Below are 72,089 nucleotides of genomic sequence, written 5' to 3'. Positions count from 1 at the left end.
TATATTCTTATCGATTTTAACATATTTTTCTTTTACAAAAGTTTGATAAATTATATAATGACTTGAATATCATTTTTGTCAGTATTATTTTTGATAAAAAACAAAACTTGTTTCTGAAATTTTATCTTGGTAATCTGCTAAAATGCCAAAAAGGCATATTTGAATTAATAAAAAGATTATCATAAATTGAAGCGGAAAATATTCTAGTGTATTTAGTTTCTATCCATAAAACTATAGAGTTGTAAGCCGAATTAGTCATTTTTAACATAAGTTTAACAAATTGTTTCTCGTTGAAAATAGTTTTTTATTAGGTATGTTTATTGCATTGAAGCAAGTGTTCCTGGAAATACTGTTGTAATCACTACTCTACCCAATTGTTTACTTCAACCTGTGCAATGTTTATTTTGCAAAGGCAGCAAGAAGTCCCTTGATTCAGCCATTATAAATAGGGAACAAGTAGGCAAATATTTGTGAAATCTAGAATCATTCTAAGAGTAAAATAGTAAATTCATCCACATGAAACCAAGTGTAAATAAATATTTGTTTCTTTCATATTTATTAAATCACTTGTTTCTCTCTGTGTGACAGATTATCATTCAATAAACAGATGTAATCTTATGAATGTTTTCAAAAATATAATGTTTAATCAGATAAGATAGTTAATAGAATATTGCTGTAATTAACTGTTAAATAAAATCTCTTATTCATTCGCAGGTAACAACAACAATGGAGAAAAATGAAAATATCCCATGCACCAATCAGGAATAGAAAACTTATTTTCATAAAATATATCGATAAACTGTGCCAAATTTTCATTTACAAAAAGCAATAAGGTAATTACCTGAATTCCATTTAAATATGGATTTGCATAAACAGACGCGAGGCAAACTTTATACTTGCTAAAATAGAGAAAAACCTTGTGAAAATCTAATATTGCACATGCAATCCCAGACTCCAGTGTAGCAGTATATCATAAGGCTATCTCTCAGAGAAAACAGTCCGAAATGATATCTTATACACACTGTTTAGAATCCTCGGTTTTTTATGGTTCATCATTTCATCATCAGTTTTCTGGAATATAAATATTTTTGTGCAATTTATCAGTACATTCTGACAAATTTTCAATTACTAATAGCAATATATGTTGGGTAAAGGAACTTGGACATTGTGCAAACACAAATTCCAGAACAAAAATATAGCATTCTGACTTTGACACTCATATTTACCTCAGAGAACAAAGAAAGTACCATGTCGGACTTGTACATAAATATTGACTTATGATAGCACGAAGAAAGAATTTGTCCATAAAAGCAAGAGGTTCAACGAACAAAGAGACAGAAAGAGAGATGGAGAGAGATGGATGTACAATCGTTACATCTTTAGATTGTCAACCCCAACCTCACCTTTCACCAGCCTTACTCAGTACGTCTGATGACCACTGCAGGCAAAATAATAATTGAATAAAAACAGTTTTGTTATGAAACCGTCTGTATGGCTAAAACAAGCTAGATTGTATATATTTATTAGCAGCATGCATCTTTGTAGAAGTGTAACGAACATGATTATACATATGTGAGTGATAAACAGATGAGTTATTACAGAAAGAACAAACCATACAATATAAGTATGGACTTGAATAAAGAAACTTAAGAGAAACTTTATTCTTGCAAGGGCGTAATTCATATTTTACAATGTCATCTACTTTAAAAACATACACTGAAGAGAAACCATATTCTTGTGAAGCTTGTGGCTCATCGTTTAAGGCAAAATATAATTTAAAAAAGCATGTGCGAATTCACACTGGGGAGAAACGTTATTCATGTGAAATGTGTGATATATCATTCACAGAAAAATGTAATTTAGACAGACACGTAAGAAGCCACACTGGTGAGAAGGATCATTCATGTGAAGTTTGTGGTCTATCATTTACAGACAAATCTAATTTAAAAAAACACGTCCGAATCCACACCGGAGAGAAACCATATTCTTGTGATGTTTGTCACTCATCGTTCACAGAAAAATGTAATTTACGCAGACATATGAGAACACACACTGGGGAAAAACCTTATCATTGTTATCTTTGTAGCTCATCATTCACAAACAAGTCCGATGTTACCAGACATATGAGAAAACACACTGGGGAGAAATATTCTTGTGAAATTTGTGGTTCATTATTTACAACAGCATCATACTTAAAGATACACATTCGCTACCACAGTGGAGAGAAGCCATACTCTTGTGAAATTTGTGGCTCTGAATTTACAACCAAATTTAATTTAACACGACACTTACAAACTCACACTGGTGAGAAACCATATTCTTGTGACATATGTGCTTCATCGTTTTCACAAAAATCTCATTTAATATCACACATGCGAATGCACGCTCCAGTGTAGCAGTTTATCCTGGAAATATCTACCAAAAAGAACAGCTTGAATAGATATATATATATATTATAGATTATGATTATGTAAGCATAAGCCTAACCCTAAACCTACAGCCACTTGCCTAGAAAATGCAGCATAAACAAAGCTGAAAGAGTTGTCATATTTTATTTTAAAAAAAACGGCTGTCTCTTTAGTTGTAAAGTAATGTGTGAAGATCATCATCATTGTCTGCCCTCGGAACGTGAGTTTTGTGTACAAACATTTTATTTAAAAAAAGAGAAAGAAAAAACGCCAGCCGTTTTCACCACTGGCCTGTTGTGTGTAGTTTTTCGTCTGATTTCTATGTTTATACAGTAATGTGTGTGTGCATGTATGCATGCATGTGCATATGTGTGAATGCATATATATATATATATATATATATATATATATATCTATATATATATAGATATATATATATATATATATATATATATATATATATATATATATACAGTCTTATTTATTGTATTCCAAGCTTTACTGGTGTTATGTAATTGAAAATTTGGTAATCGTTTATATACCAATAAGTTTTAAACCAAAAAGAGATGACTTAAACTCTAAGCTACAAAATTATCATATTTCATAATTGAGCATTCATATATTGTTTTAACAAAAATCGAAATATTTTACCTACATCTCATCCTTTCACATGTTTTTCTTTTCCTAATAAGGGAAATGGTTTCCATAATGTTTTATTGTTAAAGTGTTTTTTATTCAATAAGTCTGACGAAAGGCTGTTCTCGTGAAAATTTTCAAACAACATAAAGCTTGAATTTGTCCTAATAGTCTTAAAACAATTGTAACTAACGATGAAATACACTATTTGTTGCTATCAATCCATTCCTCGATGTCTTGGTTTTTGTTAAAACAATATATATATATATATACAGGGTGACCAAAAGAAAAACAGAGGACATTCAATTGTTTTTCTGAGCATTTTACAGTCAACGGAGAAAAAAAAGGCCAAAGACTTTAGTGCCCATATAAATCAGCTAAGACCTCGACACACTGATGACTACAAACAGGCAGAAGAAAATGACCTGCCCCTAGAGGTTTTGTATGATTCTTTTAATATTCCCCAACTCTTAACAGAACTTACTCCAGATTTGAGAGTTCCAGCTTCTCCACCAACTCCACCCACTCAAACGATATTGAGGAGAAAAAGTACAAGGGTGAAAAGAAAAGTTAACCGGCTGAGCCCCAAGCCAAAAAGCAAACAATATTAAGCCAAATTCTCTTGGGAGAAATTGTCTTGGGGGAGGTGTTATGACGAAATGAGCAATTCACCGCCAGAACTTTTTATCGAAAGAACGTTATCACGGGTCACCGGTTGTGAGAGCCTTCCCTGGGCGGGAACTGTTGAAAATGAGTGGAAGTCATTTAATAAAAATGTGGGGACACATACCTCATCACCGGAGCCTGCGACATCCAGAAAGGTTTTAAAAAATTACTATGAACACATTTTGTTTGACGAAATACTAAGACGCACACAATGTGTGTGTATTTTATTTACAACATCGAGAACCGAAGCGTTACAATAAAAAGGGAGAGAATCCCCACAGTAAAAGGGTTTTGGAAAGGGGCAGATAACCCTATAGCAATTGAATATATATCAACACTCCTCCTCAATTGCTGACAGTCTGCATTATAGTTTATGGAGTCCCAAAAGTTCCCTGAGCCTTACAAACTGTGTGCTTCCAAGTCCTTTAGTTAGCAGGTCGGCTACCATCTCTTTACTTGGACAGTATTCGAGCTTAACAGTTTCCCGCTCGACCAGTTCTCGAACATAGTGGAACTTTATGTCCACATGTTTGGCCCTTCCATGATACTGTGGACTCCTTGTCATACATATGGTTGACTGGTTCTCCTCATATATAAGGGTTGGTGTTACTGGAGATCCTAGCAAGGCACTTTGAAGATTCTGCATCCAAACAGCCTCCTGTGCTGTACTTGCCAATGCCATGTACTCAGCTTTGGCTGTTGATAGAGCAACACAGGTTTGCCTTTTGCTTCTCCAGCTGACTGCCGCATCACTAAGCTTAAAAACATATCCAGATGTTGATCTGCGATCATCCAAATTACCAGCCCAGTCAGCATCAGAGTACCCCAGGAGATTGGTGGCTTTCTTCTTGTCATAAAGTAAACCATATCCTTGTGTACCGTTTAAGTACCGGAGGATATGTTTCACAGCCTTCCAGTGTTCCATTGTAGGTTGAGAGCAGAATCTCGAAACATTTCCAACGGCATGAGCAATATCCGGTCGTGTCCTTGTCGACAGGTACAATAGGCTCGCAACTGCAGACTGATACAACTCTTTGTTGACCAGTTTACTTGTTTCCGTTGCCTTCGTCAATTTTGTTCCGGGATCAATTGGAGTAGACACAGGTTTGGAATTCTCCATCTGGAACTTTCTCAAGACATCTGCTGTGTATGTAGGCTGTCCAATCCATATTTTTCCTACTTCAGGATAAATAATCTTCACACCCAAAAAATGGTGTAATTTCCCCAAATCTTTTATTTTGAAAATCTTTGATATCGCTTTCATGAAATCTTCAATAAGACTTGTGGATTTACATGCCACAATGATGTCATCAACATAAACAGCTGTTATGAAAATGTCTCCTCCTGAAGATTTTATGTAGATGCAAGGATCACTTTCCAACTGTTTGAAGTCCATCTTCTTCAGCTGACCATGCAGTGCATCATTCCAACATCTTGGGGACTGCTTCAAGCCATAAATACTTCGCTTCAATTTACAGACAAGATGTTCCTTGCCTTTAACTTTGAAACCCTCTAGCTGCCTCATGTAGATTTCCTCCTTCAGCTCTCCATTCAGGAAAACAGTGGCTATGTCCAATTGATACAGCTTCAGATCATGCTGTGCTGCTAGTGCAATAACTGTTCGCACCGATTCAAATCTCACAACTGGGCAGAAAGTCTCGTCATAATCGATTCCTTGCTTCTGAAGAAAACCTTGAGCTACAAGTCGAGCTTTATAGTGTTCCATATTACCATCAGCATCGTATTTTCGCTTGAACACCCACTTGCTACCAATAGTTTTTCATCCACTGGGCAATTCCGTCAGGTCCCATACTGTATTAGAATGTAAGGAAGAAATTTCGTTATTCATTGCCTTCAACCATTCATTCTTTTCAGGACCAGAAAGTGCTTCCTTCATGGTCAATGGGTCATTTAAGTTATGAGCCATGTAAACCCATTCGTCATACGGATCTGGGGTTTTCTTTAGCCTTGATGATCTTCGGGGTCCTGTTAGCTCTTGTGGGTTGTCTTCATCATCGGAGCATTCTTGGTGTTCAATTTCTACCAGAGATGGATTTACAATTTCTTCTTTCTCCTGTTTAGCTATTGAACCTGATTCATTGAAGATGCCATCTCTGCTATGGAACACTCTGGGTTTTCTGGTATCAAAGAGTCGATACCCTTTTATACCAATCCCGTAACCAAGGAATTTGCACTTCTTTGCTTTTGAGTCCATTTTGAATCTTTCATCCTTCGGTACATGGACAAAAGCATCACATCCAAAAATGCGTAGGTGTTTCACATTAGGCTTACGTCCCTTCAGCACTTCATATGGTGTCATACCTTCTACTGCATTTGTTGGGCTCCGATTTCTAATATACGAAGCCGTTGATAATGCATCAGCCCAAAATTTCTTAGGCAGCTTAGAATCTGATAGCATTGATCGAACCATCTCCACCAATGTTCGGTTCATCCTCTCTGCAACACCATTTTGTTCTGGCGTTTTTGGAACAGTATACTCGTGCTTAATCCCCTCCTTCTTCAGGTAGTTTTCAAATTCTTTTGAAGTATACTCTCCTCCATTGTCGGTTCGTAAAACCTTTATATTTTTACCAGTGAACTTTTCCACCATAGTTTTCCATTCACTGAATTTTTAGGGGACATCTCGTTTGTTTTTGAGCACATATATCCACACAAATCTGGATTTGTCATCAATGAACGTGACAAAATATTCGGCACCACCAAGCGATTTTGCCTCTATCCTTCCACAAACATCGCTATGCACAATTTCAAGAAGCTGAGTTGCTCGCTTTCCTCCAGATTTTGGAAACGATGAACGATGATGTTTTCCATCCAAGCAAGGCTCACAAAACTTAATTTCCTTGTTTATATTATAGTCAAGGCCAGTAACTAGTTGGTCCTTTACTAGTTTTTGCAAGTTCTTTTCTCCAAGGTGGCCAAAGCATCTATGCCAAATCTCCTCCTTTGTGTTACCACCTAAACAGGAGTTTGCTGCATGGGTTGATTCATTTATATCAGAACAGTTTAAATAATAAAGGTTCCCAATTTTGGAACCTGTAGCCACCACCTTTTGCTTGTTATCTAAAAATTGACAATTTGAGTCACTGAAGATACAGGTTTTTCCAGATTTAGTGGCTCTGGACACACTCAAAAGATTGTAGGACAATTTAGGAACATATAAGGTCTCATACAACCTGCATTTCTGGTGTTTCCCGTCCGGTACACCCACTTTTAGCTCTATTGTTCCTGTTCCTATTGCCTCAACTGAGAATCCATCACCATGGGTTATTTCCTCAGCTACATCCAATTTTCGAAAGTTAGAAAATTTTTTAATATCACTACACATGACATGTGGCTCCAGAGTCCACAATCCAGTCACTCCTTTTTTCCATTAGACAATAATGCATGATGTGTAAAAAGTCCAATACACTTACCCTCACCAGAGTCGCTGGAGTTGTCCTGTATTTTCTTAGTAAAGAAAACTTTCTTTCTTGGAGGGTTCGACTTAACATTCTTTGTTTCAAGTAAACGGCAGTCACGTTTAATATGTCCATTTTTTCCACAGTGAAAACATTTAGGTCCCCGTTTGTTGACATGATGTTTTGATAAGGCTGTCTGGGAAGCCATCAGGGAACTAATTAGAGATGCTCCATGGAAAAATATTTTCTCTCTCTCTGCTGAACAGTGTGCAAACGAGACCACTGACTGGTTCAAAACTGCAATCGAAGCGCATGTTCCCATGCGGAAATTTTATAGTAAGCCCCACTCTCCCCAATGGTTTACGTCGACTTGTGCAACTGCCATTACTCAAAAGCAGCATGCATACCATAGGTTTAACCGACATAAGTCCAGTTCAAACAGACTGAAGTATATAGAAGCTAGAAATAACGTTAAGAAAGAAATAGCGACAGCTAAGAGAGAATTTACGGAAACCACTAAAAAGCGCATCGAAGCACAAAAACTAGGAACTCGAGACTTCTGGAAAATCTACAACAGTGTAGTAAATAATGGGCAATCAACAATTCCCCCACTAACCAACAATCACGAGGTTGTCTCCTCAGCAACCGACAAGGCTAACATGCTTGCCAGTCGGTTTGCCTCAAACTCCACACTGGACCCTTCCAACCACCCCCTACCTGACTTTCCTATGCGGACAGACGCCACACTAGACGATCTGAAAACCACCCCTGCTCAGGTGCATGCTATCATAAAAAACCTTGACACCTCAAAAGCATGTGGACCCGATCTTATCCCAGCTGTGCTATTAAAAAAGTGCTCAGCCGAAGTAGCTCCAGTTCTCTCCAAACTCTACAACAAATGTCTTAATGAAGCTTGCTTTCCGGGCTGTTGGAAAACTGCTTCTGTTGTACCAGTATTCAAGAATTCTGGCGAAAGGACAGACCCATCAAATTATCGCCCCATTAGCCTCCTCCCACTTTTTGCCAAAATATTTGAGACCATAATTAACCATGCTCTAGTCCATCATCTTACAGATGCTAAACTACTGACTGACAAACAATATGGATTTAGACAAGCCCGTTCCACAGCAGACATCCTCACCGTGATCTCTGAACGTATATACCAATCACTGGACAAAGCGGGGGAAGGCAGAGCGGTAGCTCTAGATATATCTAAGGCTTTTGACAGGGTATGGCATGAGGGTCTCCTCAGGAAGATTAGATCTTACGGTATCACTGGTAGAATACTTAACATAATTAAATCCTTCTTAGATAAGAGAAAAATCCAGGTAGTCCTCGACGGTCGCACATCTAAACAATATGATATAAATGCGGGAGTGCCCTAGGGTTCTATCCTTGGACCTCTATTGTTCCTGATATTCATAAATGACCTCCCCGACAACATTGCCTCTGAGATGGGTATATATGCTGATGACACTACACTCTATGGCAGACACGACAGGAAGACGAATGAACACATTTCTAAAGAAATGGCAGAAACACTAGAGGAAGACCTCCAATCTGTAGTGGAATGGGGACAAAAGTGGTTGGTCGCGTTCAATGCTGCCAAGACTAAACTAGTTTCATTCAATAATTACAAGAAACCCTCTCTACCACCAATAGCAATGGCCAACGACCCTTTATCTGAGAGTCCATCTTTCAAACTCCTTGGCCTAACGTTCACAGGAAACATGAGTTGGAACAATTACATTGAAGGCATTGCCAGGGCCGCTGCAAGAAAGGTAGGCTCTCTCTACCGTGCTAGAAAACTACTAACACCCGAAAGTATCCTGTACCTCTATAAGGCCACCATTCGCCCATGTATGGAGTATTGCTGCCACATCTGGGCTGGTGCATCTGCTACTAGTCTCTCGCTCCTTGACAAGGTTCAAAAGAGAGTCGCAAATCTGATAGGCCCTGAACTGGCATCTAAGCTTCAGCCTCTGTCCCATCGACGAAATGTTGCATCCCTCTGCCTGTTCTACAAGTATTTTAGTGGTGAATGCTCTGATGAACTGCAATCACTTGTGCCCCCACGACGCGAGCACCCTCGACAAACCCGACAGGCTACTAGATCCCACCCCCACACTGTAGAGGTCCCTAGATGTAAAAGATCTTTTTACTCCAATAGTTTCTTCCCCAGAACCGCAAGACTCTGGAATTCCATTCCAGGTCCCTGCTTCCCCAACAGTACTGACGTGCAGAAGTTCAAGTGTAACGTGAACCGACACCTTGCTGCCCAAATCCCTACATAGTACCCCAGTAGTTGTTGCCCCTGATAGTAGCCCCCTACACCAAAGTGGCAATTTGCCTTGTTTGGGATGAAAATGTAATAAAAAAAAAAAAAAAAAAATGTCATGGCTTTCAATTCCGTACTGTTAATTTCCCTCTCTTTAATTTTGCTTTCTTCATGCAACAAGCGTTCAGTCACTGACACCCATTTAGGAACGTCCTGACTTGCTTCAAGTGCTGTTACCAACATATTATAATCATCTGGGAGAGTGGCCAGAGGGTGAACAACTCTATCCTCCTCGTCAATGGAATCGCCAATGACAGCCAATTCGTCAAATAATTCCATCATAGTCTTTATGTGTTCATGGACAGAGTCGCCGTCTTTTAATCTAAGGGAGTATAATTTTCTTCTCAGCGCTAGTTTATTTGCCCATGTTTTCTTTTGAAATTGGTCTGCCAATTTCTTCCACACAACTGCAGGGTCGTCAGGGTCTCCAATTAAATACAGTAGTGAGGTTTCTACTGAGAACACAATAGTCGCTAACTATATTCCATCCTTAATTAATGCCATTTTGCATTGGACCTTCCAGGTATTATAGTTTGAACCATTTAGTGGAACCAAGTTGCTTAGTTTTGTTTCCATTGTTATTTAACTTAAAAGAAAAAAACAATACAAAACTTCGACGACAAGAAAAAAAATCCAAGATGGCGAAAAATTACCACACGTGTTTGCTTCACTATTATTTTCAAGACGTTATCACGTAGACTGGGCCCATAACCAATGTTGAAAATGAGTGGAAGTCATTTAATAAAAATGTGGGGACACATACCTCATCACCGGAGCCTGCGACATCCAGAAAGGTTTTAAAAAATTACTATGAACACATTTTGTTTGACGAAATACTAAGACGCACACAATGTGTGTGTATTTTATTTACAACATCGAGAACCGAAGGGTTACAATAAAAAGGGGGAGAATCCCCACAGTAAAAGGGTTTTGGAAAGGGGCAGATAACCCTATAGCAATTGAATATATATCAACAGGAACACTTAAAAACGTAACATGCTGTCTCTGTAAATATTCTCAATAAACTTCTCTATTTCTTTATTACTTCAGAACCTCTTTATCCATTTATTTCCCTGGTGGAATATCTTTCTTGAATATCCTTTTATTACGGCCACCCACCGAAGGCACAAAGCAACTGGTCATCCACCGTCATGCTCCAGCTCCACATGGTCCCCAAGAAGACATCGGGTGACTGGCGCCCTTGTATGAATTATAGAGCACTTAAAAGCCGAACAGTACTGAATAATTAACCAATCCCTCGCATGATTTTTCTAATTCGCTCAATGGAAAAGTAATTTTCTCCAAAGTCGATTTCGTGCGCGCATACAACCTGTCGACCCTGAAGACATCGCCAAGACTACTATCACTACTACATTCGGACATTGTGAATGTATTTCAGATTGAAAAACGCCAGTGAAGCTTTTCAACGGTTTATAGAGATGCAATTACGAATACATTGCATTTTGTTTACGCGTATGACACCAGATCAACGTTGAGCATGATCACTGCTAACAGCAGTTGTCGCTGATGTTGCAATATTAATGAAACTACATTTTTCTTATCCCTCAACATAAACAAAATATTAAAAAGGTGTCAAAATCAACATCAAAACGAAGTCGAATTTAAAATTAACAATATTGGTTTTTATTTAACATAGCAAGGAATAATGAATCATGCTTTATTTGTTGACGTATTTTTTGTGTGTTCGTCGATGCAACAGTACACGACCAAGCAAATAATAAATGAATTAAAAGTCTGATTTTTGTGAAAATGTTCTTAAAAGAAGTGTCTTTTTTTTTTTTTTTTTTTTTTTTTTACACAGGCATCACCACATTATCAATAGTTCAATTGAGGATAAGGGTGTTATGTCCCTTGGATCGGTGGGAGTTGTCCCCCTTTTTTCAATGTTTATAATGTAAACTCTCGGACGTAAACGTGAATAAACGAGACTTGGTCAGTCGGCCATGTTGGTCTGAACGGTCACACATCCTGTTCCTGTTGTTATTAATAGAAACCTGACATAACATGGTGTCAGAACAAGGGATTTACTAACAAATGTGAGCAAAATACGGGGAAAGAGTTATACTAAATATCGAGCCTAAGAGCCGTTAAAAAAAAAAAAAAATACGTGAAGTTCCATAATAACCCCCCAGTATGAATAGCCACGTGAGTCCGCCAGAGCCCTTTCCATTCGACCAACCCGAGTCATGGGAAAAATGGATACGACGGTTCAACCGTTACCGGACAGTGTCCAGCCTTGACGAAAAACCAAATGCTTGTCAAGTGGACATCCTAATATATTGTATGGATGATAAAGTCGAAGACATTTTCGCCACATTCAAACTTGCACCCGAGGAAGCCCAGAACTTCAATATAGTGGTAGCAAAAGTCAATGACCATTTCAAGGGTGATATGAACGTAATTTATGAACGGGCCAGATTCAACCGAAGGTGTCAAGAGGAAGGTGAGTCCATTGATTCATTCATTACTAACCTCCACACACTAGCTAAAAACTGCAATTTTCAGGACCTGCACGAGGAATTAATTTGTGATAGAATTGTAGTTGGGTGCACAGATCCTAAGCTATCACTAAGTCTGCAAATGATTCCGGATCTCACCTTGAATGAGGCCATCAGATGCGCACGACAGAGTGAAACAATAAAATCACAACAGCATCTCCTGCGGTCCCCAGAAAATATCGTTGGTGAAGATCCAGCTGACAATAATATTGCAGTCCACTACGTTAGTTACAACCGAATTTGCAGACAAAGTCAGGGTAAACACATGACAAGACCCGGGTGAGAACTGCACTACGAAAATCGACAAAAAAATGAGCGCACACAGCAGTATAGACCAGAGGCTGAGTGCCACCGCTGTGGTAACAAAACCCAACACCAGAGACGCACGTGTCCTGCCATCTCAGCCACCTGCCACAATTGTGGTAGGGTTGACCACTATGCTCAGTGCTGCCGCACACGAAGGCTGCATGAAATTAAACCTAGCTCAGATGACTGTGAAAGCGATCAGAATGCGTACCTTGGTGTTCTGACGATATCAGAGATCAGCATAAGTAAGCCTTGGCGAACCAATATCGCCATCAATGGAGTGCCACTGAAATTCAAGCTGGACTCTGGGGCGGATGTGACCGCGATTCCAGAGCACATATATGTTACGGAGAGACCTACCAGACCTCTCAGATACCCACAAAATTCTTCATGGTCCAAGACGTATTCCACTCAAAGTGACTGGAGTGGTCACTGCAACTGTCTCGCATGAAGCTCTTTTAGCAGAACAGAGGATATTTATTATCCCCTATCTCAAGGAGCCACTGTTAGGAAGGCCAGCCATCGAAGCAGTTAAACTCGTAACTGTCCACCCAAACTTACATACCATCAGCAGCCAGAAACGCCCATTCGACCCAAAAATAGAAATGCCAGACTTATTCACAGGCCTAGGCACATTTGGAGAAGAATGTACCATACTCTTACATCCGGATGCGAGTCCATACTCAGTACCCACACCACGACGCGTACCACTACCCTTGATGGAGAAAACACGGGCTGAGCTCCAGAGAATGGAGAAACTGGGGGTCATAAGCAAGGTTCACACACCCACCGAATGGTGTTCCTCCATGGTTGTAGTACCAAAAGCAAATGGAGCGATTAGGATATGCGTAGATCTCACAAATCTCAATAAGTGCGTAAAACGTGAACTCCACATGCTCCCCAGGGTCGACCACCTTTAGGCTCAGTTAGGGGAAGTAAAAATCATGAGTAAGTTGGATGCCAACAGCGGGTATTGGCAGATTCCACTTTCATCAGAATCTTGTTCACTGACGACCTTCATAACTCCATTCGGATGATACCAATTCAACCGCCTCCCGTTTGGTATTTCATCAGCGAGTGAGATCTACCAGAGACGCATGTCACAAGTATTAGAGACCGAAACTGGAGCCATATGCATGCAAGATGATGTTTTAGTATATGGAAAAAACCAACAAGAACATGATGCCCAGCTGAAGAGCACACTGAAAAAAATTCAGGCTGCTGGTATTACGCTCAATTCGGGAAAATGCGAAATATCCAAGTCATCAGTAAAATTTCTTGGACATATACTCAGTGCTGACGGCCTGCGACCTGATCCGGAAAAGCTCACTGGTATCTCGAAATTCCAAACACCAACGAACATGACAGAAACCCGCCAGTTCTTAAGGATGGTGAATCAATTAGGAAAATTCATTCCAAACCTAGCAGACATGACTAAACCATTAAGGGATTTATTGAGTCATAAATATGCGTTTGTTTGGGACAATGCACAGCAGGATGCATTCTTCTCCATCAAGAAAGCATTGTGTTTAGCACCTGTGCTATGCCTGTACAATCCTTCAAGTGAGACTGTGGTTTCTAGCAACGCTTCATCTAATGGGCTGGGAGCAGTATCATTACAACGACAGGATGACACAAAATTACATCCCATCGCCTACGCTTCACGAGCCATGTCAGAAACTGAAACTCGTTATGCACAGATAGAAAAGGAGGCCCTAGCCATAACATGGGCTTGTGAACGCTTTTCAGACTATCTTGTTGGACTACACTTCACAGTGGAGACAGATCACAAACCACTGGTGCCACTACTAGGTACTAAGGACCTCAGTGAACTTCCAGCAAGGATACAGAGGTTTCGAATACATTTAATGAGGTATGCATACACAATTCGCTATGTCCCTGGTAAGGAACTATACACAGCTGATGCTCTGTCAAGAGCAGTATCTGACAACGGACCCACCAAACAAGACAAGGACCTCGAAGAGTTAGCAACAGCGTTCGTCCACACCATGATGGAATCTTTACCTGCCACAGAAAAGCGTCTGAAAGAGCTGGAGGAAGCCACTAAAACTGATGAAATCAGCAACTGCATATTACAATATGTAAGAAATGGCTGGCCATCAAAGGATCATGTCCCAGCATCAATTAAACCCTATTGGGCCTACCGTGGCAGAATCACGTGTGAGAATGGATTACTGATGTATGGCACACGGATCATAATCCCATCGCTACTGAGACCGACTATTATTGCCAAAATCCACTCTGGTCATCAGGGAATTACCAGGTGCAGACAAAGAGCTCGCCAGTCCGTATGGTGGCCAGGACTATCTGAACAAATCAAAAGAACTGTAGAAAACTGTCCAAGATGCGCCGAGCTAAGACACCAACCGCCTGAACCCCTCATGACAACTAAGCTTCCAACAAGACCATGGCACACTGTAGCCTCTGATCTGTTTGAGTTGAAAGGCAGCAGCTATGTCATACTTGTCGACTACTTTTCTCGATATGCAGAAATCGCCATGCTTACATCAATGACTTCCAGCGCAATGATACAGAGTTTTAAAGCTATTTTTGCCAGACATGAGGTACCTGTCATCCTAAGAACAGACCCAGGAAGCCAGTACACTTCGAAGGACTTTGCCAAGTTTGCAAATGACTGGGGTTTCCAGCACGTTACAAACAGTCCCCGCTATTCCCAAAGCAATGGAGCTGCAGAAGCCTGTGTGAAAACAATGAAGAGAATGTTAAAGAAGGCAAAAGACCCATATCTTTCTTTGCTTGCACACAGAGCGACACCAATGGACTGTGGGTTTAGCCCCTGCGAACTGTTACTGGGCCGACGTCTGAGGACAAACGTCCCGACTCACCCGGATCTACTAAACCCCAGTTGGCCCGATCTTGAGAATTTTAGACAGAGGGAAAGGAACCAGAAGGCTCAACGGCAACTCACACACCACCTATCAAAAAAAGCTAAAGAGCTACAACCACTCGAAAATGGCACACCGATATGGGTCAGAAGCTCCAACCCCCCAAACCAGGAAGGCATCGTTGTTGGAATGGCAAATACACCACGTTCCTACATACTATGGACCAAAGAAGAAGGAACAATAATCCGACGCAATCGACGACACATTGTACCCAAACCACCAGAAATGATCGAGGCTTACACATCGGAGACCCATGAAGACAGTCATCTACCTAGGGAAGAAACAGTCAAAACAGCATGCCCCACTCTCACCTCAAGAGTATACAACAACCAAATCTGGGCGTCAGTCAAGACCACCTATTAAACTAGACCTATAATATATGTATATACAAATATATATATATAAAAGTAAATAAATGAACTCTTTTCTTTTAATAGATATATCAAGTGTGTGTGTGTGTGTGAGAGAGAGAGAGAGAGACCATATAGTAAAAGAACATTAAACATTATTAAATAAAATAAAAAAGGGAGATGTTATGTCCCTTGGATCGGTGGGAGTTGTCCCCCTTTGTTCAATGTTTATAATATAAACTCTCGGACGTAAACATGAATAAACGAGACTTGGTCAGTCGGCCATGTTGGTCTGAACGGTCACACATCCTTGTCCTGTTGTTATTAATAGAAACCTGACATAACAAAGGGTGAAAGAGTGTACAGTAGAAATTGGACAATATAGTAATCATTAGTAATGAAAATTCGGTAAATTTGTTAACTTATATGGAACGGCTCATCAAGAACTTATTTACGTTAGACTTGAAGACAACCATATTGTAGTCAGCCGGAAAGCAGGAAAACGGAAGACAATTCCACAGGCGTGCAGTTCTAAGAAAGAAGCTTTGTTCATGGAATCTACGTTTAGGTTTAGGTACAGATAAAGAGTGGGGGGAATTATTGATAGTGTTTTCAGATAGACGAGTGTTTCTTGTGAAAGTTTGGCGAGTGGGAACCATAGACTCAGTCGAACAATTTCCATGAAAATAACGATACATTAGAGACAAACTCGCAACATCTCTTCTGTGAGATAGAGGTTTCTTGGTTAAAGGCAATGTTTGTAACTGTATGTATAGTCGCTAGGACTATATATATTTTTTTAAAACAGTCTGATAGGATTTAAATTAAAATGTGTAATAAAGAGCAAGAGAGAGAAATATTTCTCTGACTGAAGCAGAATGTCATTTTTGCAGAATACATATTTCTTTCTTTTCTTTTACGAAAAGGAAAATAAAGTTTGTTATTTTAATCAGTTCTATGAATATATCTGGTGCAATACAAAGTTATATATTTTCTTTTGGGTAATTAACCCAGGGAGATTTACAAGTTCCAGGTGCAAGACGCACAAAATCATGTTAACAGTTTTAACATCGCGAGACAGAACAAGCGTCATGGTGCTTGTTAACACTTCAAGGGAAATCTGACTCAACTGGCTGTTTTGTGTGCAGGTCTTTTTTATACGTTTCCAACTGGCTCCAGCAAAAGCTGTCAGGAAAAAATATTTTTAAAATTCGCTTTTTCTGAATGTCGATTGCATCAAAAGTCAACACCTTTGTCACATGGGGTGCTTCCAGCCCCGTCCGTGACAATCACCAAATTTTGTTATGTTATTTATGGTGTAATATTTGCGTGGGTGTAGATAACAGATGTACACACAACTGGAACACTCCTTGTCCAGCCACTCTAATGTCTGTAGTGAGACGCTACAACTACCCCCCCCCCATTAGACAGAATGTTGATAGGAAAGTAAACTGATACTGGGTATAGTTAGTGAATCAGTGAGAGCGCTTGATATGTCTACTTGACCTGATAGATGGTGTTGATCTAGTTGACTCAGTGTCGCTGAAATGAACTGTAGGCGTAGGATATGTTAGTTTCGGAGTTGCAGTATCGCTGTAAGCTTCGTCGTCAAAAATCGCTCTCCAGGCGATCAACTCTAACTGAATCACGTCTGCCATTGATTTTGACCACAGGACAATTTTGGGGATCTCTTCAGTACCTGTAAGGGACAGAGTTAAGTGTATGAAGACTACTGTGCACACAGTCGTTCCAGATGAATACGCGAGTCCTTGTGTTAATAATGTGTGGTGATATTTTGTAGTCTGGGTTTAATATTCAGAGGTTCGACATGTATTCCTTCATGTGAGAGGTGTAGCTCGTTGAGTCTGGCATGTGCTGAGGTGTGGTTGGTGTGACTATATGTCCGGGTAAGGTCAGTGAGGTTCTGTAAACCATTTTGGCGGAAAAGAAGCCGATGTCCTTTTTAACGGTGGATCGAATACTGAGGAGCACATATTGTTCCTTTTTATAATATTATTAGCATGAATGTGTTATATTTGTAATGATAGCACTGCTCTTTCGTTTCAGTAACTTTTATATAGACTCTTTCGTTCCGGTTTTGTGATCTAACTTTTGTATGCACTCACGCATGTGCATAGCAATTTATCAATAAAGCGGAGCGCCATTATTCAGTTCCCTTCTTACCAACCAATCACACATGTTCCAATCTCATTCTTACACATCGATGCACAACACAGCATGACATGGTGCAAGTGGTATTATCATACAACACACAATCTTATAACGTCACAGACAATTAAAAAAAAAAGAAAGGTAAAACAGCGAGTAAAAAAAAGCGAAAAAAAAAAACGATTTTTTTAATCTCTCGGACACTAAACAAATTTTTTTTCTAACCTCCCACGCCACACAAATTGTCTGTACCTTTTTTCTTCACACTTTCTTATCGTAATGGCCACAATTTCATTACAAGTCCCTAGTTTTGATTGGGGCTCGACATGTATTGCCGAATCATTCAAACTATTTCGACAATGAATGGAACTTTACTTCACCGTCAAAGCGACAAAACACGAGGATAAAGTCCCTCTAATACTTCTCGCAACCGGCGAAGAAGGTTTATGCCAGTATAATAGTTGGTCAATATCGGATGATGATCGCAAGGATCCACAAATAATATTTGCTACATTTTTGGAGCAGCTAGAACCGGCAACAAATCACCACGTTTGTAGACTGAAACTCGGAAAATACCAGCAGAGACCAAATGAAACAACAGACATCTTCATCAACAGATGTCGACTGTTGGCAAAGAAATATGATTTCAGTGCCAACGAATTAAATGAACACCTCGTCGAGTCACTAATTGCCAGCACACCAATACCCGAACTGCAAAAGGAACTGTTAAACAAACCGAAGGGTTACAGAATCGAAGAAGCTGTTAGATTAGCCCGTTCACATGAAGCTTCAGCAGTTTATGTCAACTAGCTCTACCAGTTACAGGAATCACCACAGATAGCCGCAATAAGCCGTGGTACACACCAGTGGCAAGGGATTGACCGAAAACGCGGACAAACCTGCAAAAATTGTGGACGCAGTCACCGTTTTGGCAAAGAACACTGCCCTGCCAAAAATGATATATGCCACACATGTGGCAAAACAGGTCACTGGGCTACAGTTTGCATCTCAGGGAAGCACAAAACCAAGAGACAACAAGGAAGGCCCTGGCATAACAGTCATAACCAACAATGGGAGTTTGGCAAGAAAATAAACAGCATCGCCAAACACGATGACCAAGCCATGACTAGCATAAGCACGGCAATGGATAACCTCACCTTTAGCTTCATCACAACTAACAGCGGAAAGTCAGCAAACATGAAAGATCCTCGAAATGAGGCATTTGTTGATCTAAGCATCAAGCTAAAGGACACCCCCAGCACTCATACCTTCAACCTGAAAGTAGTTACAGGGGCACAAGCAAATACATTGCCTATCCGCATATTCCGCAACATGTACCCTAGCAGTATAGATGAAGTTGGAAACCCAATGCCCAGATCACTCACCTCAACACAATGTCTGTTAACAGACTACAACAATACCAGGATAAACTGTTATGGCACCACAACTTTTAGGTGCAAGTATAAAAACTCCCCATGGCTGGATACCCAATTCTATGTGGTTGATGTACCAGGAGCAGCCATATTGGGCATGCCAACATCAGTGGCTCTTAGGGTAGTGATACTGAATTGTGCCATCTCAGCCCAGCACCAACCCATCAATAGTGTAGCTGACCTAATGCATCTATACCCTGAGAGATTTGACCTTTTTGGTGAATTTTGGAGCACTCACAAGCTTGTTGTCAAACCCAATGTACCATGCCACATAAACCCACCGAGAAGGACACCTATAGCCATGAGCGGAAAAATCAAATCGGAACTCGACAAGATGGAATCGCAAGGAGTCATTCGCCGCATCAACGAACCCACAAACTGGTTAAGCTCTCTCGCTTATGTCACCAAACGTGACAACACAACTAGGGTTTGCTTAGACCCACGAGCACTAAACAAAGCTCTCATACGGCCATACCAACAAATTCCAACTGTCGAGGAGCTCAACCACCGATGTGCAGAAGCAAAATTCTTCTCAAAGTTGGACGCTAAGTCTGGGTACTGGTCTATAAAGCTCGACCCTGAAAGTCAGCCACTAACAACTTTCCAAACACCATTTGGAAGGTATTGTTTTGAACGACTGCCATTCGGTTTGTGTGTGAGTCAGGACATCTACCAACTCGAGATGGACAGAATACTCAGAAATGCACTGGTGCTTGTGGTATTGCTGACGATATCACCATATATGGGTCGACAGAGCAGGAACATGATGAAAACCTAAGACGTTTCATGGAGGTTGCTACCGAAGAAGGCCTTACCTTGAACTCTGAGAAGTGCAAGATCAAATGCCATGAAATATCCTTTTTTGGAAACCTGTACACACACACTGAACTAAAACCAGACCCGGCGAAGGTACATGACCTACAGTAAATACCTGAACCACATAACAAGACGGAACTACAACAATTCTTGGGTATGATGACATACCTGTCTCGTTTTGTCAAGGACTTCAGTTCCAAGACAGCAGTGTTGCGTGACCTATTACGCAAGGACTCTGCTTTCCAGTGGGAAGAACCACACCATCAGGGAACTTTCAAAAAGATAAAAAGTGAAGTATCTGAAATCTCCCTGCTCCACTATATGCACTGTGATGCGAGTTTACATGGAATCGGTGCAGCTCTGCTACAACCAGATGAGGAGGGCAATCTATCGCCTGTCACATATGCTAGCAAGAGCCTCACACAGACAGAACAGAGATACGCATGTATCAAACGTGAGCTACTGGCCATCGTATTTGGCACACAGAGGTTCCACACATACCTCTATGGCCACCATTTCCAAGTCGTCACTGACCACAAACCCCTCACTATGATCATCAACAAACCGCTCACCTCAGCCCCGGCACGTCTGCAAAGAATGCTAATAAAACTCCAAGGCTCACATATAACAAGGGATCTGATAACATCTTGGTTGATGGATTACCGCGCCTACTACCACCTTGTAATGCGGACCCTATCAAACTTGATGTCCGAGTTGATACAGTTCATTTTTCCACTAATTAACATCGAACAGCTAAAACAGTGTACAACAGCGGATCCTCTGTTTAACCAGTTGAGAGAGACCATCATCACGTGATAGCCAGAGACAATCAAGCAGCTGCCCACTGACATTAGAGTGTTCTGGGGCCTAAGAGATCAGCTCTAAATTGATGATGGTCTTATCCTCAAAGGACAACAAATCATCATCCCCCAGACACTTCAAAAAGACATATTAGAACAACTACATGCTGCTCATTTAGGACAAGAGAAAACAAAACTCCTTGCCAAGGACATTGTTCATTGGGTAAACATAAACAAAGACATTGAACAGTTCACAAAGTCATGCAGTATCTGTCAACAGCATCAGCCCTCCCAAATGCAAGAGCCGCTAATGCAACATGACATCCGAACAAAGCCATGGGACGTAGTTGGCACAGATCTGTTTGATCTCCACAGAAGTCAATGGTTTATCATAGCTGACTATTACTCAAAGTATCCTATAGTCAAATACCTACCTGATCATTCACCAAGCAGTGTCATAGTGAACATCACACGCCAAATCTTCTCAGAGTTTGGCATACCATCCATGTTATGATGTTATGATTTAGATCTCGTTTTGACTTGGGGACGCCGTCATACTGTCTGCCACGTGTCACCGTGACGACCACCACTCAAGTTTCATGATTCCTGACCGCTTTGGGGAGAAACTGACTACATAGGGATTCACGCTACGATCGCTACCATGGCACCAAAGTCGAGGCACATGATCATGGTTACCTCCACAAAATTACGGGCAAAACGCTTAGATGCCTTACACACCGTAGCGAAAACAACAACCCAAAAGAAACACAGTTTTCTCGACATGGAGGCAATTTCTTCATCACTAACCGTTTGTCTACAACTACGTCCGCGTGCTTGCTATATTTAGCGAAGCCAAGGAAAAGACAGCAGAAGGACCACCAGCCTCGCCATCACCACAACGCTACGGCTGTCGCGACCAATGCTACTACTACTACAACGAAGGCTTCGGCGCGCCTTCTAACAACAACAACTATCGCTATTGACACACGATTATAACCAGCACTGCTGCTACTACCATTACCAACGAAGGCTTCGTCGCGCCTTCTAACAACAACAACTATCGCTATTGACACACGATTATAACCAGCACTGCTGCTACTACCATTACCAACGAAGGCTTCGTCGCGCCTTCTAACAACAACAACTATCGCTATTGACACACGATTATAACCAGCACTGCTGCTACTACCATTACCAACGAAGGCTACGTCGCGCCTTCTAACAACAACAACTATCGCTATTGACACACGATTATAACCAGCACTGCTGCTACTACCATTACCAACGAAGGCTTCGTCGCGCCTTCTAACAACAACAACTATCGCTATTGACACACGATTATAACCAGCACTGCTGCTACTACCATTACCAACGAAGGCTACGTCGCGCCTTCTATCAACAACGACTATCGCTATTGACACACGATTATAACCAGCACTACTGCTGCTACTACCATTACCAACGAAGGCTTCGTCGCGCCTTCTAACAACAACAACTATCGCTATTGACACACGATTATAACCAGACCAGCACTGCTGCTACTACTATTACAAACGAAGGTTTCGTCGTGCCTTATAACCACAATAACAACAACTAACAACAATCTGCCATCTTCACCCCAAGGACAGCTCGTTATTATTCTGTGTTATTTATTAGAAAATAAATTGTTGAGTTCGTTCAAATCTTAATCCTGTGTTGTCTATTCTTTTTGCTTGTCACCATACGCTTCGTAACATAACAACTGGTGTCAGAAGCGTGCGACAGGTAGAATGGACTACTCAGGGTGCACCCGTAACGAACTTCTCAGTTTTATCAGAGACCAGAAATCGGCACTCCTCCAGCTAAAATCGAGTACATCACGACCAGACGAGGCCCTTATCCTCGAAATAAAAGCGGACCTAGAGATTATGCTCTCCACCCTCAAATCGACCACCTTAAACGACACGCCCAAAGCCGATAATAACGACTACAATCTGATGATCAGATTACAGGCCATACACGATTCGGTAAAGGACATAAAAAAGTTCAACCCCGGGAACGATGTTAACCGCTTCATCACGGATGTAAACAAAACATACATGATACATGTCAAGCCGGAAATCAGTACACACCCTAGTATCGAAAAAGAGTTTGTCAGAATCTGCAAACAGCTTCTGAACGAAGGGATATTCCAGCAAATGACGGACTCCCAACACGACACATCTACCTTCGAGCAACTCAAAGCATACCTCATAACGACCCACGGCAGCCAAATGACAAACTTCCAGCACCTCAGCCGGGCTTGGGATTTGCAGCGTCGAGATGGGGAGAGATTGACAGATTTCGCTGGCCGACTGGAAAACACGATTAGAGAGGCTGCAGTACACATAAAGGCAAAATTTAAGTCGGACCACTCACGGGAAATACCTGCAGATACTGTCTTCTCTCTCATGGGTGCAATGCTAATGAGTGAGAAGGTGAAAGCCTGGACACCGAGCTTATACCCACACATCGTCAAAACAATGGATAAGCATTATACGGCGGGTGGGATAGCTAGTGATGTACAGCGGTACATCGACTGTGGTGTCAAAACGGACGATGAAATCAATGATAGTCCCATCGCGTACTACGCAAACAGGCCACAACGATCTGATCAAAGGACCAGGCGAACTGAACACAATGTGAACAGGCAAACTCTCCGCCCACAGGCAAGGAAAGATACCACAACACTGCGCAACACCAAACCCACTGGCACTCGCGGCCATTTTTCAGATGTGCAGGGATGATGAACACAATCAGGATGCTGAGATCTGCCAAAACTACATGAAAGGCTATGCATGCTTCCATGGACGCAACTGTCGGTACCGGCACCCACCTCGTGCCCAGGCATATATCGCAACAGACGACAAGGATATGCCACCGGAAGATACTCTCCCCACTACCATGGCCGAGGATTTTCAATACGGACCAGGCGAGATGTGATGGCTCACCCCGTGGTCCAACAGACTCACCATCACATATTTAACTTCCATCAACACTCGGCGCAGAAGTCACCTTTCGTCAACACACATTTCATGATCGAGGGAGCTACGTTCTCGGACATATCTATGTTGGACTCAGGCTGCTCCACTTGCATTATGCCAGTGTCTCGAATACCTTTTAAGTACAATACTTAATAGTAACAGCCATGGTAAGGTGCAAAAAAAAAAAAAGTGCCACCTAATTTAACTTTCACTATTCGTTACCTAAATATGCAGTATCTTAGCTGTGATACTAGAGCTATTCTTCCTGAGTGGATGCTATGCTCCTATACGGTACCTTAATGTCTTCCTATAAATACAAAATACGGAACTTCAGACCGCCATGAACTAGTTCTTGTAACTGGAACAAACACCTAACTGCTAGCTACGAAATCCCAATATACATTTTACCTCCAAGACGATTACCTCTGTCTAGCCTGCATGCGCAAAAAAAAAAAAAAAAAAAAAAAAAAACTTACCTGCCACTCTAAATCCTTGATCTGTTTCTTGTAAACTAATAACTCCTATCCTTTGAAGGCTAACAATCTTCTCATTCCCACCAAACCGCCACTTAACTCCTACATTTCACTCCGTTTTGTACTGGAATCTTTAACTTCCAGCCCCTGACTCTCACATGCTAACTGCTTAGTCATCACTAAACATCTATACAATTCTACCCTCTAGACATGCATTGGAGTTCATTCCTATTTCCAGTTGGGATTAAACTGCTAAAGTATGTACTCGGAAGCAAAGCACACCGCACTGCATTACACAACTGTCCCCTCTTAGATATCTTTGCAACGCTAATACGAAACTGAACCAATGCTCCTTGCTATGCTAAATGTCCATAACTTTTACTTGAAAGCTACAAACATCTTCTCTCAATAATAGTAACTCACCTTGTACCTCCAACTTTATTCACACCTACTAAAACCAGCCCATATATCTATTTATCAAATTACACATGACTCAAAACTTACTGTTTTACCCGTACTATATTGCACTCGCATCTCATGCCCTGATATCATCTAAAATAGTTTTGGCACAACTCTTAGTTCAATTCTTAACTCCTACTCACACTTAAATATTATACTAGACCCTAGCCTACATGGATAAAAAAAAAAAATAAATAAAAAAAATAAAAAATAAAATAAAATAAAATAAAAAAATAAATAAAAAAGGAAAAAAAAATGAGAAAAAAAAATATTCATAAACAAAAATGAAAGCCTCTAACCACACTATCTCCTAACAAGCCTCCTTACAATCATAGTTGCTTACACTGCATGAGCTCTACTCAACCCCTTTATCCAGTAACAATGAAATAATAATATCCCTAATCCACTTTGAGGAGTGTAACTATTTAGCAGATATAACCTCTACAAACTAACCCAATAACATTATCTAACCACGCGGGGTCGCAGAAATACCTGGATTAGAACCCAGGCGCGGAGCAAACCCTCTCAGTGGTGACGGACCCAGTAGATCTTCCCAGATCATCCGTCTAGGAGAAGGAAAACTCTGAAACTACACCAAAGAGGAGGGAGGCCTCTTCAGTCTTGGATGACAGCCTTCCTAGAGCTGGTGACTCAAACAAATTACCGGTTTGCAATACCAAAATTGCTTAAGGAGTAGATAGGTCCTGCCTATCGCCCGGCTTCCACACTCCTTCTTTGCCTATTAGTCAGGCGCAGAGATACTATCAGTGATTCGACAGAAACACCCATTGGTAGATCTTGTTTCTTGTCTAGGGCAATGAACGCCGTTTCCCCCCACTCCCGACACACCCCACCCCTAAAGCTGGGCATTTGAGAATGCTTGAGTACCACATATGCCTGAGCAATTAGATCGGGTTGACCTTCCTCTGATGGGTTGAGGGTACCGGATTGACAGTTACTGGCTGCTGTTTCCGACTGGTAGTACAGGAGCCCTAACTCTTTGGTAGCGCTTAGAGCGGCTGCTCCATCAACAGTTGAATAATATCGGGATGTTTGCAGTGCCATGGCGCGCATGGAAAGGGACCCTGCACTCATCCCCGGTGGGCTTTCCTGAGGCCACAGTCCTAGTTGATGGTGGGTCAGCTGATGGTCTACTTGTGATGCATGTGTGATATTCTGCATAACCTCCTGTTCGGCTTCCCCTAACCCAACTGAAACTCGTTAAAAAACATGATGACAGTACAATCTAAAAATAAGCTTAAACCAGGCTTAGGGTCAAACAAATTCAACTTGCCTCCTCCCTTGAGGCTTGCATTCACAAATATCCGTGGGCTTAGAACTAATTTAGCTGATGTTGAAGCATTTCTCCTAACAAATACCCCGGATATCTTAGCACTAAGTGAGACTAACCTACACTCCTCCATCCCCTCTAACTACTTTAACATGCCTGGATATCTCCCACTCTGCCGTAAGGACTCTGACAGACATATGCACGGACTTGGAGTTTACATTCGTAATACCCTTCCCCTGACTAGAGAGACAAACCTAGAAACGGATGATCAAGCCTTTATGTGCTTTAGACTAATCATTCAACACAACATTAGCTACTTTTACTTTCTCTACCGCTCTCCTTCGACCCAAGACTGCACCATAATAAACAAAGTATCTGACAGCATAGACACAGCACTCTCCTTCGACACTAGCGCCCAAGTACATGTATTTGGTGACTTTAATGTCCATCACAAAAACTGGCTTGGATTCTCTACTTATACAGATGCAGCAGGCAGCGCAACTCATAGCTTCTCTGTATCTCACTCCCTATCGCAAATTGTTACTTTTCCAACCCGCTTCCCTGATCAGGAAGAACAACACGCATCACTATTAGATCTGTTTTTGACCACAATTCCTGATGATTGTGTAACGAAATCCGACAGCCCACTTGGGAACGCTGATCATGCGGTAATAATGGTTGAAATCGCCCTAAACTCTAGACCCAAAACTGATGAGCCAGTGCTCAAAACAACCAGATATTATAAAAAGGCTGACTGGGAAGCTATCAGAGATCTTATCAGAGACGCCCCATGGGGAAATATTTTTACTCTTCCTGCTGAACAGTGTGCAACTGAGACCACTGAATGGTTCAAAACTGCAATCGAAGCGCATGTTCCCATGCGGAAATTCTATAGCAAGCCCCACTCTCCCCAATGGTTTACTTCGACTTGCGCAACTGCCATTGCTCAAAGGCAGCATGCATTCCGAAGGTTTAACCGACATAAGTCCAGTTCAAACAGACAAAAGTACATAGAAGCTAGAAGTAACGTTAAGAAAGAAATAGCGACAGCTAAGAGGGAATTTACGGAAACCACTAAAAAACGCATCGAAGCACAAAAATTAGGAACTCGTGACTTCTGGAAAATCTACAACAGTGTAGTAAATAATGGGCAATCAACGATTCCCCCACTAACCAACAATCACGAGGTTCTTTGCTCAGCAACCGAGAAGGCTAACATGCTTGCCAGTCGGTTTGCCTCCAACTCTACACTGGACGCTTTAAACCACCCCCTACCTGACTTTCCTATGCGGACAGACGCCAAGCTAGACGATCTGGAAATTACCCCTGCTCAGGTGCATGCTATCATAAAAAACCTTGACACTTCCAAAGCATGTGGACCCGACCTCATCCCTGCTGTGCTATTAAAAAAGTGCTCAGCCGAAGTAGCTCCAGTTCTCTCCAAACTCTACAACAAATGCCTTAATGAATCTTGCTTTCCGAGCTGCTGGAAAACTGCTTCTGTGGTACCAGTATTCAAGAATTCTGGCGAAAGAACTGACCCATTAAATTATCGCCCTATTAGCCTCCTCCCACTTTTTGCCAAAATATTTGAGATCTTAATTAACCATGCTCTAGTCCAGCACCTTACAGATGCTAAACTTCTGACCGACCATCAATATGGATTTAGACAAGCCCGTTCCACGGCAGACATCCTCACTGTAATCTCTGAACGCATATACCATTCACTGGACAAAGCGGGAGAGGGCAGAGCGGTAGCTCTAGATATATCTAAGGCTTTTGACAGGGTATGGCATGAGGGTCTCCTCAGGAAGATTAGATCTTACGGTATCACTGGTAGAATACTTAACATAATTAAATCCTTCTTAGATAAGAGAAAAATCCAGGTTGTCCTCGACGGTCGTACGTCTAAACAATATAATATAAATGCCGGAGTGCCCCAGGGATCTATCCTTGGTCCTCTGCTGTTCCTGATATTCATAAATGACCTCCCCGATAAAATTGCCTCTGAGATGGGTATATATGCTGATGACACCACACTCTATAGCAGGCACGACAGGAAAACAAATGAACATATATCTAAAGTAATGGCAGAAACACTAGAGGATGACCTCAAATCAGTAGTGGAATGGGGACAAAAATGGATGGTAACGTTCAATGCCACCAAGACAAAACTGGTTTCATTCAATAATTACAGGAAACCTTCTCTACCACCTATAGCAATGGCCAACAACTCTTTAGCTGAGAGTACGTCTTTCAAGCTCCTTGGCCTAACGTTCACAGGAAACATGAGCTGGAACAATTACATCGAGGGCATTGCCAGGGCCGCTGCGAGGAAGGTGGGCTCTCTCTACCGTGCTAGAAAACTTCTAACACCCGAAAGTATCCTGTACCTCTATAAGGCCACTATTCGCCCATGTATGGAGTATTGCTGTCATATTTGGGCCGGTGCATCGGCTACTAGTCTCTCTCTCCTTGACAGGGTTCAAAAGAGAGTCGCAAATCTGATAGGCCCTAAACTGGCATCAAAACTTCAGCCTCTGTCCCATCGTCGAAACGTTGCATCCCTCTGCCTGTTCTACAAGTATTATAATGGTGAATGCTCTGAAGAACTGCAAGCACTTGTGCCCCCACGACGTGAACACCCTCGACAGACCCGACAAGCTGCAAAATCCCACCCCCACACTGTAGAGATCCCTAGATGTAAAAGATCGTTCTACTCCAGTAGTTTCTTCCCCAGAACTGCTAGACTTTGGAATTCCATTCCAGGTCACTGCTTCCCCAACTGTACTGACATGCATAAGTTCAAGTGCAACGTGAACCAACATCTCGCTGCCCTAATCCCTACATAGTGCCCCAGTAGATGTTTCCCCTGATAGTAGCCCCCTACACCAAAGTGGCAATGTGCCTTGTTTGGGGTGAAAATATAATTAAAAAAAAAAAAAAAAAAAAAAAACCTGAAGAGGTCAGACGTCGAATAACGCCATCCAACGTGCATGTGAGAGGCATAAACGGCAGCATCCATATCCTTGGCGAACTTAATTGTGGCATCGCCATCGGCAACCACGATTCACCCAGGTTCGACGGGATCAACATGCTGATAACATCCGCTATATCTCCAATCCTGATCGGCCAAAGCATCCTTGGTCACAGCACACTAGACTCCTACACAATCGACCACCAAAAATCAACGATCGAATTCAGACGCACGCTCGCGTCCACTCCGATAACTCACACGGCAGCAATACTACCAGCTCTTACACAGAAGATACCAGCTGATGATACCACATTTGGAGCCCACACCATCGATCATTCCACTAGACTCACACAGCCCAGCCCCAAGACACTAAATGAAAAACTACACTGGCTACAGAGTAATGTGGGTGTGGCATTGCCCAACCATCCAAACCGCGACGAACTGGAGGCCACAGCAGACTTAATCATCCGCTTCGCCGACATCATGGGTACCGAAAAGGGAGAAAAGGGTACCTTCATCAGACCAGTTCGAATACCAACCAATGGCCAATCCCGCTGTCAGAAGCAACACCCAATCGCCCAGGCTCTCGAGGCTGACGTCGATGCTGAAATCATGCACATGGCCGCCAGAGAGATCATCGAACCATGCAAGGACCCCAAGGGTTTTAATAGCCCTGTATTTGCCGTTCGCAAGAAGAACGGGGCAATCCGGGTAGTTGCCAACTTCAAAGCAACACTCAACAAGGTCCTAGTCGATCTCGACCCCTACCCCATACCTACGATTGACCACCTGTTCCACAGAATCGGCGAAGGAAATAAATATTTTGCATCCCTTGATCTTCGCAGTGGCTATTGGCAGATCGCTATCGACGAGCGTGATCGACACAAAACTGCATTCACATGGAAGGGCAAATGCTACCAATACACACGACTCGCCTTTGGTCTCACATCTGCCGGACAAATCTTCTCCCGCTGCATAGCTGAAGCCTTGGCCACTGTTACATCTCGCACCAACATATCCTCGTACATTGACGACAACCTAGTCCACGCCAAAACATTTGAAAGATACATACTGGCACTGGAGCAACTATTCACCGCCCTACGTAAATTTGGACTAAAATTGAATCCGGATAAATGTACCTTCCTCGCGAACGAAGCAAAATTCCTCGGTCGCATCGTAAATAGCAAGGGTTTCAAGGCCGACCCCGAATACGTCCGCGCCATCATGGAAATGAAGCCTCCAACAACAAAAAAGGAACTGCAAGGCCTCATAGGTCGTTTAGTGTGGATACGGCAATTCCTGGAGACACGGGTACAGGAACAAATCAGGTCGGACACATTTTCCAGCATCATGACCCCCATCCATGAACTGAATAGGGCTGGCAAACCATTTGCATGGACTGAGCAGGCGGACAAGGCCTTTAATAAGATAAAGAAACGACTGTCCTCGCCTCCTGTCATTTCATTCCCTGATTTTGATCAACTCTTCACGCTCACCACTGATGCGAGTGACACCGCATGTGGGGCCATCCTAATGCAAGAAGATGACAGGGGAAAGAAGAAGATCATAGCAGTCGCTTCACACATATTTAACACCACGGAACAAAACTGGTCCACAACTGAACGCGAGGCATACGCAATAAAGTGGGCCATAGCAAAATTCGACTACTTCCTACACAGCCGCCCCTTCGTCATCTTCACCGACCACAGATCACTAACCTATCTGGATCAGCGGGTATTCAACAATGCCAAAATCCGCAGATGGCAGGAAGAGATCGCATGCTATAAATTCGTCCTGGAATTTGTGGAGGGCGAATCCAATGTCTGGGCCGACATGCTCAGCAGAAGTCATGGCCAAAGAAAAAATAACACACCAGCTGACGCCAACCCTGCAGGCAAAACATTCCGAATCCAGGGTTCGGACCTACGTATTTACATCCCATCCTGGTGTATGGACGAAATTGATGGATCAATGCTCATCCCCGAAGCACACACACCTCAGAACACCCGCCACCACAAGAATATTGTGGATGCGTTCTTTGCCTATCACTCTTCATCGACCATCCCCACAAAATACAATTGTGACCATATCAATATCGCTGCTGAGCAATGCACAGACAACACACTGTCGAGAATCATCAAAACCCTCCAGACGAATAACTCCAGCAAAAACTGTAACATCGACCCCGATGACCATCGGGCCCCCATACTCAACAAATACATCCACCAGTTCTACCTGGAGCCCGGCACATCTGTCTTGATGATTAGGGACAACAATCATTCCCCCAAACTGGTCGTACCATACAAACTCCGTCCCAAGTACCTGCATCAGGCCCATGACTGCATCAATCATTCAGGTATCGCCCGCATGCGCGAACATCTATCCGGCTACTGGTGGGAATGCAAGGACCATGACATCAGGACGTATGTCAACTCCTGCGAAACATGTGCCAAGCGGAAGGGTAACTATGGCAAACGTAAGGTCTGGCCCACCGGGCACTGCAAACGTGGAGAAAGACCGTTCGAAATCATCTACATTGATTTCGTCACGATGCCAATTTCAAAGGGGAAACGCTACATCCTAACCATGCTGGACAGTTTCAGTAGACACCTTACGGCTGTGCCGTGTTCCAGAGATCGTGCGATCGATGCTGCCCGTGGAATTTACAGTTTCTTCCTTCGACACCGGGAAATACCACGCATTGTTTCATCCGATCGCGGAACCCACTTCACGGGGGAGGTATACAGGATCTTTTGCCAACTCACATCAATCACGCAGGAATTACATTGTGCCTGGCGACCACAAAGCTCAGGTAACATTGAACGACAGCATCGCACGATGAAAAACGCCATATACATGCTGTGCGAAGATAGAGACTGTGAGTGGACCGACGTCCTCGAATCCGTCATCTCATCAATGAATGCTACCATCAACAGTGCCACTGGAGCGTCACCACACTATATAATCACTGGTCGGCAGCCCAACATTGGTTTGCCAAGATTACCCGACAACAGTATCACAAACCCCAGCCCCACGGCTTACGGCATGCAGGTCAATGCCCTGTTAAGACAAGTTCATCGACACGTCGCGCTGGCCAACAATGAAGCTGACCACGCCCAAGACCCAAATTTAGACAAGGACATGAATAAGGAACCAATACAAGTCGGTGACAAGGTACTAATCCACCGGCCTCAATCAGCTATTGCTCACGCATCTCACCTACCCTGGATCGGTACCTTCGAAGTGGCCAAGACCAACAGCATGGTGATCCAGATAAAAAATGATGATGGCCAGAGTGAATGGGTTCACCGGGCACATGTCCGCCGATTAATACCACGTCCAAAACATTTGTCCCCCAATCTACCTCCTCTACCCTACCCAACTCGTCAATCTACCGAAGAGACAACGCTTCCACCCAAGGCAGGGGCACACAGAGCGTTGCAGGACCCCATATACGTAGAAACCCCTCGACTACCGTCCGGATACAGATCGGACCTGATTCGGAATCGGTCAACACGAGGCCAGCTTCCTAAACGGTTTAAGGATTTCATCATGGGTTGATTCCATTCACACATGCAACTATGACCGCACTGGACAATTCAAGCCAAAATGAGATCTGGGGGAGCTGTTATGATGTTATGATTTAGATCTCGTTTTGACTTGGGGACGCCGTCATACTGTCTGCCACGTGTCACCGTGACGACCACCACTCAAGTTTCATGATTCCTGACCGCTTTGGGGAGAAACTGACTACGTAGGGATTCACGCTACGATCGCTACCATGGCACCAAAGTCGAGGCACATGATCATGGTTACCTCCACAAAATTACGGGCAAAACGCTTAGATGCCTTACACACCGTAGCGAAAACAACAACCCAAAAGAAACACAGTTTTCTCGACATGGAGGCAATTTCTTCATCACTAACCGTTTGTCTACAACTACGTCCGCGTGCTTGCTATATTTAGCGAAGCCAAGGAAAAGACAGCAGAAGGACCACCAGCCTCGCCATCACCACAACGCTACGGCTGTCGCGACCAATGCTACTACTACTACAACGAAGGCTTCGGCGCGCCTTCTAACAACAACAACTATCGCTATTGACACACGATTATAACCAGCACTGCTGCTACTACCATTACCAACGAAGGCTTCGTCGCGCCTTCTAACAACAACAACTATCGCTATTGACACACGATTATAACCAGCACTGCTGCTACTACCATTACCAACGAAGGCTTCGTCGCGCCTTCTAACAACAACAACTATCGCTATTGACACACGATTATAACCAGCACTGCTGCTACTACCATTACCAACGAAGGCTACGTCGCGCCTTCTAACAACAACAACTATCGCTATTGACACACGATTATAACCAGCACTGCTGCTACTACCATTACCAACGAAGGCTTCGTCGCGCCTTCTAACAACAACAACTATCGCTATTGACACACGATTATAACCAGCACTGCTGCTACTACCATTACCAACGAAGGCTACGTCGCGCCTTCTATCAACAACGACTATCGCTATTGACACACGATTATAACCAGCACTACTGCTGCTACTACCATTACCAACGAAGGCTTCGTCGCGCCTTCTAACAACAACAACTATCGCTATTGACACACGATTATAACCAGACCAGCACTGCTGCTACTACTATTACAAATGAAGGTTTCGTCGTGCCTTATAACCACAATAACAACAACTAACAACAATCTGCCATCTTCACCCCAAGGACAGCTCGTTATTATTCTGTGTTATTTATTAGAAAATAAATTGTTGAGTTCGTTCAAATCTTAATCCTGTGTTGTCTATTCTTTTTGCTTGTCACCATACGCTTCGTAACATAACAACTGGTGTCAGAAGCGTGCGACAGGTAGAATGGACTACTCAGGGTGCACCCGTAACGAACTTCTCAGTTTTATCAGAGACCAGAAATCGGCACTCCTCCAGCTAAAATCGAGTACATCACGACCAGACGAGGCCCTTATCCTCGAAATAAAAGCGGACCTAGAGATTATGCTCTCCACCCTCAAATCGACCACCTTAAACGACACGCCCAAAGCCGATAATAACGACTACAATCTGATGATCAGATTACAGGCCATACACGATTCGGTAAAGGACATAAAAAAGTTCAACCCCGGGAACGATGTTAACCGCTTCATCACGGATGTAAACAAAACATACATGATACATGTCAAGCCGGAAATCAGTACACACCCTAGTATCGAAAAAGAGTTTGTCAGAATCTGCAAACAGCTTCTGAACGAAGGGATATTCCAGCAAATGACGGACTCCCAACACGACACATCTACCTTCGAGCAACTCAAAGCATACCTCATAACGACCCACGGCAGCCAAATGACAAACTTCCAGCACCTCAGCCGGGCTTGGGATTTGCAGCGTCGAGATGGGGAGAGATTGACAGATTTCGCTGGCCGACTGGAAAACACGATTAGAGAGGCTGCAGTACACATAAAGGCAAAATTTAAGTCGGACCACTCACGGGAAATACCTGCAGATACTGTCTTCTCTCTCATGGGTGCAATGCTAATGAGTGAGAAGGTGAAAGCCTGGACACCGAGCTTATACCCACACATCGTCAAAACAATGGATAAGCATTATACGGCGGGTGGGATAGCTAGTGATGTACAGCGGTACATCGACTGTGGTGTCAAAACGGACGATGAAATCAATGATAGTCCCATCGCGTACTACGCAAACAGGCCACAACGATCTGATCAAAGGACCAGGCGAACTGAACACAATGTGAACAGGCAAACTCTCCGCCCACAGGCAAGGAAAGATACCACAACACTGCGCAACACCAAACCCACTGGCACTCGCGGCCATTTTTCAGATGTGCAGGGATGATGAACACAATCAGGATGCTGAGATCTGCCAAAACTACATGAAAGGCTATGCATGCTTCCATGGACGCAACTGTCGGTACCGGCACCCACCTCGTGCCCAGTGCCCAGGCATATATCGCAACAGACGACAAGGATATGCCACCGGAAGATACTCTCCCCACTACCATGGCCGAGGATTTTCAATACGGACCAGGCGAGATGTGATGGCTCACCCCGTGGTCCAACAGACTCACCATCACATATTTAACTTCCATCAACACTCGGCGCAGAAGTCACCTTTCGTCAACACACATTTCATGATCGAGGGAGCTACGTTCTCGGACATATCTATGTTGGACTCAGGCTGCTCCACTTGCATTATGCCAGTGTCTCGAATACCTGAAGAGGTCAGACGTCGAATAACGCCATCCAACGTGCATGTGAGAGGCATAAACGGCAGCATCCATATCCTTGGCGAACTTAATTGTGGCATCGCCATCGGCAACCACGATTCACCCAGGTTCGACGGGATCAACATGCTGATAACATCCGCTATATCTCCAATCCTGATCGGCCAAAGCATCCTTGGTCACAGCACACTAGACTCCTACACAATCGACCACCAAAAATCAACGATCGAATTCAGACGCACGCTCGCGTCCACTCCGATAACTCACACGGCAGCAATACTACCAGCTCTTACACAGAAGATACCAGCTGATGATACCACATTTGGAGCCCACACCATCGATCATTCCACTAGACTCACACAGCCCAGCCCCAAGACACTAAATGAAAAACTACACTGGCTACAGAGTAATGTGGGTGTGGCATTGCCCAACCATCCAAACCGCGACGAACTGGAGGCCACAGCAGACTTAATCATCCGCTTCGCCGACATCATGGGTACCGAAAAGGGAGAAAAGGGTACCTTCATCAGACCAGTTCGAATACCAACCAATGGCCAATCCCGCTGTCAGAAGCAACACCCAATCGCCCAGGCTCTCGAGGCTGACGTCGATGCTGAAATCATGCACATGGCCGCCAGAGAGATCATCGAACCATGCAAGGACCCCAAGGGTTTTAATAGCCCTGTATTTGCCGTTCGCAAGAAGAACGGGGCAATCCGGGTAGTTGCCAACTTCAAAGCAACACTCAACAAGGTCCTAGTCGATCTCGACCCCTACCCCATACCTACGATTGACCACCTGTTCCACAGAATCGGCGAAGGAAATAAATATTTTGCATCCCTTGATCTTCGCAGTGGCTATTGGCAGATCGCTATCGACGAGCGTGATCGACACAAAACTGCATTCACATGGAAGGGCAAATGCTACCAATACACACGACTCGCCTTTGGTCTCACATCTGCCGGACAAATCTTCTCCCGCTGCATAGCTGAAGCCTTGGCCACTGTTACATCTCGCACCAACATATCCTCGTACATTGACGACAACCTAGTCCACGCCAAAACATTGGAAGGATACATACTGGCACTGGAGCAACTATTCACCGCCCTACGTAAATTTGGACTAAAATTGAATCCGGATAAATGTACCTTCCTCGCGAACGAAGCAAAATTCCTCGGTCGCATCGTAAATAGCAAGGGTTTCAAGGCCGACCCCGAATACGTCCGCGCCATCATGGAAATGAAGCCTCCAACAACAAAAAAGGAACTGCAAGGCCTCATAGGTCGTTTAGTGTGGATACGGCAATTCCTGGAGACACGGGTACAGGAACAAATCAGGTCGGACACATTTTCCAGCATCATGACCCCCATCCATGAACTGAATAGGGCTGGCAAACCATTTGCATGGACTGAGCAGGCGGACAAGGCCTTTAATAAGATAAAGAAACGACTGTCCTCGCCTCCTGTCATTTCATTCCCTGATTTTGATCAACTCTTCACGCTCACCACTGATGCGAGTGACACCGCATGTGGGGCCATCCTAATGCAAGAAGATGACAGGGGAAAGAAGAAGATCATAGCAGTCGCTTCACACATATTTAACACCACGGAACAAAACTGGTCCACAACTGAACGCGAGGCATACGCAATAAAGTGGGCCATAGCAAAATTCGACTACTTCCTACACAGCCGCCCCTTCGTCATCTTCACCGACCACAGATCACTAACCTATCTGGATCAGCGGGTATTCAACAATGCCAAAATCCGCAGATGGCAGGAAGAGATCGCATGCTATAAATTCGTCCTGGAATTTGTGGAGGGCGAATCCAATGTCTGGGCCGACATGCTCAGCAGAAGTCATGGCCAAAGAAAAAATAACACACCAGCTGACGCCAACCCTGCAGGCAAAACATTCCGAATCCAGGGTTCGGACCTACGTATTTACATCCCATCCTGGTGTATGGACGAAATTGATGGATCAATGCTCATCCCCGAAGCACACACACCTCAGAACACCCGCCACCACAAGAATATTGTGGATGCGTTCTTTGCCTATCACTCTTCATCGACCATCCCCACAAAATACAATTGTGACCATATCAATATCGCTGCTGAGCAATGCACAGACAACACACTGTCGAGAATCATCAAAACCCTCCAGACGAATAACTCCAGCAAAAACTGTAACATCGACCCCGATGACCATCGGGCCCCCATACTCAACAAATACATCCACCAGTTCTACCTGGAGCCCGGCACATCTGTCTTGATGATTAGGGACAACAATCATTCCCCCAAACTGGTCGTACCATACAAACTCCGTCCCAAGTACCTGCATCAGGCCCATGACTGCATCAATCATTCAGGTATCGCCCGCATGCGCGAACATCTATCCGGCTACTGGTGGGAATGCAAGGACCATGACATCAGGACGTATGTCAACTCCTGCGAAACATGTGCCAAGCGGAAGGGTAACTATGGCAAACGTAAGGTCTGGCCCACCGGGCACTGCAAACGTGGAGAAAGACCGTTCGAAATCATCTACATTGATTTCGTCACGATGCCAATTTCAAAGGGGAAACGCTACATCCTAACCATGCTGGACAGTTTCAGTAGACACCTTACGGCTGTGCCGTGTTCCAGAGATCGTGCGATCGATGCTGCCCGTGGAATTTACAGTTTCTTCCTTCGACACCGGGAAATACCACGCATTGTTTCATCCGATCGCGGAACCCACTTCACGGGGGAGGTATACAGGATCTTTTGCCAACTCACATCAATCACGCAGGAATTACATTGTGCCTGGCGACCACAAAGCTCAGGTAACATTGAACGACAGCATCGCACGATGAAAAACGCCATATACATGCTGTGCGAAGATAGAGACTGTGAGTGGACCGACGTCCTCGAATCCGTCATCTCATCAATGAATGCTACCATCAACAGTGCCACTGGAGCGTCACCACACTATATAATCACTGGTCGGCAGCCCAACATTGGTTTGCCAAGATTACCCGACAACAGTATCACAAACCCCAGCCCCACGGCTTACGGCATGCAGGTCAATGCCCTGTTAAGACAAGTTCATCGACACGTCGCGCTGGCCAACAATGAAGCTGACCACGCCCAAGACCCAAATTTAGACAAGGACATGAATAAGGAACCAATACAAGTCGGTGACAAGGTACTAATCCACCGGCCTCAATCAGCTATTGCTCACGCATCTCACCTACCCTGGATCGGTACCTTCGAAGTGGCCAAGACCAACAGCATGGTGATCCAGATAAAAAATGATGATGGCCAGAGTGAATGGGTTCACCGGGCACATGTCCGCCGATTAATACCACGTCCAAAACATTTGTCCCCCAATCTACCTCCTCTACCCTACCCAACTCGTCAATCTACCGAAGAGACAACGCTTCCACCCAAGGCAGGGGCACACAGAGCGTTGCAGGACCCCATATACGTAGAAACCCCTCGACTACCGTCCGGATACAGATCGGACCTGATTCGGAATCGGTCAACACGAGGCCAGCTTCCTAAACGGTTTAAGGATTTCATCATGGGTTGATTCCATTCACACATGCAACTATGACCGCACTGGACAATTCAAGCCAAAATGAGATCTGGGGGAGCTGTTATGATGTTATGATTTAGATCTCGTTTTGACTTGGGGACGCCGTCATACTGTCTGCCACGTGTCACCGTGACGACCACCACTCAAGTTTCATGATTCCTGACCGCTTTGGGGAGAAACTGACTACGTAGGGATTCACGCTACGATCGCTACCATGGCACCAAAGTCGAGGCACATGATCATGGTTACCTCCACAAAATTACGGGCAAAACGCTTAGATGCCTTACACACCGTAGCGAAAACAACAACCCAAAAGAAACACAGTTTTCTCGACATGGAGGCAATTTCTTCATCACTAACCGTTTGTCTACAACTACGTCCGCGTGCTTGCTATATTTAGCGAAGCCAAGGAAAAGACAGCAGAAGGACCACCAGCCTCGCCATCACCACAACGCTACGGCTGTCGCGACCAATGCTACTACTACTACAACGAAGGCTTCGGCGCGCCTTCTAACAACAACAACTATCGCTATTGACACACGATTATAACCAGCACTGCTGCTACTACCATTACCAACGAAGGCTTCGTCGCGCCTTCTAACAACAACAACTATCGCTATTGACACACGATTATAACCAGCACTGCTGCTACTACCATTACCAACGAAGGCTTCGTCGCGCCTTCTAACAACAACAACTATCGCTATTAACACACGATTATAACCAGCACTGCTGCTACTACCATTACCAACGAAGGCTACGTCGCGCCTTCTAACAACAACAACTATCGCTATTGACACACGATTATAACCAGCACTGCTGCTACTACCATTACCAACGAAGGCTTCGTCGCGCCTTCTAACAACAACAACTATCGCTATTGACACACGATTATAACCAGCACTGCTGCTACTACCATTACCAACGAAGGCTACGTCGCGCCTTCTATCAACAACGACTATCGCTATTGACACACGATTATAACCAGCACTACTGCTGCTACTACCATTACCAACGAAGGCTTCGTCGCGCCTTCTAACAACAACAACTATCGCTATTGACACACGATTATAACCAGACCAGCACTGCTGCTACTACTATTACAAACGAAGGTTTCGTCGTGCCTTATAACCACAATAACAACAACTAACAACAATCTGCCATCTTCACCCCAAGGACAGCTCGTTATTATTCTGTGTTATTTATTAGAAAATAAATTGTTGAGTTCGTTCAAATCTTAATCCTGTGTTGTCTATTCTTTTTGCTTGTCACCATACGCTTCATAACATAACATCCAAGATAGTCAGCGATAATGGACCACACTTTTCAAGTCATCTCTACCGCGAATTCGCCAAAGAATGGGGCTTCCATCATGAGACCACGTCACCTCAGAGACCACAAGGGAATGGCTTCATAGAACGTCAAATAAGGACAATCAAGAATATTCTCAAGAAAGCCAAACAGTCGGGAACAACTCCTGAGATCGCACTGCTGCAGTGCTGCACTGGCGCTGCACCTCAATTTCAAGTGTCAGACCAACCCCTGCACAACTACTCATGGGTAGACGAATCCAATCTCCACTGATCACCAAAATCAGAAACGCTTTGGAGGTTCATTAGTCTAAAAAAGTAGAACTGACTTTTCTTGAACAACTGTTCTTTTTTTATTTGTTTTTTTTTGTTTTTTTCGTATTAAGTTTCCATTATTTTAGACTTAAAATGCGCTTGAAACTTGGTAGGAAAACCTTTCCTCTCATGTAACTATTGAACGGACTTTTTCACACAGGGAACGAAATGCTGATCTACACCGCTTCATGACGACCTTGTATTGTTCTTTGATTTGTCAAGTTTTTTCCTTAAACAATTTCACGTTTAAATTCCGTTTTTGAAATTTAATTTTGCTTTTCTTGATTTTTTATATATTTTATGATTTTTGTTTATTATGAATTAGACACAAAAAATAGAAATTGAATCGCTTTACTAAGGAAAGCAAAACAAATCGACCAAATTTTCTGTTATAAAAGCAAAACAAATCAAAATCATCCCGTTTTTGTTTTTAATGAAAGGTGAGTTTTTTTTTTATTTATTATTATTATTATATAACTAGGGAGGGGCGCTACTGGTCGTAAAATACGCTTAGGTAAATTTTAGTTTACCGACACCTTTAATTTGTCGAAATGGATAGGTTTTCGGGTACCCTGAGAACGAATATCACATTTATTTTTTGCGCAAACACGCAGTCATCCGTATTTGAAGACATTCAGTATCCAACGTAATCCTTATCATTTTTAATGGCGGCAATCTTGTTTTCCAATAATGAAAAAACGCCAAAAGAGGCTAAATATGCCACATGTAACTGGCGGCGTTGGCGCAAAAAACAAAAGGTTTACTGAAGGGGGGATGGGGTAAATTTCAAGAAATCTTGAGCTAAAGGAAAGAACGTAAAGAAAAGACCACAGATTAAAAACAGTATTTAGATTAAATATTTATTAAAATAAATGAAAAGGTAAATATTACCTTTCGCTACAACAGAATACCGACCACTAATTTGTTGTTTTTTTTAGGGATATTCGATGTTGCTGACCACAAATATTAAATCCGCCGCAAATTTACCGTTTGGATGGTATTAACCCCTTTTAATTGATCTAAAAAATTAAGTTTTCACGAGCGGTTTACAAAAGCATATTTTATGTTTTTCTTTTCGTTCTTTTGGGGGGAGGGGGTATTCAATTATAGAACTTGTGTAGTTTAACAGGTGTTTCTGCAGTTTAATTAACCATTTTTTTTTCAATGGAAGAGCAGGGGCGGATGTGTTGTTAAACTACTCAAGTTCTATAATTGAATACCCACCTCCTCCCAAATATGCTTTTGTAAACCGTTTGTGAAAATTTACTGACAACAATATGTTTACTCTAAAATGAGGTGAAAACTTTTTATTTTATGAAGAATATTTCTTGTCATTTAAAATGTCCACCATGTATTCATGCACCGTGTGAAACGTCAAGTGCATTGTAATGATAGCACTGCTCTTTCGTTTCAGTAACTTTTATATAGACTCTTTCGTTCCGGTTTCATAATCTAACTTTTGTATGCACTCACGCATGCGCATAGCAATTAATCAATAAAGCGGGGTACCGTTATTCAGTTCCTTTCTTATCAACCAAACACACATGTTCCAGTCTTATTCTTACACATCCATGCACAACACAGTATGACATGCATGTTCTCATTTTAGTAAGAAAGTGAAAAAAATGAATATAATTAAGAAAGCACAAAAAAAGATTGTCCGTTTCGATATCAGGAAGCGGAAAAATATTTGGAAGGGTGGGATGGGTGTTTCATTTCGGCCGTAAAGCCAAAAAATGTTTTGGGGGCCATGTTTTGGCTTTTTTGACTCCGTTTGGCTTTTTTGGGTGTTTTTTCCTAAATGGAAACAAGATGGCTGCCAGCAAAAATAATAGCAATTATGTTGGATACTGAATGTTTTCAAATATGGATAACTACTTGTTTGCGCAAAAAATAGATGCTATATTCGTTCGCAGCATACCCGAAAACCTAGAAATATCGACAAATTAAAGGTAAATGGCAAGAGGTCGGTAAACTAAAATAATACCTACGCTTATATATATTTTAATTCATGCAGATTTTGTATTTATTATTACACAGCCAATTCTTTATGGAATAGTATGGATTTCAAAAGTTAAAAACAAATGACGGACCTGAACGATCTTTCCCCCTTTAATCCCTTTTCACATTTTCTTCTCCTTTTTTTTTTTTTTTGTTTCTGCAGATTATCGTCGGTAACAGACTTAACTTTCTTATTAACAGGAACAATGTTTTAAAAAGTTTATTTAATGACTTTAAACGTGGGTTAATGCTTAAACAGTTTTGTAAGTATGGGAGCAAGTTCTGGTCGAAGCTTTTTCAACACTATGCCTTCAGGGCCAGTTGCTTTACTGGAATCAATGTTCTTGATTAGCTTGTCAACCTCATGCACAGATATTTGTATGTTGCATAGTGTGTTGTCTGTTATAGGAGGAAATATGGGGAGTTGATGGCCTTCGTCGCATAGGGTAGCATTTGCTGCAAAGTTCTTTGCAAATAGTTTGGCCTAGTCTGATGCTGACGAGATGACTTCAGGTCCATTGATGATGGTTGGGATAGAATGCATGCTTCTGTTCAGGATCCTGAAAAAAAAAATTATTGTCTTTTTCTCTCTTACTTTTCCTCTCTGTCCTGCTCCAACCAAGTCTATCGACCTGTTCCACAAATCCTCAAACCTCAACATGATAAATCTCAAAAAAACAAAACACAAATAAACCTAGAACCCCATCCTTCAACATAGACCCCTACTACCAGGTCTCCTCTCCAACATCAGGGGTCTACATTCCAACCTTCCAGAAGTTGAAACACAATTACAGGAGACGAAACCAGACATATTCTTTCTAAATGAAACTGGCATAGGGCCAACCACTTCCCTAGACGAATTCATAATTAAAGGATACTCTAACTTAACATCTAAATCTGACCCCTAAGATCGCCATGGGCATGGAATTTGTGCCTACATTAAAGATGATAGGGATATCTTTAGAGAAGACCCTAATTTACCTTATATATGCTTCAGGGTTGCACTAGCTTACACCATTGCATTTATATTTGCCCTCTATCGCCCCCCCACAACTGTGGAGTTACTATCTTTAAGAGCATATCTGAGAAAATTGACCACATCATGTCTGCTCATCCTTCAGCTAACATTTACATTTGCGGTGACTTCAATGTCCATAATGTGGAATGGCTGACCCACTCAAATAAGACCGATGATGGGGAGAGGTTCTGTCATGATTTTGCCACTGCCTATGACCTCACTCAGGTTGTTCATGAACTCACCCATATGCCCGATACTACCGGTCAGTATGCAAGCCTTCTAAACCTTTTCCTCACAACTTCCCCTGAGCTATGTTCATGTTCCGTTCTATCTCCTCTGGGATCCTCCGACCACTCTGTTGTAGAAGTTTAGATAAAAATGAAATATAATAAGTCTTTAGACATACCTCTCCACCGTACTGTATATCGATACTCTATGGCTGACTGGGATAGCTTCCGTACATTCATATCTGATCTAACTTTGCATTCCATGTATAAAAAGGATGTGTCCTCTATAGTATCAGACCTGACCGAATGGTTAATTGTAGGTACAGACTGATTCATACCATCCAAAAAATTCCAACAAAAACCTAACAGCCAGCCATGGTTCTCCCCAGAATGTGCTGCTGTCATCGCACACAGAAATAACTTTTTCCATAGCTACCAACGTAATAGATGTACTGAGACTAAAGCGGCTTTCAGGACTGCTAGCAACCACTGTAAAAGAGTAATAAAAAATGCAAGAGAGCTATATGCTCAGTCCGTTAAATCCAAAGTAGCTGAGCAGCGGCTTGTTTTCCACCAGTTATGGCAAATAGCAAACAGGATCCTGAACAGAAGCATGTGTTCTATCCCAACCACCATCAATGGACCTGAGGTCATCTCGTCAGCATCAGACAAGGCCAAACTATTTGCCAAGAACTTTGCACCTAATTTTACCCTATGCAATGAAGGCCATCAACTCCCTGTATTTCCTCCTATAACAGAGAACACGCTATGCAACAAATATCTATGCATGAGGTTGACAAGCTAATCAAGAATCTTGATTCCAGTAAAGCAACTGACCTGATGGCATTCCAGTTATAATGCTGAAAAAGCTCCAACCAGAACTTGCCCCCATACTTACAAAACTGTTTAAATGTTGCCTTAAGGAGAATTACTTTCCAATACCCTGGAAAACCTCATCAGTATGCCCAGTATTTAAGAATTCAGGTGATAAGTCATCTCCCTCTCAGTACAGACCAATAAGTCTCCTGTGTGTCATGAGTAAGTTGTTGGAATCCATATTAAATAAAGAAGTAGTCAACCACCTCAGCAGAAATAACCTCCTTAGTGACATGCAATATGGTTTTCTGTTCTGCAAGATCTACAGCAGATGTGCTTACGGATATATCTATCAGGATTAGTGAATCTCTCGACAAAGGCTTTCTAGGGAAATCAATTTTGACATATCAAAGGCATTCGATAAAGTATGGCATAATGGCCTACTTCACAAGATTTCCAGCTATGATATAACTGGAAATTTTTTCTCAATTATTAAATCATTTCTCTGTGATAGACTCATAAGAGTAGTGGTTGATGGGCATAAATCAGAAGCCCACAGTATTTTTTTATTTTTTTTTTTTTATTCAATTTTCACCCCAAACAAGGCACAGTGCCACTCTGAAGCAGGGGGCTACTATTAGGGAATTAATTAGCGGGGTCATTATGAAGGGAGAAGAGTAGAAAGATGTTTGCTAACATTACACTTGAACTTCTGCATATCATTGCAGTTGGGAAAGCAGAATCCCGGAAGGGAGTTCCAAAGACCCGCAGTTCTGCTGGAGTCCCTCAGGGGTCCATCCTGGGCTCAACTCTCTTCCCGATCTACATCAATGATCTCCCAAAACACATACTTAAATCATTCGGTGACATCTATGCTGATGACACGACCATCTATGGCAACACATCAAAGGCTGTAAATGACAAAGTTCTCTGATTCTCTCTCCTCTGATCTTGAGCACGTGGTACAGTGGTGGAGGAGGTGGCTGGTTACTTTTAATGCATCTATCTCCTATCTTTACATCATCAATGCACTGATCCCCATCTGGCATCAATTGAAATGGATGGCTTTCATCTTGGGGAGGTTTCATGTTTTGACAAGTTTCTGGGTTTGACCTTTACTCCTGATCTGAAATGGAGCACGTACATCAAGTCTGTTGCCAAGGACGCTGGAAAAATGGTGGGATCCTTCTACCGCTCCAGAAGATATCTCACTACTGATGCAATTCTCTATCTATATAAAAGCCAAGTACGTCTGAGGATGGAGTACTGCTGCCACATCTGGGCTGGAGCTGCTAAAACCAGTCTATCCTGCCTTGACAGAGTACAAAATAGACTTCATAGCTTAGTGGGGGATGCCCTTCTCTCTTCCCTCTCTCCCTCAGAAGAGACGTTGCGAGCCTGTCTTTGTTTTATTGTTATTTCCATGGCAAATGCTTGTCTAAGCTTCAATCTCTGGTCACCCCTCGCCAATCTTTCACGAGAAACACCTGTCTGGCTGAAACTACTGTCGATAATTTTCCCCACTCCTTATCTGTGCCTAAATCCAAATGTAGATTCCATGAGCAGAGCTTCTTTCTCAGAACGACTGTGGAACTCTCTTCCGTTTGCCTGTTTCCCACCTGACTACAACTTGGATGTCTTCAAGCCCATCATAAATAAATTCCTGACGAACCGCCCCCTTAAGTAAACACTGTATCAAATCTCCAATACTAATGATTACTACAATACTATCTCATTGATTACTGTACATGCAATAACCCTTATCCCTGAGTGGCCTCCGGGCCTTGATAAGTGGTGACCTCCATGTAAAAAACAAAAAAATAGCTCTCTTGCATTTTTTATTACTCTTTTACATTGGTTGCTGGCAGTCCTGAAAGCAGCTTTAGTCTCAGTACATCTATTACGTTGGTAGCTATGGAAAAAGTTATGTCTGTGCGCGATGGCAGCAGCACATTTTGGAGAGAACCTTGGCTAAGATAAGAAATGTTTAAAATGGAACCACTTCAAGCTATGAATTAATTTGCACATGTGTAAAATAATAGAAATATGACAAGTTGAAATGAGCATTTTCTATGTCAACTTGCCATACATATTTTTGTATGCATTATTTATCCATTTAAACAAAGATTTTACTCGTTATCAATCATACTTGGTGTATGATTACTATTTTCTGTTAATTTCAGCGTTATGTAACCAGTAGTTTAAGAGTTTATTGGTTAAATATTTTCATACAGACACACACACACACATACATACATCTACTGTTTTATTTATATAGATAACCTTTAAAGGTCTAGATTCGCATTGGGCAAAGATTTGGTTTTTATTTAGAATTCAAGTTAATTAAAAAAAAAAAAACTACAGAAAAATATTTATGAGGTACATATTTATCATGGAACTAAAATATCATGATATTTTAAGATGCGACCTGATAGATTGCTCCAGTTGGTGTGCTATCACTGGACTCAGTTTTGTCTGTAGCTTTATGAGCTACTACAGATGGAATGTGCCTGTTGATTGTTTTAGCAGGATGAATGTTTAGATTATTGATATGTGGAGATGCAGTGTGATGTAGAAATTGTTTATGGATAAATGTCTTTGCTGTATTGGCATTGTTGACATGTTCTTTCAGATACCTGCAGTTTCTGTGAAGGACCTGTCCTGTTGCACTTTGTATGGAGTAGAACCGTGGTTCAGCACAGGCTTTTCTGAAAACTGTTGCAGACCACTTTCTTGTATCTTGGTCTTGTACTTGCATCAACTGTCTTGACTTAAATCAGTGGCATCCTTTGTATGTTGATCATACTACTTTTACTGCAACAACTGCATATAGAGTAAGCGATTCTGAATTTCCTATTTTCAGGCATTGTTGGTGATGCATTTGTGGGGTGATGTTAACCAGCTTCCGATTGAATAGTAGTTCTGGAGATCACATGACATGATCATAGATGCTGTATGCTCATATCGTATGTTTTGGTTGCCTATTATGGCCTTCTACATAGGTGCCTTGATAAACTGTATGCACTGTTCTGCCATACTGTTCGATTTGGGAAATCTGGGTGAAGAGATGATGTGCTCCAAATCCCATTCTTGATGATTTGGCAAATTCTCTGAAAAGCTGAGAGCTGAAATATGACATGTTGTCACTGATAAGCTTTTTTATACTCCTTACTCAGCAAAGACTTGCTTGGTTAGGTTGGTGACTTCCTCGTTGGAAAATCCCCATGGTATGATGGATTCAGCAGTTTGGGATTTCAGATTTTTATATTAAACTCATATCATGCATTACTGTATTATGTCCTAAATGTCACTATTTTTGCCATTCCAGAAAATACAGGTTTTGGCCCTGCACTTGTACTTGTCACCGCCTTAGTAACCATAATGCATTATTTTTCAATACATCAGGTTACATTATTCTGAGATCAATATCCTGTCACATTTGGGCAATATAACATTTTATATAGTGAGCTCATCTCAATAAGACCAGTGCAGTGCAGTTGAATGTCTTTACCTCTGCAAGGTTCTGGCCACCCTTGAAGAAGCCATCCCTCAAATGGTAAAAAGTTAGGATGATAATATTAAATTCCACTTACATAGTGTTACATACAGGGGGAAGTGGGGGTAAAGCTGTGGTGAACGTTGGAGGTACATATTATTATTACACTTATTAAAAAAATACAACAACTGATTATGCGATTTTGGCAGTACAGACTTTAGTAATTTATTATTTGGCCAACAAAGAAAATAACAGCCATATTTGAAATTTTTATGTGGGGGGAGGGGGTACATTCTACTACTGGGTAACGCCAGTTAACGGGTCCTGCTATTTTGGAAATAATATGTCTCATGCAATGAATATCTCTGACCAAGTCTTCTTTTTAGCATGCTTTTCCAATGAATAAGAAGTTGTCATTTTTCTTGTCCTAAACGTTGATAGAATTCTGACAGTTTTTATATACCTTTTTAATGATATGCCAGAGCATTAAAATGGATGGATAAAAAACATTTCCATTATGCGTATATTTTTCATATCCACCCACACAAATTCTATCGAAGTAAAAACGAAAACTGTGCCTCTTCATGCGGACGTAAGACAGGACTATAACACGTGACAGGGTATCCACTTTCTGTCCAATCAATGTTCAAAGAAAACACTTTTCTAAAATATTTTTCTGACAGCCTTCTCTGGGAGCCACTAAGAAGCATATAAAGAAACTGCACACAAAATCCAAACCAGTTTGGGATGCAGTTTTAGGAGTAAACATATTGCTGCTGACTCCATCCTTGTTTATGACATTAAACCACCTGCATGACTTTGCACGTCTTTTCCTCTTTGCCTATTTTTTTCTCTGCAAGATGGCAGCAAACCGTCTGAGGGCTTTGGCCCGAGGCTAAGCACATGGTGCACACACAAAAGGAAAAATGTTTTTGCAGCTAATATTAATGCTCAAATCTCACTGGATTAATTCCCAAGAAGATCAGTTTTGTCACATCAGACACATTTATGGAGCAAAATTATCACATTACTGGAACTAATTAGTTCAACAAATTTGAATTCGTTTTGTTAAAAAAGAAGAAACATTTTTCTCTAAAGAAAAACATGTTTTCCTCAGTCAGAGGAGGTTTTTCTCTTTTCATCTGTTGTTACAGTTTTTACTCAAGTTCTATCTGACTCTATGTAAGAAATACATATAAAGTTCTCATGACTAAACACGATTCTAAAAACCTAACATTTAGTTTCAAGAACCATGAACATCTCATGAGACATTTAATGATTAATCTTTTTCTCATGTATTGAATCGGCACACACACATTAAAATACAACAAAAAAGATGATGCATTTTTTCTATTGTTAAATAAAACCATATTATGAATGTTAAAATTCGTTTGACAATTATGCAGATTCCGACACTTATTATTTTTGTATTTAGTGGGGTGTGAGTGATTTTGATCCATCACTGATATGACACTGGCATTGATGGGGATCGGTCATTCACCCACCTTACAACTTCACCTGCTTTACTGGTGTGAATTCTTTGTTTTTCATAAATCTTTTCATCTGTGTTTGCTGATCAGGGTTTTAGATTTTGCTTTTTTTTTGTTGTAATACACCTGCCCTGAGCCAGGCAGTTTCTATTTTGATGGATACGTCCACATTTACCACAGTTCTCTGTGTTCATAGGTCCGTGCTGTCTTGCAGAGCTGTCATGTTTCCCTTTTAGTCTGTCCATTTGTCTCATATAGTTAACTTGAAGCTCCTGCATATATTGAGCACTTCTGTAAGGGACATTGCTTCAGTTTTACTAAGTAGTTGTTTTATAATTCTGAGTATTTTGTTTTGGCAATAATCTGGTCGGTTACTTAATCCTCCATCTCACGCTCGTCTTTGAATTGGAATTTTTGTGCATGCAGCTTATATCTCCCAAGATAATCATCAATGTTCTGTTTATTTCTGGAAGTAATTTTGCAAATAAAAACATGCAAGTTGGAAGTTCGTTTGTGGCTCTATTTTTTCTAGAAACTTCTCCCAACTTACCACTGAATTGTATCTATTAGCTTTGTTTTTAAACGACCAAGAGTTATAATGCCTTAAACTCTGCTTTCCAGATAATTTATATTGTCGACTTGCTTGTCTTTGAGGTATATTGTCGACTTGCTTGTTTTTGAGGATACATTTCATGGAGAAGTACAACTCACACTGAAGCTTGAAAAATTTTAAAGATTCTACAAAATTTGACGTCTCCTAGCACATAAGTGGGTCCTTTGTGCAGTTAGCAAGTACAAGAGATTGGAAAGAAAGAACTCCTTCTTAGAGGACTGAGTTCTTCTACTACAGAATGTGGATCTAACCACTTATTGTCAGTCTACACTTTCAGCTTGTTATTTATACTAACCCAAACTTTATCATAGTGGCAGTAGTAAAAATGAACATAGAATGGTACATTGAATGTAAACAAAAAACAGCTAAATTATTTTAAAATTAAGCATTATTAGCTTTTGCTACTACCCGTCGTGAATGAAGGGCCCTGCATGCATTCTATTCACCAAGTTTCCAACATGATATCCTTTTGTTTATAATAAATGCATATGGGGTTCCTCACTTTATGACAGCGAGTTGCAAAATCAAATACCGTGATAGCTAAAGTATTATCTCTGTGGTAGCAGTGGTAAAGTATTTTGGTGAAATATTGGTATGCAAAATTATTGCTTGATCCTCGTCCTTTCACTGCTCGCTAAAATCTTTGCATATTTAATCAATCTAACAATAATCACTAGCATTAAACTTCTTTTTGATCAACAATAATGATTTAAGCAAGCCTGATATGCTACATGTAACCTAATTGTTATCTCAGAACGCATTTACGGTAAACTATACAAAGTTGGTGAATTTCGAGTGGTAGCACTTATATCCAAAGCTTTTGACAAAGTTTGGCATGAAGATCTCATGAAAATTAATTTGTAGAGTATCCTGCTCAGGCCAGACACGTAAAAAAATAAAACTCATATTTGCTCTACAACAGTATTCAGCACTTTCTTCAGGTTTTTATTAACTACTAATTCGCACTTTTTATTTTAAGATTCAAATATTAATAACTACATTTTATTTCAGTATTTAATTTATGTATTTCTGTTGTATTAAATGCTAGCTTGAATTTTTTTTTTTTTTCTCGTCCATAAATGTTTATCTACCAAGTTGATCTTAAATATTGTATAATCAATCCATTATATTATCATTTTCAGTCCCCCACCCCTAATTTCTGGCTCCCATCTTATCTCGCAATTACTTATAACGTCACCAACTAACTTCGGAAGAACCCCCCCCCCCATCCGATTTTGTTTTATGTCATAAGTTGCTTAAAACGTGATTAGTTAAAGTTCAGAATAAAATCACGCTTTCTCTTAACGGTTAATTTAAAAAAAAAAAAAAATCTTCTGAACGCTATTAAAAGTTAAATTCTTCACTAGTTTGGAGACGGAATGCGTTGTTGTGATAAGTGATTTTCTCTACTAATTCGCACTTTTTATTTTAAGATTCAAATATTAATAACTGCATTTTATTTCAGTATTTAATTTATGTATTTCTGTTGTATTAAATGCTAGCTTTAATTTTTTTTTTCTCGTCCATAAATGTTTATCTACCAAGTTGATCTTAAATATTGTATAATCAATCCATTATATTATCATTTTCAGTCCCCTACCCCTAATTTCTGGCTCCCATCTTATCTCGCAATTACTTATAACGTCACCAACTAACTTCGGAAGAACCCCCCCCCCATCCGATTTTGTTTTATATCATAAGTTGCTTAAAACGTGATTAGTTAAAGTTCAGAATAAAATCACGCTTTCTCTTAACGGTTAATTTAAAAAAAAAAAAAAATCTTCTGAACGCTATTAAAAGTTAAATTCTTCACTAGTTTGGAGACGGAATGCGTTGTTGTGATAAGTGATTTTCTCTACTAATTCGCACTTTTTATTTTAAGATTCAAATATTAATAACTACATTTTATTTCAGTATTTAATTTATGTATTTCTGTTGTATTAAATGCTAGCTTTAATTTTTTTTTTTTCTCGTCCATAAATGCTTATCTACCAAGTTGATCTTAAATATTGTATAATCAATCCATTATATTATCATTTTCAGTCCCCCACCCCTAATTTCTGGCTTCCATCTTATCCCGCAATTACTTATAATGTCACCAACTAACTTCGGAAGAACCCCCCCCCCAATCCGATTTTGTTTTATATCATACTAGCAAAGATACCCGTGCTTCGCACGGAGCTTTGTTGCGCACTCGGGTACCAAAATCTGTGGGCACCTTTCCAGTAAGTTGATGTTGTAAGAGCAACGATTGCATAAGGTGATTAACATTTTAACTACCTCTTGTAGTGACTGAAATTCAATCAGGAACTTCACAAAACATTTTCATCAAAAAGGAAGGTTACTTGATGTTACATAGTAAATTTTTCATTGAAGTCATTTTCAACTCTTGCTTAAATTTTATCTTGCACATTCAATACTAAAAACTTACCACAATCAGATCATGTCAGTTTTTCCTCATATCCATTTCTCGAACTTTTCACTAAAGAGCCTCAGGGTAAACTACATTTCTGCTGCTTTGATTTGGAGCCAGAATGTAGAGTTTTTCTGAACTTCCTGTCCGGCTGATGGAGACGTAGAACATACCGTGACTGAAGCAGTCTGATGTCAAGTCTACGCCAATGGTGTTAAATGTCTGACCTTGACTTTTGTTTATGCTCATTGCAAAACACACCTTCACAGGAAATTGGAGTCTCCGGAATTTAAATGGAAGTACTGAGTCCGATGGAACTAAGGGGATCCTTGGCAGTAGAACGGTTTCGCCTTTGTAGGGACCACAGGAAATGGTGGCCTCAAGTACATTGGTGTGCAATCTGGTGATAACACATCTGGTTCCGTTTGTTATTTTTGGCGGTTCCAAGGATCGAAGAATCATGATTGGCGATCCAATTTTGAGATTTAAAATGTGTGGAGGCATTCCAGATATCTCCAAAGAGTTTAAAAACTCCACAGGGTAGTGAACAGCTTCATATTCATTAGTAGCTGAATCAACTGACTTGTATTGCTTTGTGTCTCCTGGAAATTCATCCATTATTGAATTGTTCAAATGATTCACATTGCTGTTTAATGGCGAAATAATAGCCCTCTCAGCAAGCCAATCCGGTGATTTTCCATTGTTTTGCAGGTCTGGGTACACTTTGTCTTTCAGTTGCTTCTGATTACCGACACATTTACCAAGCGCAGTTAGAATCTTAATTGTGTCAGGTGAAGAAGTGATAGGAAACTGACCATTACCGATTTGGAGAAGCAATTTTGAGAAGTCTGCTGCAGCTGTGTTATCAGAGATATAGGCTCTCATATTAGTAGTCAGTCTCTTCACTATAACGTGCCTCCAGAGATAGGATTGTTTCAAACTTGCATTGACAATGTTAGCCCTTGTGCCATTTTTAACCACTGGGAGGATTTGACGGAAATCACCGCAAAATAAGGTTGGAATGCCACCCATGGGATTCTTGTTTCCTGTGATGTCTTGCAGTGTTCGGTCAATTGCTTCATAAGCACTCTTGTGCGTCATTGGGGCTTCGTCTACAATGATTGCAGAGGTGTCTCTAATTACATTTGCCAAGGCTGAGTTACCAGTAATTTTGCAAACTGGCTGATCCATTCGATGAGTATCCAAGGGTACTTTAAAAGTGCTGTGAAGAGTGCGGCCACCTTGTAGTAGAGTAGCAGCAATGCCACTGAATGCTGTTGCAAGCACTATCTTTCTCATGGATCTAATCTTTGCAAGGATCAAATTGATTACAAAAGTCTTGCCCGTACCACCTGGAGCATCAAGAAACATCATGTTTTTGTTCATTTCACCTTGTGCTTCCAACATTGCCATGAATGAATTGTAAACTTCTCTTTGAGAATCGGTCAGTTTTTCTTGCATATTTTCTGCTTGTAGGGAAGTTCTTCAAGATTATAAGTAACTTCACGTTGATACTCTCTCGCGAGTCTTTCATCTCTCCCTTGCATTGGTGCAGGTAATCCATAGCTTGCCAATGGTTGACCGCACATAAGGAGAACTTTTTCTTCAATTAGACAAAGAGTTTTATTGTAGATGTCCTCATTAAAATCTGCTTCTGGATTGTTAACTTCTTGCCTGTATCTGTGAAGAATGTCTTCAGATATTACATCACGAAAAGCCATCCAGATCTCAAGAGGATTTCTTGGCTCACAGGCTGTTAAAATTATCACAAATAGGCTTCGCAAATTTGAAGGTGATTGAGTGGCACTTGCCTCTCCTACTGCTTGATGCAAGTGATGGTCATTTTCTAGAAGGCCTCGAGCAAGGCACGCTGCTCTGTATGTTTCAAACACCTGACCATTGTATGCTCGCAAATTTTGAAATGAAGTTGGACCAGCAACCTCATTGAGCAACAGGCGTAAGAAATAACACTCCCCTGCTTTTGGACTAATCGTGTAGATTCTCCCAATGCATGGTGCCTTCCATACATCATCATTTTCAGTACCTTCAACTTGTACCCCACGCATTCTTCTCATCCATTTCTTTGTCGATTTGTTCCAAGTGTAAAACTCAGGGACTTCTACATATTTGAGACCCCTTGCAAAGTCATCCTCATGGCAGAGTTGAAAAAATGCTGTCAAAGTTGTGGCAGGCGGTGGACCTTGGGCTCGTTCCAGAGCAGTATCAGCTGAGAACATGACACGCTACCCATTTTCAAGATGAACAGAAAGTTGTACAATTGGGGGGAAATGTTCATGGATGGGATGTTCCAATATCCTCCAGGCTGCCTCTGAACTGCCGACATACCTTGCATTCTGGAACTGCTGGATCTCATCCACAATGTGACTTTGTACTTGGCCTTGTTGGTTAGCTGCTCCATCAGTTCTTTGTAGTTCAAACACTGCTTGATCACATCCTTTATTCACGTATTTGAGGACATATTTGATGCTTTGGATCGAGCTGCAAATTTCTACGTTAATGTGAGCATTGAACTGCTGAAGGAGGACCTTGTTGTACGGAACAATCCACTGGTTTGTTATTTCTTGATTAACATACCGACCATTTCTCTTCATCCTTATTGTACCAGTCTGGCCTCCATCTTCTGGTTTTCTTCGCCTGTACTTGGGGTAAGAGTCTTGGCCTTGCTTGGTACACTGAAGAAATTCTTTTGGGTATTTTTTGGAACATTTGTTGTCAATCATACATGGACAATTTGGATTAAATGGTCCACAAGGTCCATGCACCATATGTGCCATCACTTTAGCATGAAGATCAGGATCTTCCTCTTTGTCAGGGATCTCTGCAGATATGCAGAGATCCATTTTTTCTGGTAGAAGTTTGTCCTCTGGGGCCTGCCAGGTGAGGATGTGTGCATGCGGCAGTCCTCTTTTTTGATATTCAATACTGTACAGGAAAGCCCTCAACCTGCCAAATCCTCCCTTTTTAATAAATTCAAGTAACTTTTTTAGCTTCTGCCTGAAAACCCTGGCAACAATATCTGGACGATCCTGAGGGTCTTGCCCTTGAAGACAATTTTCTGTAATTTCTGTCCACTTTGGATTTGTTGTGAACATGATGAAGAGGTCGGCTCGGCCCATTCGCCGAACATATGCCATGGCATCACTTTGACGCTCAAACATGTATCGAGGGCCTCCTGTATAAGTTGCCGGAAGTACAACTCGTTGACCAAACTGTTCTGGATTCCCATCCTCCCTAAGAATTGAATCTCTCAAGTTGCTATAATTGTCAGCTCTCAGGGTCTGTTGCTCACGCCTCAGGAACTGTAAACGTTCTGTTTCAATCTTGCAGTACACATCCACCAGCCATTGTTGAAATAGCCTTCGGTACCAGAGAAAATAGTTTCCAGGCCGAGTCATTAAATGGTACGAATAAAATTGCTGTTGGGTAACTTTTCGCCCATTGGATGCCTTCATGTAGATGTTGTAAGATGGAGAACCATAGGGGTACATTAACGGGTACATTAAAGTATCGTAGAGGGGATGTAGTTCGGAGATCCATTTTAATGTATCATTTCTAAAACGCAAGACAATATCCCGATTAGCTGTTGGTTCATTCTCCATTAATATTCCAATCTCATACGTTGTTGTTGGAGCATTGAATCGCCGTGGATGCTCTTCTTGCGGCCCTCGGTCTTCTCTTATGACAACTTTATGTTCTACCAAGTGTTCTTCTTCAATCCTCTCCTTTGTTGTTTTCAGCTGACAAATAAAGCTGTTGTTCTCATGTAAAAATTCAGTCAGACTTTGGAGAATGTCTCTATTGAGTCTACTGTCACGTCCCCGATTATGTAGTTCCTCTTCCAGACTATCCAAGAAGTAGACTTGAATAAACTTTGCTGTTTCATCTTCAGGTGGTAAAAGACTCCCAATCTGGTGGCAAACCTGGCCTCGAATTCTAAAAGAAGGATTCCACCCATGTACTGCCGCAATTTTGTGACCAAATGATGTCATTGTAAAACAATTGTTATAACTGCGTAGATTTTGCAGAAAATCTTTAGAGATGGGACCATTGCCGGAGAGCAAATCTTGAAGCAACTGAGGCAGTGGTGGAAAGCTATCAAGCACAACTTTGCCAGAAGAACAACAACAACCAGGGGTTTCTCCTTTAAATTTTACAGCTGAGCAATGTTGACATACTTTGTCCATTTTTCCTATATCAGCTGTAGTGAGAGAGTCATTTTTGTTGTAGAGCAATCCTTTTCTATTGCAGTGTTCTATTTCATGGTGTCTCAAAGCAGTCATTCGTTGTCTAGCTGCCTCGTTTTCTGTCAATTGCTGGGGCAAAGTCATACTCTCTCTCCATGCAGCCTCTCGTTGTTGCCCTTGGTATAGGCGAAAGCTTCGTTGGGTTTCCGATTCATTCTGATGTCGTTGAGCCACTCTCAACTGACCTTGTGTACGTCTACTTACCTCATATAATTCATTCGATCGTAATATTGCTTCTCTTTCCAGTGCATATCTTTGCCTTTCTTGAATTTCATCTTGTGATGAATTTAACCGCCTTACAGCATGTCTAGTTCTGTCAGCTTCACGTTGGGTTTCTCTTTCCAAATCTGACAGTCTTGCTCTCCTTTCTCTTTGACGTATCCTGTTAAGTTCTAGACGTCTTTCTCTATCTGAATTGTTTTCATTGGAGCGAATTGCAGCAACTCTTAGTCTATTAGCTTCCAATCTTTCCATTCTTTCTTCCTCACTTTCGTTTCTACTTCGTTTGGGTGGCATAATTTCGGTTTTAAACGGAATTGTTTAACGATATTAATGATTGTAAATTAATTAAGCGTAAAGGAAATGTATACTAACTGAAATGGACGAACTATAGATAATATTTCTGAATAGTACAATTATAAACAATTATATTGTACCTATTTACTATGCCTCCCCACGGGACAGAGTTAGACACCAGGGTCGTTTTTTAACGTGGAGAAAAGGTACAAAAATAAAAATTGTCTCAGTCGTGAAGGATTTCTCCTCCACCGAAAGAGAACAAGAAAATGAAGTGCAGCATCTGAAGAACAGATGGTGTTTATTTGCTCCCCCACTGAGCAAATTAGGCACAAGGCCGTTTTTAATGTGAGGTAAAAATCAGCTCCCCTAAAAGTAGGCAAAAAGGGGGCACTCTGGTTACCAAAAATAATAATTGTCCCAGTATAGAGGGTTTCCCCTCCATTGACTGGTACAAATTATCTTAAGTGCAGTATCTGTCGGAACAGATACTACACTTTGATCTTGACCAAAAGGAATGAATAAAAGCGACCTACGTGTGACTCATTACTTCCGGGTGTAAACGTCACAGTCTAAAAGTAATAATTAAAAAAAAAAGTAAATGTAAAATAAATGTAATACCAACTTAGGTTAACTAAGTAAACAGTACAATTAAAACAGTTCTATTAAAACAAATAATTACTAAGATCTAGGTAATTGTTAGTCTCATTGTTATGGTTTTAAAGAAAAAAATGTGTAAAAAAAAGTTCTGCTTTTGTGAGTACGTGTATTTCTTTTAAATTACATAACCTTTTTATTTTATTATTTATATCTCTTTTAAATTTATATATTTTGTTAGTAAACTGGAAGAAATTCAGTTGAATAAAACCTTGTTCGTGTTCTTTACGTTAAACTCATATTTTTATAAAAGGTTCATCCGGTTTAAAGAAAGCACTAAGTTTAAATAAGACTGGAAATAACTAATTCAATATATAAATAGAAAAATGAAATAAATATAAGCTTTAAGTCTTAAGATAGTAATAATCAAAATGTAATAAATTATTTGTAGTTCAAATCTATGATAAACAGGCTTTCGAAATAGGCTCGACCAGAAAGATTAAATTGGAACGAAATTATAATCTGCGTGCCATTTTCAAAACAACCCCACAAAAGTAACGATATCCTGCACTCCTGCAGTTGGTTAAATGACAATTGTTGTAAGAAAAATGTAAAAGAAAATGCGCTTATCTGTTTATTTTGACCTGTTTTATTTAATTAAAAAAAAATTGGCTATAACTGGAAGAGAGCGTTATGTTTTGGGGGTTGTTTAAAAAATAGAATGGAAATAAAGTTAGTTCCGTTTTAATTGTGTTTAATTGCGGCAAGCGCTAACAAAATCGAAAAATCACTGTTTACATTCGAAATGTTAACTTTTATAGGTTTACAGGTTTGCTGACAAGGCTGGGGGTGTTTAATACAATTATTTTACTAAATTGATTTTTTTCATTTAAAAATAAAATAATTTGTTTTTTAATAAAGTTTTATTTTAAAATATTTGTTTTTGTTTATTTATATAAAATTACGATAGTTGAATTGTATTCTTTCAATTATATTGGCAAGTAAAATATAAAAGATTAAAACGGAACGAAATTGAAATTTCCATTACATTTTCAATACAATCCCAAAACATAAAGCTTTGCTCGCCAATGAATTGTTTTGATAATATACGTAAAGTGAAATAAATCGAATATAAAATTAAATGAAAATATATTAAATAATTAAATGTTAAATAGATTTTGTAAATAGTACAGTTGAAATGATTAGAATATTTCCAATATGTAATAAGGTCGAGGTAATTAGTTAAAGAGATTTAATATAATGTGATATGCAAATGAGCATAAGTCATTCGATATGGGGGTGGTTTGTAGACTAGTATATAAAGAAATTAGGCAAAGATTCTTATGTCTCCTATAACAGAAACATCCTAAAATGGGTTCTAATGTTTCTCTACCAGGAGAGATCTACCCTCTTACCTCCTTTATATTTCGTTGATGATGGAGAGCTGTACACACAGACAGAAACACACGAACCCTATTACTTTATAAAGATATAGAAGTTGCTTAAAACGTGATTAGTTAAAGTTCAGAATAAAATCACGCTTTCTTTAACGGTTAATTTAAAAAAAAAAAATCTTCTGAACGCTATTAAAAGTTAAATTCTTCACTAGTTTGGAGACGGAATGCGTTGTTGTGATAAGTGATTTTCTCTACTAATTCGCACTTTTTATTTTAAGATTCAAATATTAATAACTACATTTTATTTCAGTATTTAATTTATGTATTTCTGTTGTATTAAATGCTAGCTTTTTTTTTTTTTTTTTTTTTCTCGTCCATAAATGTTTATTTATCTACCGAGTTGATTGCAAAAATAGATTACCTAATTGTACTCATTTTTAGTTCGTGGGAGGGGAATCTATCACCATGCTTTCCCTTAAACAGGTCCGTTGGACTTTTATTAAGTACAATACTTAATAGTTATTTTATTTATTTTTTTTTTTTTTAATGGAGAGTAGAAAACGCATTGTGGATGCGTTATCGGCAGCTCCTGTTACTCTCGCTTCTTCTTATTTGTCCCTCAGTCCTCATTTTTAAATGAGTGATTTTTCTGACAAAGGGAGAAGAAAAAGCTGTTTTCTAGGTTGGCAGTATTTTGCGCGAACAGTTGGCAGAGTTGGTGGAAATTTTCTGTTTCTATGTCTATCCTTGTAGCCATGTCACTAGTAAGGGTGCTGGAGGTAAACGTTTTGTCTGGGCTGATGTTATCCGCCTGATAGTCAGGGACCCGAACCTTGGATTAACCACTAAGGAGGCTGTCCTATCAGCAGGTGCAAAGTACTGGGGCTGCTGCATTGCCATTTGGTGAATGGAATCTGGACCATGCAGTAGCTTCTGGTGGGGCCTCTCGATGCCATACTAGTGGGTAATTGTTACGGCTTTACCTTATCATGTGGTACAAAAAAAAAAATTCTTCGTTTCTTTTTCTCTCTTAGTTTCCCCTCTCTGTCCTGCTCTAAGTAAATCTGTCGACCTAGTCCACAAATTCCAAAATTTCATCATGACAAGTTTCAAGAAAAAATACACGATTAAACCCGGTTCTCCAACTTCCAACGTAGACCCCTACTACCATGTCTCCTTCTCCAACATCAGGGGTCTACGTTCTAACCTTCCAGAGGTTGAAACCCAATTACAGGAGACTAAACCAGACCTTTTATTTTTAAGTGAAACTGGCATTGGACAGGCTATTTCCCTTGATGAGTTTGCAATTACAGGATACTCTAACTTAACTTCTAAATCTGACCCCCAAGATCGCCATGGGCATGGAATATGTGCCTATATTAAAGATAGCTTTCCATGTGGGAGGGTCATCTCCAGGGAAGATCCTAACTTACCCTATATGTGCTTCCGGGTTGCTTTAGCTCACACTACTGCATTTATATTTACTCTCTATCGCTCCCACAACAGCGGAGTTACTATCTTTCAAAGCATATCTGAGAAAATTGACCAAGTCCTTTCTACTTATCCTTCAGCTAACATTCACGTATGTGGAGACTTCAATGTTCACAACGTCGAATGGTTGACCCACTCAAACAAGACCGATGATGAGGGGAGGTTCTGTCATGATTTCTCCATTGCCTATGACCTCACTCAGATTGTTCAGGAACCTACCCGTGTGCCTGATAATGACGGCCAGTATGCGAGCCTACTAGACCTTTTTCTCACAACTTGCCCTGAACTATGTTCAGTTTCTGTTCTGTCGCCTCTTGGATCTTCCGACCACTCTGTTGTATCAATTAAGATAAAAATGAAATGTAATAAGTCCCCAGACGTACCTCTTCATCGTACAGTATATCGATACACTAAGGCTGACTGGGATAGCTTCCGTACATTTATATCTGATCTACCTCTGCATTCCATGTTTAAAAAGGATGTGTCCTCTATAGTATTAGACCTAACTGAATGGTTAATTGTAGGTATTGACCATTTCATACCCTCTAAAAAGTTTCAGCAAAAACCTAACAGCCAGCCATGGTTCTCTCCAGAATGTGCTGCTGCCATTGCGCACAGAAATCACTTTTTCCACTGCTTCAAACGTAATAGATGTATGGAAACTAAAGCCGTTTTCAGGACTGCCAGCAACCATTGTAAGAAAGTAATAAGGAACGCAAGAGAGTTGTATGCTCAATCTGTTAAGTCCAAAGTAGCTGAGCAGCGGCTTGGTTCCCACGAGTTTTGGCAAATAGCAAACAGAATCCTGAACAGAAGCGTGTGCTCCATCCCAACTATTATCAATGGACCTGAGGTAATCTCGTCAGCATCAGACAAAGCCAAACTCTTTGTCAAGAACTTTGCAGCTAATTCTACCCTTTGCGACCATGACCGCCAACCCCCAATATTTCCTCTTGTATCAGAAAACACGCTATGTGATATACGTATATCTGTACGTGATGTTGCCAAGCTAATCAAAAACCTTGATTCCAGTAAAGCAACTGGCCCTGATGGTATTCCAATTATAGTACTCAAAAAACTTCAACCTGAACTAGCGCCCATACTTACAAAACTGTTTAAACGTTGTCTTAAGGAGAATAGTTTCCCATCTCCCTGGAAAATCTCATCAGTATGCCCTGTATTTAAGAATTCAGGTGATCGCTCATCCCCCTCTCAGTACAGGCCAATAAGTCTCCTGTGCGTCATGAGTAAGTTGCTAGAATCTGTATTAAATACAGAAGTAATCAAACATCTCAACAAAAATAACCTTCTTAGTGACACTCAATATGGTTTCCGTTCTGCTAGATCTACAGCAGATGTCCTTACAGTTATAGTGCATAGGATTAGCAAATCTCTCGACAGTGGCAATCTTTCTAGGGCAATTGCTCTTGACATATCTAAAGCCTTTGATAGGGTATGGCATAAAGGTTTACTTCATAAGATCGCTAGCTATGGTATAGCTGGAAAAGTCTTCTCAATTATTAAATCATTTCTTTCTGATAGGTTCATAAGAGTAGTAGTTGAGGGGCAAAAATCAGAAGCTCACAGTATTAATGCCGGTGTCCCTCAGGGATCCATCCTGGGCCCAACTCTTTTCCTGATCTACATTAATGATCTTCCAAATCATATCCTTACATCATTTGTAGACATTTATGCTGACGACACTACCATTTATGGTACCACATCTAAGACAGTAAACGAGCAAGTTCTCTCCAATTCTCTCTCCTCTGATCTTGAGCACGTAGTACAATGGGGAAAGGAGTGGCTGGTTACTTTTAATGCATCTAAAACCAAGCTTCTCTCTTTACATCATCAACATTCTAATCCACATTTGTCATCAATTGAAATGAATGGCTCTCGTCTTAAGGAGGCCTCAAGTTTTGACAAGCTTCTGGGCTTGACCATTACTCCTGATCTTAAATGGAACACGTATATCAAATCTGTTGCCAAGGCCGCTGGAAAAATGGTGGGATCTTTCTATCGATCCAGTAGATATCTCACTGCTGATGCTATTCTCTATCTATATAAGAGCCAGGTACGTCCAAGGATGGAATACTGTTGCCACATCTGGGCAGGAGCTGCTAGAAAGGACTTGTCCTGCCTTGATAGAGTTCAAAATAGACTTCGTAGCCTCGTAGGAGATGTCCTTTTCTCCTCCTTGCAACCTCTATCTCACAGAAGAGATGTTGCGAGTTTGTCTCTGATGTATCGTTATTTTCATGGAAAGTGTTCAACTGAGCTTCAATCTATGGTCCCCCCTCGCCAAACTTTCACAAGAAACACTCGTCTAGCTGTAAACACTATCAATAATTTCCCCCACTCTTTATCTGTGCCTAAACCTAAACGTAGATTCCATGAACAAAGCTTCTTTCTTAGAACTGCACGCCTGTGGAATTGTCTTCCGTTTTCCTGCTTTCCGGCTGACTACAATATGGTTTTGTTCAAGTCTAAAGTAAATAAGTTCTTGATGAGCCGTTCCATATAAGTTATTAAATTTACCAAATTTTCATTACTAATGATTACTATATTGACCAACTTCTACTGTACACTCTTTAACCCTTATCCTTGAGTGGCCTCTGGGCCTTGATAATGTGGTGATGCCTTTGTAAAAAAAAAAAAAAAAAATTACCATTTCTACTATATATATATATATATATATATATATATATATATATGTTTCATATAATCTTGTTTCATATGAGTGAAATAATGTAGAAACTTTATAGTTCACTATAAGCATTTATCCACTTTTAAAATTTGGGTTATTTTCTTCTGACACATAAGAAATAGAATATTCATAATATTGAGAAGAATATAACTTCATTGTGAACTTTAACATACCTTACTAAAGCCAACCCTTCACAATCATACTAGGCACAAGGATTATTTTCTTGAGCGACATTTTCATTGTAATTATGAATTCAATTCAATAGCACTGACAATAATAAACGAACTGAATGCATAAGAAAATGCAAATAAAAATTAAATTTTATTTTCTATTTACAGATGTTCCTGATTGAAAGCCACCACCAAATTTTATTGGATCATTATTTTCTTTTTGATTTATAAAATTGTACGAAGAAAATCTCTATACATATGAAATGATAATATATTCCTCCAATAAATAAGGGCATACAGATCATATGCAATGAGATAATTTGGAAAAAATACATTCCTGTGAATATGTGGCTCTTGTTTACTATAAATTAAATTAATGCACATACAGCCACACTTTGGACAATTGGAATTGAAAGAACAGCTGGAAATGACTTATATACCATACATTACGACCATGTAATCCCTACAGCCACCTACATTGAAATTACTGCTGTGAAACCTGACATAGTTATATGGAATAAGTCACAGAGAGTTGCAACCTTGGTTGAAGTGAGTGTCCCTAATAATGGAGGTCTGAACAGGACTGAAAGGGAGAAACAGACCAAATATCAAGGTCTCATGTATGATATGAAAAGAAACCGGAATCTTAGATATCAATCATACCAGTAATTTTAGATGCAACAGGGACTATGAAGAGGAACCTGAAGTCCTACCTAACTAATATTCCTGATGAACAAAGTGCAAAAGAGATCCAGACAATTGCACGTAAGGGAACAACAAGGATACTAAAAAGAGCTCTCGGTTGGTTTCAATAAAAAGCAAGGCAATGTTGGCAGCTGATTTGGCTGGCCCATACCCAACATTACAATCTTCAAAGGAAGAAAGTTAAAAAAAAAAAAAAACAATTACAATACACGTGTACAGTGTAAAAATATTTTTGCACAAAAAACGATGATTTAGAAAAGAATATGAAAACTGAATGCATATGTGTGAATTTAAATAATAGAAATTAAATTTTATTTAGTTTATTTACAGATGTCTACTATTGAAAGCGTTTGTTCAATTTGATTGGATCAATGTTTTTAGATTCTTCTCATATATAGAAGACAAAAGGAAAATATGTGACGTTTGTTTTACTATAAAACCAAATTCAACTGAAATCTGGACAAAGAAAATAACTTGTAAACTGTGAAAATATTTTTACACCAGGAAGATATTTAAATTTACTATGAAGAAAATATCTATATGAATATTTGAATTTGTCTACCATGTAATTAAACATAATATATTTGCACTCACACTATGGAAAAACGTGGAGAAAAGCCATATTCCTGTGGAACATGCAAATATTCTTGTCATCAGAAATCAGATTTAGTAAAACATATGAGAATTCATACTGGAGAAAAGCCATATAGTTGTAAATTTTGTGAATATTCCTGTTCTCAGAAGTCAAGTTTAGTGAGACATACAAGGATACATAGTGGAGAAAAGCCATATTCTTGTGAAGTATGTGGATATTCTAGTTCTGAGAAATCCAAACTAGTGAAACATATAAGAACTCACACTGGAGAAATGCCTTATTCTTGTGAACTATGTGAATATTCTTGTTCCCATAAATCAGATTTATTGAAACATATGAGAAGTCACACAGGGGAAAAACCATATAGTTGTGAAATTTGTGATTATTCTTTTTCTCAGAAATCAAGTTTAGTGAGTCATATAAAGTTACACAGTGGAGAAAAGCCATATTCTTGTATAATATGTGGATATTCTTGTTCTCGTAAAACACATTTAAATATACATATGCGGACTCATACGGGAGAAAAGCCTTATTCTTGTACAGCATGTGATTATTCTTGTTCTCGAAAATCAAGTTTAGTCAAACATATGCAGAAGCACAATGGAGATAAGCCATATTCTTGCAATGTATGTGAATATTCTTTTTCTCAGAATTCAGATTTAGTTCGACATATCAGAACTCACACTGGGGAAAAGCCATATTCATGTAAAACATGTGACTATTCTTGTTCTCAGAAATCAAACTTAGTCATACATATGCAAATACATAGTGGAGATAAGCCATATTCTTGTAAAGTATGTGGACATTCTTTTTTTCAAAAATCAGATTTAGTGAGACATATTAGAATTCATACTGGGGAAAAACCATATTCTTGTAAAATGTGTGAATATTCCTGTTCTAATAAATCAAGTTTAGTTAAACATAGGCAGATACATAGTGGAGAAAAAACATTCGTGTAAAATATGTGGATATTCTTTTTCTCTTAAATCCATATTAGTTAAACATATGATAACTAAACGACATGGTATCTGAAAGAAATAAACATTATACATTATAAACAAATTTAAAAAAAAAATCACAGCGTTCAAAATTAGAGTCCTAACAAAAAATACGGAAGGATGCTAGGCGACTTATCACATACATTCACACAATGTCAAGAAGAAAAAAGGGAAAGAGAAAATCCTGTGTCAGGATTGTTGTACACTCACACACGAAAAATAATGTATTTAAAAAAAGGAGACGATATGCCTCAAAAGAGAAAAAAGTAAACACAAAAAATAATCAAAGTGAATTATGCATGATAAAAAAATTTAATCGGTGCATTTGCATAATTCATTGATAAATACTGTGACATTCGTGTTGATAATTGTCATTGTTTGAAATCGTATGAGATTTGTTTATAAAAACTTATCAAACGAGAACGCAGACAAACGAGTCATTGTCAGTTGGACTTCAGAAATAAGCTACCATGTACTCTTATAATGAATTTTCTTTGTATCAATATGATTTTGTTATAATTTGAAGAATGAAGATTATTGCACTATCAAAAGATCCTATGATCCGAATGAATGTACTTTTATTATCAAAAACAAACATGCAAAGAGGAAAGACATTTTGGGGGTAAATGTTGAATTTTTTCCCATTTATTTATTTATTTTTGAAAAAAAAGGGACAATATTGAATTTGTAGTTTATATGGATGTACTGTGATGACATAAAAGTTTTGTGTTCCAGTGTTTTTAACAGAACTTTTTTATTGTTTCTTCAGAAAAAAGGGAACTGAAGAGAAGATGTTATATTGAACTTTTGATGTCTAGAAAGTCACATTTTGACATGTGTTATTAAGTGTCTGTTAATGCATGCAAAATTGTTAATTTAACAATGTACTTTTTGGAGAAAATTGTCGGTGTGTCATTATCTTATTGAGGATGTCAATGGATTAGAAAAGATAACGATCAATCAGCTTTTATATAATGGTGTCTTTATTTATCATTCATAAACAAAACAAAAATGTACACCGATAAGGGACACAACTTGAAACGGAAATAAATATATATTTTTATATTCACTTAGACATAACAAAAATTAGAAATCATTTGGATCTTAGAATTTTAGCATTTAAAAAGACGCCATTTTTAATTGTGTTCAAATGTCATAAAGGAAAATTACAAAGATTTTTTTTTTAAGCAAAAGTATTAGTTACGCATTAGTAGGTTAAAGTGTTAAGTGAATATAAATATATATTTATTTTTGAGCAGAACAAACACAAGGGACTTCCCCATTATAAAAAAATAGGGAGGATGTTGCAATATTTTGGAGTTGTAATGGGGTATGATCCCACACAGTCGGACGATTCTATTTATAAAGGATGCTGGTAAGAACTGACGAATCAAATTAATTCACGTTCTGCTACCAACCAATCAGAAACCAGAATTGCTTCATAAATATTAAACCTTTTCTGGAGCAATTTCACATGTTCTTTTCCCGGGTTTCGACACGGTAAGAATATTTTGTTCTGTGGAACTGTCTACTACAAACAAGTCACCTCCCAGGACTTGTGTGTAACAGCGAACCATCTGAAACTGTTCTGAAACTCGAAATGGCTTACACTTCTAGATTATAAATCCATGTTTATTTATTATCTGATCTCCATAGTTGGGTCCGTACCGATTGGTATATATATATTATTCCTTAATTGTTACCGTCGCGGTTACCACCTAATAAAGGCCAGAGGAATAGTTGGCTGAAACGTTGTGAATAAACAAACCAATAAAAGATGAAAAACAACACCTAATAAAGATTAGACTAATAGTCCGAAATAAAAATAAATTAATAAAATTAATATATATAATGCTCATCTCAAAAATGAATTCCAATTAAGGAATAATATATATATATGAACACTACAGTTCAGCAGTCCCTCAGAATGTGTATCTGCTCGAATAACTAATTCAAGAGAGACCATGTGGGCATGGTTTCTACTCGAATATATGCAAAAATTTATCAGCATTAATTCAAAATAGACAAGTGAACATACCCCTAAACAGACAATCTCTTACCGGGAGTCAAAACACAGAAACTAATGCAATTTGAAAAACAAAACAACTCCATGGTCGCCCAAGCGCTTGGAGTTTCAAACTATGTTCCCACACAAAGTATAAATTTGACCGGATTCCCACAGTAAAGTCCATATGCGTTCAGATGTCACCCAGCATGGTTATCATCATCAGTGTTTCACCAGCAACCAGCAGTCCAACAATAGCTGCCTACCCCATCTTAACAACAGATCGTCCAACCGCCACCAACAATGATCTCATCTGCTCAGCAACTCAAAAGTTGCTGCCGCAACCACCGCTGGCCTCTTTTTCTCAGCAATCAACCACCTAGTTGCCACTATCGCTACCATCTTCTCAGCAGTCAAGCAGCAAGACTGCTTCCATCATCGCCACCAAATAAATAATATGACCAACAGTTTCGGGAACAAGATTGCTATCTTCATAAATCCAGCTATCCCATCGACTCAGTGAACAGTGGCACATCCTGACAATCAACAGAAAACAATATTAATCTCAATAACTCGGCTGGAATAAAAAGTTTAAATTAAATTTCTTCGTCTGCCTGCCTCGCTTTCATACCCCCATTTTGTAATCTATTATATAAAAGCGAAAATGTGTGTTTGTGTGTGTATGCATGTTTTTGTATGCATGTGTGCATTTTTTGTATGTCCAGCAAAGACTTGGGGGGGGGCGTTCAGAGGGTTACCACATCTTACAACTTTTTATATACTCCATAGATTATAATATCTCCGATTTACGAAAGAAGGTCGTGTCTATCTTATATTTGAGCGACTGTTACATGCTATTTTCACGCTATTTTTTGGTCTACATGTGTTTGCTTGGCTTTTCCATATAAAAAAAGTGAAACTGAATTCGGAGCAAACATGTCTCCCTGGCACGAGTGCCAGGGACGTCCAGAAAGCAATGAGCTTTTATCAATTCGGAGAAAACCCATCATATCAGACAATTGCTATTCATTTGGACACTCCCCTTTTTATGGGGAGTTGGCTCTCCCCCAACATCTTGTGGAAACAAACAAATATGCAGGAACTGGCTTGCAGCCAAAGTTAAGTGTGTGATTTCATTTCTTTATGGCATAATGTTTGACCTCATTAAATTTACACACCTGTCACTTAAGTTTTGTTTAATTTATATGAAAAAAAAACAAACAAACACTCAAAACAAGGAAATCTTTTAAAACTCGATCAAAAAAAAGATAAAGACTATGTCCGTTTGCAAATCATTTTCTGACAGCTTCACTGGAGCCACCCAAGGGATATAAAAGACACTGCGTACAAAATATAAACCAGTTCAGTATGCAGTATCATGAGTAAGCAACTCACAGCTCAACTCTGTCTTGTGGACGTAAAAATACTAACATGACTTCACACGTCATGCACCTAAATTCTCTTTTCCTCTTTCTCTTTCGTTCAGCAACATGGCGCAAGCACGCATGACCTGTCTAAGGAGAAAAATATGTTTTTGCCGCTCAACATTACTCATTTTTCAAGCTAAGCAAGATAACTACCTAACAATCAACTCGGACATATTTGCATGTAAAGGATTTACCCTTAGATGGATCTGATTTATTCTAAGAAGAAATTTAATTTCTTTTTGCTCGTTTCTTTAAGGAAAATTATTCCTTCCATCCAGAAAGACACCCTCATTTAATTCCAGAATCAAAAACAAACTTTACCATTTCTTCTCTCGTGTGATGACAGAGCACACATACATAAAAATATGATGCTTCCTTCAATAAATTTCTATATCAAATGTTGAAACCTATCTTCATATTACTAATTGCTGACACCTTTTATTTTATTTTTTTGTTAAGGGTTGGGAGATATTTATCTATGCTCACGCCACATCTGTGATATGAGGCATCAGTGAATAATGACCATGTGATGTCTAGCAATAACTACATCAGGAACAAAATAATGAGGTGTGAGAGGATAAACAGTGAAAATGTGTAGGAAGGAAAATAGAAGAATTTTAGTGATTAAGGTGATACAGGATGAAATTATTAATATTACATAATGGATATAAGTGGTATGTAATGGGGTGATGATTTTACCTAGATAGGTTGGGGGTATGAGTTCAATACGAGTGAAGATGTGCATTTAATATTGAGAAACACTAAGGGAAGGAAGCAATAGGATGTAAAGGTAAAGGCTTTTATAAACATAAGGTATATTAGGGGGTATGATTAAAAACATCAATTTTTCTTTACAATAGAAAATATTAAATAAATCTATATCCTACAGTCCAGACTCACCGTTACTGCTTCCTTTGCAACACAGAAGCCACAGCTATTATTACAGCACCTAAAAAATTAAACATCGTAAACTCCAAATCAGAAATTATATCTTAATGAAAACCAAAGAAAAATTAAATACAGGAACCATCTAAACTCTACCGATAAAACTCCTCCTATGTGACCTCTTATCTCAACTGCCTTGCAAAAACTTTACCGCCTTGCCTATTACTATACTATATGGTCATTATAGAAAGATAACCCATCCCTCATACATACCTAGGCATGCAATTGTAATCTGGCATTGGATATCCTTTTTTATAAGACCTCAATCTGCTAATCCCTGCATAAGTTGTCTCCTTGCTTTAGCTATTACTCCACTGTTTCCATTATAGAAAGATATTCCACCCTACTATCTATTACTTTACTATATTTCAACTATAAAAAATATCTCACCATGACACTCTTAAACTACCTGCACTTGCATTTTCCCTCTTACATATGCATCTAACTTGCAACTCCCTATGCATACCAATGTTGATATACAATAATAGTATAATATCTATATATATCCTCTCCACATATTCATCGTTATTTATCCATTTATTTTACATTGAATTTTTCCCAAACACACACTCCAAAACTTCTCACTATTTGTTCTTTTATGCATTTTCTAGATATGATTCAATTCTAATTCCTTGTTTCTTCTTTTGAAGCACAATTTAAAATGGATCTATAATCATCACCCCCCCACACACACACACACATTTCAGTGCAATGAAACCCTTAGCAAAATCAATCTCCCCCAAAGATAGCATCTCCTAGCTAGAAGTTAACTGTGTTTCTGATTATCTCCAATCTGATTACATCACATTAAACCTACCTTTTATACAATTTTAACACTAAATTTAAATAAAGGCCTATTCTAATATTATTAATTTTATTCATACAATCCTCGAATTTTAATTGCACTGTCCTCTCCCAATTTTGTAACTTTCGAACTTGTTAAGCTCTTGATCTCAAAATCTGAATTAAGCGTCTACACTAAAGTACTTAAAAACCTTTCCTCATCTTAACTTCCCCGTTAAACCCTGATCCCTCTTTCCATTCCATGCCCTCTGGCACTCTTACATCTCTTTCTCTCTATTCCCATTTTCCTCTATTTCACATTACTTCTCCTCCTTATAAGCCTTGTCTGTGTTTGCTGGTTACTTCACTTTAGATAATACTAATATTTTCTTTAAGTCCAAACTCTTTCAAACGTTTAACCATACATTTTTGTATCCATGAGTGTATAATCAGGGATTATTTAATTTAAAAAACACTGCATTGACTCTCCCAAAGCACAATCCGGCATCTGGACCTTTTCCATCCACCACCACATGTCAGTCCCATTAACACTCTGGGTGCCTTTAGAAATTTGGGAAAATTATACCACACTTTGACCTCTATTTGCGATTCTAACCATCTTTTCTGGTGAGTAGGGAATGCCTTCTCTACCTCTCCAACATCACAATTTATATAAGGAACTGAATATTCCATCACGTACAATTACCTCCTACTCTGAAACCCCTCAGATTTTGCAATACATATTGATATGCATATCTAACATGAACTAATTTGAACATCCCTTATTTACTCCAGATCTTTTGCTGATTTACAATACTCAAATAACGACAGGTATTTTTCTGACTACTTTCACGTTTAAATTGGACCTCATGGCAACTGCATGTATTCCTATTACATAACTACACTTTTTCCTTGTAAATTTTTTATATCTTATAATTTATACTTTGTTTA

At 40.2% G+C, this 72,089-nt stretch overlaps 2 protein-coding genes across 2 annotated transcripts; both read left to right on the top strand.

The window, feature by feature from the left end:
- Positions 1-11,621: 11,621 nt before the first annotated feature.
- LOC145292340 (uncharacterized) lies at positions 11,622-12,269 on the top strand. Its single transcript, XM_080138673.1, has one exon. The coding sequence runs from the start codon at positions 11,622-11,624 to the stop codon at positions 12,267-12,269; it is 648 nt and encodes a 215-aa protein (XP_079994799.1).
- A 27,850-nt stretch (positions 12,270-40,119) lies between these two features.
- LOC145292227 (uncharacterized) lies at positions 40,120-69,208 on the top strand. Its single transcript, XM_080138552.1, has 2 exons — positions 40,120-40,903; positions 63,849-69,208. Exon 2 carries the CDS (start codon positions 64,983-64,985, stop codon positions 65,937-65,939), a length of 957 nt encoding a protein of 318 aa, XP_079994678.1. The 5' UTR covers positions 40,120-40,903; positions 63,849-64,982; the 3' UTR covers positions 65,940-69,208.
- The last annotated feature ends 2,881 nt before the right edge of the window (positions 69,209-72,089 follow it).

Source organism: Euprymna scolopes, chromosome 13 (assembly GCF_053919585.1).
Source record: "Euprymna scolopes isolate OS-2025 chromosome 13, ASM5391958v1, whole genome shotgun sequence".
Taxonomy (NCBI): domain Eukaryota; kingdom Metazoa; phylum Mollusca; class Cephalopoda; order Sepiida; family Sepiolidae; genus Euprymna; species Euprymna scolopes.
Note: the sequence above shows the minus strand (reverse complement) of the source record. Positions and strands in the feature narration are given on the sequence as shown.

Excerpts from the sequence above, each read along its gene's own strand:
- LOC145292340 (XM_080138673.1), top strand. The coding sequence starts at position 11,622 with ATGAATAGCCACGTGAGTCCGCCAGAGCCCTTTCCATTCGACCAACCC.
- LOC145292227 (XM_080138552.1), top strand. The coding sequence starts at position 64,983 with ATGGAAAAACGTGGAGAAAAGCCATATTCCTGTGGAACATGCAAATAT.